The following is a 72,089-nucleotide window of genomic DNA, read 5'->3' on the forward strand; positions in this document are numbered from 1 at the left end:
GAGACAAATTTACAAATTTCGATTATTTTAACTGTAACAGAATAACATACACAGAGAGACAGAAACAGAGACAGAGATAGAGAGAAAGAAAGAAAGAAAGAAAAGAGAGAGAGAGAGAGAGAGAGAGAGAGAAATTTACAAATTTCAATTATTTTAACTCTAACAGAATAACGGAGCTGAAAGAGACCTTGAAGTTCTTCTAGACCAACCCCTGCTCAGGTGGAAACCCTATACCACTTCAGACAAATGGTTGTCCAGTCTCTTCTTAAAAACTTCAAGTGTTGGAGATTTACAACATCTGGAGGGAATCCATTCCACTGATTAATTGCTCTCAATGTCAGGAAATTGATCCTTAGTTCCAGGTTGCTTCTATCCTAAATTAGTTTCCATCCATTGCTTCTTCTCCTGCCCTTCAGGTACTTTGGAGAATAGCTTGACCTCCTCGTCTTCTATGTGGCAGCCCTTCAAATATTGGAACCCTGCTACCATATCAGCCTTCTTTTCATTAAACTAGAATTACCTAAATTCCAGCAACCATTCTTCATATGTTTTATCCTCCAGCCTTCTAATAATCTTAATTACCCTTTATATCCTTTCCAGAGTCTCAGTGTCTTTTTATATTGTGGTGACTAGAACTGGATGCAATATTCCAAGTGTGATCTTATTATAAAGTGGTATTAACTCCTCACGTGATTTGCTTCCTAGCTGCTCAGAAAATGGTTCTTTTCACCCTCAGACAACAATTGATACAGCGACTTCATTAATATTTCCAAAAGAGTAGTTAAAGATCTATTTTAACAGCAGTTTGATCAAGGCAGAATAAATAAGATGCTTGCCTCCAGAAGAAAGCCTTTGGCCTTGTAGATAAACCCTTCTTGATCTCAGTATTTGATATATGCAAGCCTCTTTCCATACTCCATATGAGGTAGTGGTGGGATTCAACTGGTCTCATGCCTCTGTTGGAATCTGATTCAGAGGGGGAGGCTGAGCAGCTGACAGGGAATGGGAGTATGGCTCCGGTGGCTGTGGAGGAAACTGGGGAAGGGCAAAGTCCAGCTGGGCAGAGCAGGGAAGAGGTAGAACAAGGGAGAGGGAATTCAGAGGAAGACCCAGGCCCACCCACCCCTTCATCCTAGAGCACACAGGGAGGAACGGAGAAGAGAGCAACATGAGTTGCATGGCTTATGGGGGAGGAAAGGGCCCTGATTCCCTTCATTAGCTGCAGCTGGGAAAAAAGGGTTTAAAAAGGGAAGCTGAGCGCAGCAAGATGTTGGAAGCAAATCGTGAATTTATCTGGTATCATTGTGGCTTATCTGTGTTCCTGGCATCTTCCCAACTGTGTAAGTTTTGCCATGCTTTCAAGTCTGAAATTCTTGCTCCTCCCCTGCCAAACTAATTACTTCAGTTTGGCTTGTTTGAACTTTAAGTTATAGTTTGTGTTACTCATGTTTCGGACTTAATTTTCTGCAGTCAAAGGCTGTTTCGGGGGGAGTTTTTCTCCAACCAGAAGCAACCTGGACAAAGGAGCAAAGTTGGAGATAATAAAGGGATTCTTATTGCTTATCCGACTGTGTTGCCTTTGTGCCATGCCCAGGGTAATCACAACCAGTGTTACAACTGGTTCGGCCAAACTGGTCCATACCGTCTGAATCCCACCCCTGAGAAGACTGTAATTGAAATGTGCACAATCCATATCCTGTCTTATTGCAAACTTTAGAGAAATTTGGCAGCTGGCAGGACATCTAGCTCAGTTAATTCTCCAACGGACAAGACATTGTCATTTTTAACAATGCCTAAAGACCTTGGGAAGAAGAAGAGGGGATTCATTAGTGAGAACTTAATTCAATTTCAAGCATCCTACCCCCCTCCTGGAGTGATAAACTCTTGAAGACCCTCCTAAATCCAGATTATAAACCCAGCACTAGAGAGACAAGAGAAATTTTTTCCTTCCCACATGTGAGATCTTACCAACTTCAAAGGAATCATCCAATCCCACTGAAGCAACTGTGACATGACTCTCCAATCACACCAGCTCTCATCCATTTCATGGAACACAGTGGGGTGTTTTCCTGCTTTTAGAAGTCATCTGATTTTTAATTATCCATTAAGAATTATCTTTTCCTGCAAGAAACTTGGGTAATAATATCTAACTTAGAATCCGATGGTGATTCCATCAACCAGCGTTAGACATTTCAGAGCAAAGCACATTTAGCAGTGAATTAACAGCTTTAATTAACACAGCTAGAAGCAAATTGCATATTTGTTAGTAACCTCCTTTCTATACTTCAAAGAGATGAACATGATTCTTTTCTGGAAGGGGACAATTATATAACTATAAAGCCTATCCAGTGGCCTCAATTCTGCTGGAAGAGGAATCCACCATTTTAAAAAAAAGCCTTAAAGTCTTCTCTAGAGAGTCAAATCTTTGCATAATTGTGTCCAAAGTAGGATAATCTGAATTATGGTGGGATTAAACCGGTGTGACAACTGGTTCGGTGAGAGCGCGCTTCACAACATTTGAAAACCGTCCATTTTCAGCTCTAAAACTTACCTTCTGCTGCAGCCCTGGTGAAAAAAAAAACGCTGAGATGCGGCCCCCGCTGTGTTGCTTAAATCAGCGGTGCTACAAAACATGGAACTAAGGACAGACTAGGGCAGGTGGCTGAGTGGGTGGGGCCACCTAATCGCCGGAATTACCAGTTCAGCTGAACCGGTCTGAACTGGCTGAATCCCACCCCTGAATCTGAACCAGGTTTTGTTTGTGCCTCTACAGAGAATCATGGGTCGATTTGTTTTAGGATCCATCTACTCTGGGGTGAGGGGAGGAGGTTCGTCCTCCAAGTTTGTGGGTTGATTTCTGAACATTTCGTTATCAGGCTAGGTAACATCTTTGATGGAACTTAGGGAAGGTCAGTCTTGGTGTCCTTCTGTGGATAAGGGCTTTGTGTGATCAGTGTGATGGGGAGGTCAGGTCAAGTGAGGTTCTTGGGATGGGTCAGGTGTGGGTCATTTCAGGTGAGGGTCTTGTGATGGGTTTTGTGAAGGGTCAGGTATGGGTCACATTGAACGGTTACTGGAATTGGGTATATCTAGTTTAATGAAAAGAAGGGCTCAGAGTGACATGATAGGGTTGCTACAAAGAAGAGGGAGCCGAGCTGTTCTCAGAGGTGGTATTCAGCAGGTTCTGACCAGTTCTGGAGAACCAGAAGCGGAAGTTTTGAGTAGTTCAGAGAACCAGCCAATCCCACCTCTGACTGGCCCCGCCTCCCCCATCTCTTCTCTGCCTCCCATTGAGTCCCAGCTGATTGGCTGGGTCTTCTTTGGTTGCCCTGCACAGAAGAACAAAGCTGGAAAGCAGGTTAGTGGGGTGTGGAGGCAATGGGATTTTGCAGTATCCTTCCCCTGCCATCCACCAAGCCATGCCCACCAAGCGATGCCACGCCCACAGAACCAGTAGTAAAAAATGTTCAATCCCACCACTGGCTATTCTCCAAAGCACCTGAAGTCAGGACAGGAAGCAACGGATGGAAACTAATCAAGGAGAGAAGCAACTTAGAGATAAGGAGGAATTTCCTGACAGGTAGAACAATTAATCAGTGGAAGAGCTTGCCTCTAGAAGTTGTGAATACCCCAACACTGGAAGTTTTTAAGAAGAGATTGGATAACCATTTATCTGAACTGGTATAGGGTTACCTGCTTAAGCAGGGGGTTGGACTAGAAGACCTCCAAGGTCCCTTCCAACTCTGTTATTCTATTCTACAGCAGGTCAGGGTCTTGTGAGGGGTCAGGTATGGGTCACATCAGGTGAGGGGCTTGTGATGGATCCTGTGATGCGGAGGTCACATCAGGTGAGGGTCATTGGAAGATGAAGTGCTGGTTGGGAGGTTGTGTAGATTGGTCCAAGATTGGAGAAGTCTTCACCTACAAGTTCAAAAGCATCAATGTTCTTCTTAGGATATGAAAATTGAAAGAGCTCTAATTGCACAGTTATAGCACCCACCTTAGGTGGGTCTCTGCCTCCTGCAAACACCCCTTCCTTAACATATTTATGCACAAGATTTTTCCTCTTTTCCTCTCTTAAACCTTTGAACATTCTTTCAGACAAACACAAACTTTAGCCAGTTTCTTTAGGCTCTTGAAAAGAGAAGTTTTCCCCCCTTTTCATACAGGTGGGGGGTGGGGGGAAACTATGCAGGTATAAAAACAGTTGTGTTGTCTCCAAGTAACTTGGATCTTGTGTTGCACACACTTGGTATAGAAAAAAGGCAAGCTGTTTGTTGTGCTATTCTCGTTGCCATGTCTGTGCAGAGAACTGGAGTAAGTACAACTGCCTTTTCCCATTGTCTCAAATCTGTTAGAAAAAAACTTTTTTCCAGGAGTAACTGAGTCAAGTATCCTGCTAAAAGTTAGATCTATATGATCAGAAAACATGTTCCTTTTGGTAACGAAGAATCTTGGTTGTAAGCTTAATCTCTAGAAACAGAATCCAGGACATAGAATGTCTTCAGAGTTGGAAGGGACCTTGGAGGTCTTCTAGTCTAACCCTCTGCTCAGGCAGAAACCCTATACCATTCCAGACAAATGGTTGTTCAATCTCTTCTTAAAAACTTCCAGTGTTGGAGCATTCACAACTTCTGGTGGCAAGTAAATTGTTAATGGTTAATTGGTCAATTGTTCTCACTGTTAGGAAATTTTCTCCTTAGTTCTAGGTTGCTTCTCTCCTTGATGAGTTTCCACCCTTGCTTCTTGTCCTGCCATTTAGGTGCTTTGGAAAATAGCTTGATCCCCTCTTCTTTGGGGCAGCCCTTCAAATATTGGAAAACTGCTATCCTGTCACCCCTAATCCTTCTTTTCGTTAGACTAGACATACCCAATTTTAGCAATCTTTCTTTGTATGTTTAGCTGGGAGGGAGGGAGGAAGGAAGGAAGGCCCCAAGAAATAGCTTAGTAAGCATGTGTTAATTGACCAAATCCTGGTGACATTAAAATTCATTGGAGATGATTTGAAATTGCATAGTGATGTGGCTGATTTTATTTACTGTGCCTACTTCCTTACAGTATACATTGTTTGTGACTTATATATTAAGGGCCTGGAGACTAAAACATAAGAAGAATGATTGCAGGAATTGGGTATGGCTCGGCTAGAGAAAAGAAGGGACAAGGGGTGACAGGATAGCAGTGTTCCAATATTTGAGGGGCTGCCACAAAGAAGAGCAGGGGGGTGGGGTCAGCTTCTTTTCCAAAGCATCAAAGGGCAGGGCAGGAAGCAACAGATGGAAACCAACCAAGGAGAGAAGCAACCTGGAATTAAGGAAAAGCTTTCTAACCGTGAGGTCAGAAGTTGTGGGAGCTTCCTCACTGGAGGATTTTAAGAAGAGACTGGACAGCCACCTGTCTGAAAGAGTATAGGATTTTATTTTATTTTATTTATTTTGATTTGTCAATCGCTTACAAGATAATAGGTATAAGTATATACATAGTTATGAATACATGAAATGGGTACATATAAGAAAAATAAAAGAAACAATAGGACAGGGACGTTTGAACAGAAGGTTGGACTAGAAAACCTCCTCCAGTTCAATTGTAATTGATTGATTGATTGATTGATTCCTATTTTAGCTTCCTCAAAGGCCCTATTTACTAGGATTTTTAAATTTCCCCTTGCAGGATGACTTTTCCTAACTAATTGCGTCTTCCTTTTAATTAAAACCAGACTTTGGCTGTTGATCAGTTTTACAGTCCACTATCTCTTGAACCATCCAAAACTTTTGAATTAAACACACTTTAAGTACACTGCGATAGAAAGACTTAATACCCAAATTTTGGTTGTCTTAGTATTCACCTTGAGCTTAATATTCTTAATGGCTTAATTAAAAATGGATATCCAGAGGCAATTAATTTCCAATGAATTATTTTTAAATTAAGATCCAAAGGATGGTATTAACGTGATGAAAAAAAGCACAGGAATAACCTCCGTGATTTTTGTTTTAATCAACATTGTGTTTTTATCCCATTGTGTAGTTTTAATTGATGCAGAAAGAGATCTTTGTTGTTGTTTTTTGAGAGAAGAAACATTACAAACATAATTAGTCTAATACAATATGGATATATATCCTGGACTTGCATGGTTACTGTCTAACATTTTGAAGTGTATGAACTTTATAAAAGTTCTGAATATTTCTCGTTGGGAGAGGGAGCTGATGAAGAAATTACACCTGCTAGGTTTTACGGGGATGCCCTGGGAGATTATGGCCTTAAGGATGCCCAATTTAGGGTAGTCCAACAGCTTGTGGACATTGACTTGCAATATCTACGACCCAGAGCAAACAAAACTTGCTCCCCTCTGATCTTCAGCCAATTTAATAATTACGGACTGAGGATGGCTTCCTATTTTTACACTCTAACCATTTCCAAGTATAGAAGATCTTTCTCCCTAGCTCGCTTTAATGTTCTGCCCTCAGCACTACTGGATGGGCGATTTAAGAGGCTCCCGATTAATGAGCGGCTATGCCCCTGTGACAGAGCTGAGGTTGAAACTGTGGAGCATGTCCTTTTATATTGCCCTGTGTATAATGCAGGCAGATCTAAGTTATTGTCTCTCCTTGAAACAGACCCTTCTAGACCCAATGTTAGTAATTTGTCTAGAGGATGGCTCCTCATATATCACTTCTTTGGTCCAATTTTTTTTAAAGAGCTGTAACCATCAGAGGAGAACGCTGTAATACCCCTTAGTTAAGTTTTTGGTGACCAATTGTTCATGATTAATTTTCCCATGTTCTTCTTTTGTTGTACTTGTGTTTTGGTCTGTGACCACAAATAAAGTATTGTTATAAAGTTCTGAATAGTTTGCATTTGATAGTGTAGAAAGTCCCAGTAGAAGATAATGTGTCATCAATATGAGAGAGAGTGAAGCTTACTAGTTGTTTATATTTAGTAGTTCTTGAATGGTGTGTAAATGTGGTTTATCTCTATGTGTATGTTGATGTCTGTGATCCTCAAAGAAGATAGCAAAAAAAAAAAGACTAGAGACTTAGCAAAAGACTAGAACGCATCCTCTCCAGCAACCAACACTCAGATAAGCAGGGATTAACACCAGACAAACAATTAAGCAGAGAATAATAGTCCTATCAAGGTCTATGGAGTTTCTCAATCATCCAGGTCATGGTTGTCCCAAAGCTGCTTCTTCAAGAGGCAAATGGACTTTCTGTTTTTTCTTTGAAAATGTTTTGCTTCTTCTCCAAAAAGCTTCTTCAGCTCTGACCAGATGGTGAGGAATGGAAGAATCGATATGCCTTGAGACAGCTGGTTATTTGCATCCTTTTAGAGAGTTGTTGAGGCCACTTGAAAATTTGTCTGTGTCCGCAGGGTCACCTGAGTGGTGAAAATGGGCATGGAGCCTTCTTGGAACTGCTGAAAGGACTGTGTCATGCCCCTGTCGGAGTCTGAATCCGAGGAGGAAGATGAACAGCTGATGGGGAATGTGAATGTGGCTCTGTTGGCTGTGTAGGAAACTGGGGAAGGACAAAGTCCAGCTGGGCAAAGTAGGGAAGAGGTAGAATAAGGGAGAGGGAGTTCAGAGGATGACTCAGGCTCACCCCCTCTTCATCCTAGGGCATGCAGGGAGAAACGGAGAAGGGAGCAATGTGGGTTGCATGGCTTACGGGGGAGGAAAGGGCCCTGATTCCCTTCATTAGCCACACCTGGGAATGAAAGTTTAAAAGAGATGCAAGCTGAGTGCAGCAGCTGCTGGGAGCAAATGTGAGTTTATCTTGTGTTGACTTTGCTTATCTGTGTTCCTGGCATCTTCCCAACCATGTTGAATTACTACCATATATCCAAAGATATAAGAGACTAGCTTCTTTGGAAAGGAAAAAAAAAACACTATCTTGAGCACTCAGACATTTTGAGCAAGGATTCATACAAATACCTCCAAAATTCTGCATCCATTAACAACAAGCATGTTGAAGTTTCGGGGGGTGTGGAGTGGAAATTTTGTTTTATGGGATTTCTATCCTAGTTTTCCCATTTCAAAACTAAGGAACATGATCTGACTTTTAATGAAGTAATTTCATTTCGTTCTGAATACTGTGTGCATCAGAAAATATAGCTATGGATGCACAGGATGAATGGATGGATGGATGGATGGACCGACAGACAGACAGAAGGAGGTGATATGATATCATATGATATGATAGTGGGAGAGAGAAATAGATAGATACAGATACCGTAGATGATAGACAAATAGATAGATGGATAAATAGACAGACAGACAAGATTAGACAGAGAGATGATAAAGAGAGAGAGAAATAGATAGAGATGGAGAGACAGAGAGATAGATATAGATGATAGAGAGAGAGATGATAGAGAGAGAGAAATAGAGATGATAGATAGATAATGATAGAGAGATAAATAGATATAGATAGATAAATAGAGATAGATAGATAGATAGATAGATAGACAGACAGACAGACAGACAGACAGACAGACAAGATTAGAGAGAGGGAGATGATAGAGAGAGAAACAATATATATATATATATATATATATATATATATATATATATATATATATATATATATATATATATATATATATGATGAGAGAGAGAGAAGATAGAAATACAGAGAGAGATGATAGATGGATGGATGGATGGATGGATGGACGGAGAGAGGAGGTATATGTATATCTATGAGTATATATATTTTAATACTGATTATGTTTTATATACATACAACTCAAAATGCACACATAGTAATAAGGTGTGTTCTATAATTTCCCATAACGTGTATTCCTACGTCCTTTCTCTTTCCATAGCTTATAAAAGATCATTTTACTATTCATTTTCTTTTACAATGCTGTTGTAATAAAATCTTGATTTCATTTCTCCCTCCTTTAAAAGACTATTTAAAAAGGGGGGTTAATGATTTGGGAGAACATCATGAGCCAAGCTCCTGTAGTAAAATATTGAAATTTATTAGTTAAGCCAGAAGCTAGCTTTTAATAGAAAAGAGTTAAAACAGGGAGATTTGCATAATAAAACCAATGCAGCAAACTAGTATATAACTCGTTTCAAAATTTGCATCGTGCCATATGCTTACTATCAAGTTTGTTTGAGAGTATGGCTGTATTGTACTTAAATTCAGCCACATTTTTTTAAAAAAAATCTCTTTTCTCCAAAGGAAAAAAAATTGGAACACCCAAAGGATTTCTCCTGTATTGCTTTCTGATTTGGTTCAGATTTCAGATTCCTTTCCTGGTGTTCTGACCCAAGCTTTGTTCAAATCAAACAAAATATAAAAACAAACCTTTTTAATGTGGCGCTGTGAATTCTGTGCATTCACAGCCAAGAGTCATTCAAAACAAATTGTCCCAGATAAGAGTCAGCCCTTTCAAGGTTGCAAAAGGCTGCCAAGAACAGAAGACTAATTGCAGATAAATATCCCAAGCCAGAAGTTTCCAAAAACAAACTGGGGTAAGCAGGGTTTCAACGAGGGCTCTGAGTAGAAAGAACTTCTTTGCTTCCTGCAAAGAAGCCAACCCCAAAGGCTGGCTTTTATCCCTTATGGAAGGGCCCATCACCCTCCAGCCTTACCTCCGAGTCACCTGCACTGCTTCAGCTTCTCTTTCCTTCGAACAGCCCTGTGCACATGCGCACTGGGCACAGGCTCCCCGAGGTACTCTGCGTCTGAAGGCAACCTCTGAAGGCAACACTCCACTCTTCGATAGTCCTGGCCCCATCCCTGCATCACACGCAGGCCCCTCATTTGAGTCCTCGCTGTCATAGACTTCAGCCATATGCATCTGCTGCCAGTGAACCACAACACCTGGGCAGGATACTTCAATATGAAAATAGCAATGATTTTTTCCCCTGTTTCTAAGAGTTTAAATACATTCATGTTTCATTCATCACCAGTCTGTCAACTCATCAAACATTCCTAGGCCTGTTTTAGTAGTTGCCATAAAAGGAGGTGGGAAGGAAGGAAATCTGGAAGAGCGGGACAGCAGTCTGAAATCGAAAGTACATTCCAATTCTTATCTTTAAAAGATTGTAAGTAAAATACCAGTTTTTGCCTGTGAATATATTTAACTGGAGAATGTGATTGATGACACCCAGCCCTTGAACGTTCTCAGTTGGAGAATCTGATTTATGACATACCCAGGAGGGAAGGGGGAAACGGGGACACAGGGGACTGTAAATTATGTATGCCAGAGTCAGCTTCATACAGGGCAGCACCAGCATGTCACCTCTAATAAATCCTTTGAAGTTTCTTTGCAGTTTGGCTCAAGGATCATGATTTAATTACGGTGATTGCTGTTATCCTGACACAGTCATTCTTCCACCCTTGTGAATATTATTTCATTTCTCCACACAGCTAATCACCAAAGGAAGGAATAGCCAGGCCATTGAAAAACTCCAGACGGAACACACCCACAGCCAGCAACAGATCAGGGACCTGGAGACAAAGTTGGAAGTAAGTATTTGTCTGTGACCGGAACTGACTGCCCAAGTTGTGTGAAATGGGAAATTGGAAGATGCAGGTAGACTTTTTCATTTAGTTCCTGTGTTAGATTAAATTCTCCATTTCCTAAAGAGAGCCTGGACTATCCTTTACGATGCCCAAATCCTTCCCAAATGTGCTTTTTTTCAGGAGGCAACTGGACTTTTCTTGTCTTTTGCATACTTTTTAGAGGGTTGTTGTGGCCACTTGGGGGTTTATCTGTGTCCTCAAGGTCACCTGTATGGTGCAAAGAAGGCTCCACAGCCATTCGCACCACTCAGGGGACCCTGATAAAACAGATAAACTTCCAAGTGGCTTCAATGACTCTCTAAAAGGATGCAAACAACCAGCTGCCTGCAAGGAATATAAATCCTTCCATTCCCCATCATCCTGTTAGAGTTGAAGAAGCTTCTTGGATGAGAAGTGAAATGTCTTTTTTAAAAAATCCAGAAAATCCAGTTGCCTCAGTTTGGACATTTGTTCAATTTGAATATAGATGGCCTCTTTGACCCCTCTTTCAAACCAGCTATTCTTTCTGTCCAGAATGTGGTACAGATACACCTGCAAGTGGCCTCAACTTCTCTCAGAAAGATTAACAGATTAACAGTTAATCAGAATTGGAAGGGACCTTGTAGGTTATCTAGTCCAACCCCCTGCCCAAGCAGACCCTACACCATTTCTGACAAATGGCAGTCCAATCTCTTCTTGAAAGTCTCAAGTGATGGCGCTCCCACCAACAACAACCAGATGACTGCCAGGAATATAAATCCTTTCCTCCTCCACCAGTCAGTCAGAATTGAAGAAGCTTCTTGGATGAGAAGCAAAACATCTTCAAAAGAAAAAACCAGACAGTCCAGTTGCCTCCTGAAAAAAGCAGCTTTAGGACAACCAGGACTTGGAGGACAGAGAAATCTCTACAGGCCCAAATCCTTCATTTCTCTTCATGATTATAGGGGTGGTGATGTTTCGTACAGTTTCTATGTGGCAGTAAAAAAAATGAAGTAAATATTCTTCTAGCAGATCAGAATTGATAAACTAAAGAAATCCCAACGTAGCTTTTATTTATAGCTGAGTAAGGATGCTTTACTTGGTAACGTTTCATGACATAAATCAAAAACTGATCATCGTTTCCAAAGCTGAGGTAAGAGGAAAGTGATTGCTCTTCCCAGGAAACCATAATTGCTATAAATGGAGATCAACTGAGGTTTGCGCCTCATTTATTAGCGGGTTGCTGTATTTTTAATCCTATTTTTCACGGAGCCCTTCAGATCTGATTTAAAAAAAAGCAGAAAACCAAACTCTGCTTTAAATGCAGGGCCTCAGCCAAAAGGGAGTAAAGAGAAAAGGGGATACTAACACTGAAGATATTTATGTTCTGAGGGCAACTCACTGCAAGAAATAAAACAATAAAAATAGAAATGCAGGATTGCAAATATAGGAAGAACAGAGAGAGCAAAAATAGCTTAAAACTTGAAATTATGACAAGGGAAAGTTTTAAAATTATCAGGTGGATCTCTCAGAGGAAAGGGGTTCAAATTATTCCTTGGTTGTCCTTCTGGGCATCACTTGCTTTGATTCCCCATGTGGACTTCTTAGGACAGGTTGGCTGGTGAATGTGACATCACATAGGTTGTCAGACTCATTACACAAATGACCACAACTATATTCCTCTCCACATTCCGTTTACAAGGTCTGTTTGCTAATTGGAATACGATTTAAATCCAATCTCTGTCTAATACATTGGCTGCAAAACTCCACACAACCACTAGGTGGGAGCAAACAGTATCTCTTTGGTATGTTTTGTTGCCACCTAGTGGTCATTTGGATTATTGCACCCCAGTAGACCTGAAGCTATGGTACTTGAAGTTGAATAAGTACCCGCCTGGATGAACACAAAAATGCAGTAAAAAAAGCTGGAACATACTTCCTCACTAGTCCAACACATGAAAGCCACAGGTCAGAGCATCAACTTCAATGGCACCAAAATCCTAGCCACTATAGAAAACCCCAGCCACAGAATTATCAGAAAAGCCATAGAGATTGCAAAAAGACCTGAAAGCATGAATAGAAGAGATGATTCCACCAGACTGTCAATTATTTGGAAGCCTGCACTCACAAACAAAAAAATCTCCACACCACAAGCCAGGCAAACATCTGGGCACAAACAGATCCCCCCTGATACCTCCAGCTCAAACACACCCCAACCAGGCACTCTCTCTCTCTCTCTCTCCCTCCCTCCCTCCCTCCCTCCCTCCCTCTCTCCCTCTCTCTCTCAGCAGAACCTGGCTGCATTTCATTTGGCCTAATTGCCAGCGTTGGCGTTTTCACCAGTTTTCCCAAAATTTCAATGCATTATGATGGCCAACTCTGGCTGTGCCATTTTTAAGCCTCTCTTATAGAGAGGCTGAAAAGGAAGGGTTGACAAGAATAAATGGTAAGGCTTATTCAAAGCAAAATGTTATTGTTCAAAAAGTGGGACTGAGCAATTTAGGATATTCTGATAAACAGGTTTAATGAAAGCAAGGAAGGCAAATGTAGTCATTAGCAGGAAACAGTCAAATCTTGCTCTGTTGGAGGCCATGTTCTGATATATTTGAATGGCTACCTTTTCTTCCCCCTATGTAAGAAATGTAATTATGGGTGCAAACATTTCACATGGACACTTAATTATATTGACTGGTGAATTCCATCAGTCAGGGGAATTATGCAGATCTGATGGAAATGTGACTGGGTCTCCTTGGTAGCTTGAAGCTGGTGGGAGGTGACTCTGAATATAAATCGAATGGTCACTATGGAGGAACTCCAAGCATGGAAACAATCTAGGTCAAAGGATGTCTTGGCCAACTGAAGAACTTGGTTCTGCGATGAAACATTCATCATTCAGAATATTCGTGAAGGGAATGTAGACGTCCTTGCTTCCATGTCGGGTATCATAGAACATAGAATAATAGAGTTGGAAAGGATCTCAGAGGTCTTCCTCTGCTTGAGCAGAAACTGAATACAATTTCAGATAATGGTTGTTCATGCTCTTTTTGAAAGCGTCCAGTGATGGAGCACCCACTACTTCTGAAGGCAAGTTGTTCCATTGGTTGCTTGTTCTCACCATTACAAAATTTCTCCTTAATTCCAGGTTGCTTCTCTCCTTGGTGAGTTTCTATCCATTGTTTCTCGTCTTGCCTTTTGGTGCTTTGAAAAATAGTTTGACCTCCTCGTCCTTGTAGGAGCCCTTCAAATATTAGAAGACTGTTACCATGTCACCCCTAGTCCTTCTTTTCATTAGATGTACCCAATTCTTGCACCCATTCTTCATATGTTGTATCCTCCAGCCCCTTAATCATTCTTGTTGCTCTTCTCTGCACTCTTTCCAAAGACTGAACATCTATTATATATTATGGTGACCATAACTGCATGCAGTATTCCAAGCGTGTTCTTACTAAGGCTTTGTAAATTGGTACTAGAACTTCATGGGATCTTCATTCTATCCCTCTATTAATACAACCTAGAATAATATAATAAATATATTACTATATTTCATATCTGTAGGGTATGATTGAAAAGAATCAAGATGGTGACCACAGACTATGGTTGAAACTGCATATTTTTCGGTGCATTGTGCGGGGAACGTGCCATACATAAAAAGTGAGCTGAACATAGATTGCACCATTGCAGCTGCCAGCTTGATTCTTCCAACTGTAGTCACCTCTGGTGTTTTCTCTCACCCTTTCTTCCAAATCCATTCTTACCATTCTACCCCCTCCATGTGGGATGGACAACTGTTTTTCCCCCCATTGTGCATTCCTTCATTCTTCATCGATGGACACATTAATTGGGTAGAGAAAATAAGATCTCTAACCATTTAGGTTGTCCTGAAATTGTTGCCATCCTGTACGTGGAGCAAATCAGAATGTTGTGTACCCCAAAACATGATGCATGTTGCAAAGGCACGTTATGTAAATACATTCTATATGTGAGTTGGAATTGGATTTTTTGCTTTATTTTTAGATCAGCCTGTTGGTTGGTGCTGATTATTGGCCTCTTTGCAAAGAGATATTGATAGAAGTAAGCAAATAATTACAATGAGTGACATTGATTATATGAGGCAATCCTCTTCAGGTTCATAAAGAGTTCATTTATACATAGATTATAAAGTGAGGAAATGAAATTAAGTGGTGGAAAGTATTTGTAGCTTGGGTGGTTGATGTTGGCGGTGGGTTTGTTCTCCAAGCTTGTTGTTTAGCCTCTGAATGTTTCATCACCAGGCTAGGTAACATCACCAGAAGAACTTCAGTTGAAACATCTTAGTCCAGTTCTCTTCTGCTTTTATAGGTCTTAGGAGGTCAGTAGCTCAAATGACCAGCTGGTCATGCCATGTGAGGGCCATCCAATGGTGATGTCACCCTGGTTGGTCATGTGATGGACTGGTCACACCACGTGAGAGTCATCTGGTGATGAGGTCACCCTGTTTGGAGGTCATGTGAGTCAACTGGTGGTCGACACTGTCATTGGTTGGATATTCGATTGATCCAACTTCTTACAAACTTGTAGCTGGTTGCAGATTGATATGCTTGTTAATTGACCCATTTGTTGAATGCCAGATTTTGATAAAACTAAGTCTTCATGCCTAAATTAAATATGTGTTATGGGATCTGGCTGGGTTTTCTAGAGCAGGGAGAAGTCAAAATGGCAGCTGGGATCTTGTGATCACAAACTATTCCTTTTTTATGTGCATTAAATGTGTCACACACATTGAAAGAGACCAAAACTTTAATCATGGAATTGTGGGTGCTGTTGTGATATTTTCATGTCCTCTAACACTCCAGGCTATTGCTCCATTTCCTCCATTTTATTTATTTATTTATTTATTTATTTATTTATTTATTTATTTATTTGTCAAGCAATTATAAGATAACAGGTATAAGTATAAACATAGTTATGAATACATGAAATGAATACATATAAGAAAAAAACAGTAGGACAGGGACAGTAGGCATGTTGGTGCGCTTATGCGCGCCCCCTACAGGCGTCTTAGGAAAGGGGTGAAGTCAATAGTAGACAGTCTAAGGTTAAAGTTTTGGGGGTTTGGGGAAGAAACCACAGTCAGGTAGAGTATTCCAGACATTGACCACTCTGTTGCTGAAGTCGTATTTCCTACAATCAAGTTTGGTGCGGTTTATCTTGAGTTTGTATCTATTATGTGTTCTTGTATTGTTATGCTTGAAGCTGAAGTATTCATTGACAGGTAGGACATTGCAATATATAATTTTATGTATTTTGCTCCGTATTGCTCCATTTCCTGATATTTGTTCTGCCGAGCTGCAAAAAAGAACTTGGAAAATATTTGGAAATGCATGATGGTTATCCTCTTGCAAATCTACCATCTTCTTGAAACATTGCTCATTTAACCGCTCAGTTTAAAAATAATAATAATGAGGAAAACAATTGGCAATCAGGGGCTGAGAGAGAGTTTACTGAGGCAAGGTTTTTTATACATCCTCATTTTCTGTTTGAATGCTTGGATAATGGAATCTAATAAAGTATCGGACTATCTTTGAGCTGCAACACAAAAGCTCCAAACTAACATTCTGAGATATCATATGGGACATTTCTTTTTTGCATTCGTTTCTTTTCTCTGCATCCGGCATCCAGAGGTTATAGAGAGTCACTCGGTTAATTTCATCTCTGAGAGACCTTCAAACTTGAAAGAAGATGTTGCAGCCATTAAAAGACATTGGAAATTGGATATCTACAGTGGTGGTATTCTACCGGTTCAGCCTGGTTTGAGCGAACCGGTAGTAAAAGAATGTTACCATTCAGTGGAACCAGTAGGAAAAAAAAACAGCAACCGGTTCGTCTGAACCGGTATTTCTTTTTTTCCTCCCAACGATAAGCTGTTCCATCAATCAGCTGTGCCAAGATTCCCCTCGCTGACTTACTGCTTTGTCCAGGAGGCTTCCCTGAGGCCCAGGAAGCGAAAAAATAGACCGCCGGGGAGGGGGGGGTGCTGCAAAAAAAAAAAAAAAGAAGCCATATCCACCCAGTCACATGGCCACACCCACCCAGCCATGCCCACTTAGCCCCGCCCACAGAACCAGTATAAAAATGTTTGCATCTCACCCCTGGATATTTACTATCTGTATACAGATAGTCCTAGACATTAGGTTGTTAAATGAGACAGTTGTTAACTGAGTTTTGCCCCAAGTTGTAAAATCAGGCAAACCTCACTTAACAAATGCTTCATAAATTTTGGGCTCGATTGTGACCATAAGTGAAGGATTTCCTGTGTTCAAAAGAGGCAGCAATATTTGTTACCACGGCAAAAATTCTGTTACGTTGCAAAAACATTTTCTGTGGTTCTTGTTACAATAGTGAATTCATCGGGAAACTGGTAACTGTTGATAAGTATAACTTATAGGGTTTTTTCCTGTTTTTTCCCCCTTTTCAGATGCCCTTTTATTTTATTTTTATTTTTTTAGTAGCACAGTGGCCTAAAGGTGGAGGTGTTTCCTCACAATCAGGAAGCTGTGAGTTCAATCCAAGGTGGAGGCAGATTTCTCTCTCTGGGCACACTGAGAATATATCTGCAAACAAAACTCCGCATTGGTGACAGGAAGGGCATCCAGCCAGTAAACCCTCAGCTCCAGTCAGTTGCCCAAGACTCCACCCTGCAAGGCATTACGGGGTCATTAAAAGAGGATGATTAAAAGATAATGATGCCCTTTTATTTTATTCTTTTAAATTATCTTCAAGATTAATGATTGTTTTGTTAAAAAGTAATAAAGATTATATTGATGAGGAAATAAAACAAACAAAAGGAGAACCAGGAGCAGATTTAAATAACTTATTGATTTGAAATAACCAGCCAGAATTTTGATTCTTGGCTCCTGAATGATATATTATTTTTAAGGTGATATCATGAGGTTGAGGGATGTCTTTGTAACGATCAATAAAGCAAGTCAAGTCATCCAAATGGAAACAGGCATTAGAATGAGGAAAGAATGAGATAGAAACAGCTAGGAAAAAACTGCCAGATTCAATGGTTGTGTCACCTTTTCCTCTCAACCGGTTCTTAATGGGAATTTAAATCCATATGGACTTCATAATTTGATTTATTTTATGAATGAGTGATTGAGTGACAACAGTAGTCCACTCCGCCCTGGTTTCTGTCCAACATTCTCAATGACAAATCAGGTGCTGAAAAGATAAAAATTCTAAATTCCATCAGGAACGATGTTTCTATATCTATACTTACTGTTCTTTTTTAAAAAAAAAACATATTCCCATCCAATCTTTATCCTGGATTGACAGTTGGTTATGGGTCCTCTTCTGCTAGAATAGAATAGAATAGAATAGAATAGAATAGAATAGAATAGAATAGAATAGAATAGAATAGGACAAAGAATAGAATAGAATAGAATAGAATAGAATAGAATAGAATAGAATAGAATAGAATAGAATAGAAACATAACAGAATAGAGAACAGAACAGAACAGAATAGAATAATGGAATGGAATAAAATTGAAAATAGGAATAGAATAGAATAGAATAGAATAGAATAGAATAGAATAGAATAGAATAGAATAGAATAGAACAAAAAGTGGAATGGAATGGAATATAGAATGGAACAGAATAGAATTCAGAATAGAATTCAGAACAGAACAGAACAGAATAGCCAGATTCACTGAACAATCGGCTTCCTAACTTAACAGCTGCAGTGATCCACTTAATAATTGTGGCAAGGAAGGCCCTAAAATCGGATGAAACCTACCAATTGTCTTGCTTAGCAAACAAACTTTTGGCCTCCATTTTGCTCATTAAGTCGAGGACTACATATAATGGGAAAATCTCTGTTTGGAGACCTCCACTGAAAAAGTGTTCCTTAGATATGATATCAAACTGCTTGTTTATTTAAACCCCTGATCAAAGCCAAGAAGGAAAAGATTAAAGTACAGGCTTCCCTATAAAGAGGCAATTATAATGCTTCAGCCTGACATGAGATACTGCTAAACTTTGATTTTTTTATTTCTTCCTATCTGTCATAGGCCTCTTTCCATCTAATCTTTGACAGCTAAATAGAAGTTGTATCTCTTTCTGATGGTTAGAAGATTTTCTTAATTCTTAAAGCAGGGTCGTCTAAGGGAGGGCTCCTGAAAGCAGGCTGGCAGCTGTAGCTGGGTCAGGGAAAGCTTCCCGCCGACGGAAGAGAACAGTTGTAGGTCGGGGTTGAATCTCGGAGTCCTTGGTGCTCTCTGAGCTTGGTGGTTTTCTGGCAGATGTTTCATGAGCTGATTAGGTAACATCTTCAGTAGTAGAAGAGAATGAGGTTTCTGGAGAGGAGGAGGAGGAGGAGGAGGAGGAGGAGGAGGAGGAGGAGGAGGAGGAGGAGGAGGAGGAGGAGAAGAGAAGGAAGATAAGGATGAGGAAGAGGAGGAAGAAGAAGAGGAGGAGGAAGAAGAAGAGGAGGAGGAGGAAGAAGAGGTGGTGGAGGAGGAGGAGGAAAAACAACTCTGTTATGTACAATGACTTTGCAGTTCCTTGTTCCAGTTGCCATGACATAACTACTAGACACAACTACTAGAGTTAGAAGAACACAAGCATAACTTTAGATATCTTATTTTTTTCCACCTAACTTTCACTTCCCCGTCGGTTCCGCTTCAAAAACCAGGGCAAATCGGATCTCACAGGTGTCCATTTTCTAATTATCCTTTTGCACCGACAAGGGGCATTTTCTATCATTGGACAGAAATACCAATTCTTCGATCTGCTGCCAACCGAGCTGATTACAAACTCTCAGACAAATGTTACTTGCCAACTCCCGAGAAGATCATTGTAAGCTTCTCCGTTCGTTACTCCTACTAGCAAACTCAAACAATGTTTCAGGTGGAAATAAAAATAGAACATTGCTAGAAGACAGAATCCAGCAATCTAGAGAAGTCTGATGTCCAATATCAACCTATGGATTTGAAATTGGAGAGTTGCTCCTATGACAATTTCCAGATTATTGAGCTAATATTGCAAGAAATCATTCGTAAAGAACACATCGTTCTTGTGCTTGTAATAGTAGATTGTCTTCAGATATGGGACCTCTTAAGATTTTTTAAAATTTTACATCAGTTTCCTCCCTCCTGCTGCTGTTCTGCCGTTCCAGATTTTTTTGGCACAATTAGGCATAACAGAAAATTGGCAGCCAACAATATTTCCCTTTGATATTTTGGGTTCAAAGCACAGCTGGATAGTTGTGCCTCAAACCTTTGATGCCATGCACTTCTCTCTGATCATCCAATCAAATAATTATTCTGTTTTCTTCCAGATTTGCCCAGTCAATTCCATTGTAAATAGCAGGGGAGTATCAAAGTTGTGGACTGTTTTGGTTGGAACATTCTGATCATGGAAGCAATTCCAGATGGCTTTGGGAATGTTTCAACCACCCCAACCTGTTTTTTTTTCCCCGTCCAACCACCTGTAGCTAGAGGGTGTGTTTCCTCTATTTATTTATATTTTCTTTGCAGAGTGGAGGCTTAAAAAGGGTTGAGCAATTGGAGGCCTAGCAAGTTTGCCTTTGTGGCTAACATTAACTTCCATTTTAAATGCAGAGGTTGTGTGTTCAGGATGCTGTCACTTTTATTGCTTCGCAACTTGCCAACAGATGGGGAGGGGGAGAAGGAAGGGAGAGATTGGAATATGCATTCCAGATGATAACAGGAAACTGTACCCTGGGAACCAAGGACACTTCAGCAGGCATCTGCCAGAGTCATGGATATTTTCCCATAACAACAATTGGACAATGTGACCCACACTAATGGGAGGAGGGAGGATTTTATACCTTAATTATATTGAATTGCCCAGGAATTAGCCAGAGGTAGTTTTGCTTTCGTTCTGTGCTGAAATGATATACTCAATCAAGTTTTGCATCAAGAGATTGGATCATCTCAACAGACTTTGCTTGCTTGGGTTTATCAGTCAGAACCTTGACATTGTCCTTGACTTATGACAGTTCATTTAGAGACTGTCTGAAGTTACAACAGCACTGAAAAAATGTGATTTAGGATTCACACTTGTGACCATCGCAACATCCCCGTAGTCACGTGATCAAAATTCAGCCGCTTGGCAACTGTCTCACATTCATGACCATTGCAGTGTCCCGTCCTGGGGTCACATGATCCACTTTTGTGACCTTTTGATGAGAAAAGTCAACCAGGAGGCCAGATTTACTTAACAACCGGGTTACTAACTACACAATTGCAGAGATTCACTGAACAACTGGGGTAAGAAAGGTCCTAACATGGGGCTTAAACTCATTTAACAAATGTCTCGCTTAGCATCAGAAATTTGGGGCTCAATTGTGGTCATAAATCGAAGTGTACTTCACATCAGGTAAGAGCCTTGTGATGGGTCTTGTGATGGGTCAGGAGTGGGTCATGTCAGATATGTCAGGGTTCCAGTGATTGCCCTAATTAAATTATGAGCCTCAAGCCAAGTTTCAAAAGAATCCAAAAGATTTATTGGGAGCAACATACTGGCATTAACCCATAAGAAGCCAACTCTGAGACATGTAATTTACTATCACCTATGATCCTGTTTTCCCCAACCCCCACTGGGTGTGTCATAAATCAGATTCTCCAATGTGTCATCAATCACGCTCTCCAATGAAGGATTTTCACAGGCAGAAGATCCAGTAGCCTAAGCTGCAATCTCTACAAGATAAGCATGGAATGTGCTTCTGGCTTTCATCTACCACACTGCTCCCTCAGGCCTTTCCCAACCCTCCTTCCTAGGAATGATTTACGAGTTGACATGGTAAAGGTATTGTGATGGGTCTTGTGATATGACCTCCCCATCACAAGACCCATCACACTTGATGTGACCCACACCTGACCCATCCCAAGACCCACTGACCACAAGCCCTTATAAACAGAAGAACATGATCTCCCCTAAACTCGGGCCAAGATGTTACCGAGCCTGGTAACGAAATGTTCATAAACCAACCCACAAGCTCAGAGAATGAACTTCCACTCTCATGTTCTGACCCAGCTCCCCAAACACGGCAAACCCTCTGAAGTTAAATCAATGATTCCTGTATTAGGAACGCTGTCAGCCCCAGCAAAATGTTTATCTCTCACTGCAGGGTAACAAGTCTGTCTGGTAGAGAGATGAATAGTTGTCTGCCACACCTATTCATCTCCACCCCCTGCCTTTTATCCCCAGAGCAGGGGTGGGATTCTACCAGTTCGCACCTATTCACTAGAACCGGTTGTTAACATTCTAAGCTGGGAGAACCGGTTGTTAGAAGAAATTACTGGCCTAATCCTGTAAAGAAGGCAGGAAGGAAACATTCTGGTGTTGCTTACAGAAACTGCCTCTCCGTTAACCCTTATTACATTCTTGGCAGGACTAGACTTCCTGTCTCAGGAACGTCTCTGGAGGTTTTTTCCCCTCCTTTTCTAGTACTTTGCTTGTGTGGAGGGACCATCCAAAGTTACAATGTCACTGAAAAAAAGTGACTTATGACCATTTTTCACACTTACGACTTTTGCAGCATCCCCACAGTCATGAGAGGCCAGGCAAGGAGATGCATGCCTCAATGTGAGTGATATTGAGTTGGCAACGCCCAGCCAATAACATGACCACCAAGCCACACCCACCAACCAAGCCACGCCCACAGAACTGGTTGTTAAAAAATTTGAATCCCACCCCTGCCCCACAGCTAGGGTGGGGCTTCGCTAGCAGCGGTGGCTCTTCTGTCCCGAGGACCGGCCCATAGATTTCCACTGCTCTCCTCTCCTCTGCCTTCTGCACATCCACACATCAGACACTGGACTCAGCTGTTCCTCCTCTTCCTCATCAGCCACCACCAGATTTGGGGGCTGTTGACTCTCCCTCTGAGGGCTGATGGATGGCACAGGCTCTGCCTCTCTCTCTCTTTCTATTTCTGCCAGCTCCATTCCCTCTCCATCCCTCGGAGCTCTCAGGTTGCCTTGATGCTGGCCCTCACTCCCACGCTGCCTCCTCCGCCACTGATTTGGCTGGTGGAGGGGCCAGTGGCCAACAGGCCACAACATCTCAGTTCTTCTGTGCTTTCACTGGAGCTATTTCCTGAGGATTGAATTTGATGAGTGCGAGGGTGTTAAGTGTCCTCTTTTGTTCACTAAAAGCAGCAGGTATATAAATCACAGAAACAGGGGGGTGGAAAATCCAACCAGGGACTTGCATTTAGCTAATGGGCTGTGAAAGCTTTGCAGGGCTCAAGAAATCCTTCTCTTTCCATTTTCATTCACTCCAAAAATAAATGTTTGGGGTTGCAGATTAATACAGGTGAGAGCCCCAGTGTTGCTCTTAGCCCTGTTGTTACATGAAGTCTGCAAGCAAAGAAACAATCAGCAAAAAATTGATGAAGGGCAATCAATTCATTAGCTTGCGGGAAGCCAAGGTGAGATCAGAAATGGCGACCGCATAAACCCCAGGTTGCAGCAGCCTTTTTAAACACATAACACAACATTTGAGCCAAGCACTCAAATTTTGATCAGGTATTGCAAAGGAGGCTGTGAGAGCGAATCAGGAAATTATCCATGATTTTGTAACCCTGTGGATTTCATTCAGTTACTCTGAATATTGTTCTGAACAAGGCTTATTAAGACACTAATAAACACATGTTAGTCCCCAAACCCTTTTTTCTTTATTTCAAAGGCTATAAATTGTAGTCATTCATAGCCTGTAATGAGTCTCAAACAGTTTGTAAATAGTCCCATAGAAGTCTGCCAAAGTCCTTCAGGATAAGGCTGATAAGCACACACCTTTATCTTCCTTGAAATGCTGCCAATGACTAAATTTCCAATTAGTTGTAAAGGCCAAACAGAGAACAAATTCAACACGGAGCTTCAGGTTTCAAACTGACCAGTACGAACAAAGTTGCTTCCTGCAAAGGTTCCTGTCCCTTTGCTCCACCTTTATGTCTTATGGGAGGGGCCAATCACCTCCAAGCCTTACTCCTGAGTCCAGGACTGGGCCATGTTCCTCCCCATTGTCCAATTCTACTGCCAGCTCTGCAGGCCACCAGCAGACCACAACGTGTATTTTTCAAATCCCAAACCAATTGTTTCCAAAATGTATGTCACTAAGCGAGACATTTGTGGAATGTCTCGCTTAGTGGAACGACTTGCCTCCAGAAATTGTGGGTGCTCCACCTCTGAAGATTTAGACTTCAGTTTCCTATGTATCTCTACCATGGGCTGTAATTCTACAGAGAATAAAATAGCATTTTCTTTCTCCTTCCCCCATCTTTTCCATTTCTCTGGTCATGAATAAACACAATCCTTTTCCAGGCTTCTTCCTGATATTCAAAGTGCAATGCATTATTTAAATCAAATTAAAACATTGTGGATGGGAGAAATGCTTGGAAATTGTTCATAACGTTAACATCATGTTTAATTTTAATGTGAGGTGGTTGCAGTTAGAAAACCCTTCAAAATGTTAAAAAGCTAATGTCAATAGCAAGTGCGAGGATCCAAGACCAATAATATACTGGTGTCTTTTAGCTACCCAAGTGAAAAGAAAGAAGAAGAAGAAAACTTCAAAAATCTTAATCACATAATGGGCCAAACGCAGCTAAAATTAGCTATGACCTCAGTGAAAGGAAATGAGATTTATAAGTTGGCAATTGTTCCACAACTTACACAGGGACTTTGTGTTGCATTACAGTATGAGTCAGGGGAAAAAACAGATATAACATATCAAAATCATCTGGCCTTATTGGTTTGATTGTGGGGTAACCTGTATAGATTTATCTATTCTTTCTTTTTTTCTTATGTTGCCAGAAATCTTGATACGTTCTATTGTTTCAATACTCATAAAATCAATACCCTGGTTTTACAACATACGATTAAAGGTGATTCATGTACTATCAATTAGATTGCTTAGAGAATTAAGGAGAGACAAAAGGAGGAAAAAAGTATTCTTATCAATATGAACTTCACTTTATAGGATATCCCGACGGCAACCAGAAAATTATTTGGCTTTTTCATCCAAAGTTGAATAAAACACTGAAAAAAGAACCATTAAAACTCATGTTAAAGAATCTGTTCTATATCAGAGGTTTCAATTTTAAGCTGATTTCTTAAGTTTTCATTATATTGTTACTTGCATATGTGTGTGTCTCTCTTTCCCTGTGTGTATTTGCTAATTAATGTTGGGTAGAAGGACCAGCCTAGAGAGCTGTCATTGTCCAGAAATTGACATATGCGTAGCCATTTTATTTAGTCTTATTATATATTCCTTTTCTTTCTTTCTCTTTGCTGGTTATGGGAGGAAGGGTTTCGGGCTTGCCACATTCATAAAATGGGATGAGTGGAGATAGAGAGAGTTGTTTAGGCTAGGTGGTTCTTCTTCCCGTGGGAATGAAAGCTGACCCTACTGAGACCTGGAGGTGGAGATTGATGATACCAGGAAATGTTAGTTTACTTCTGTTGGGGAATGTGACTTTTGGGGGCTGTTTTTAATCTCCAATATTATGTGGTGTAATTCCAGGTTGTGTCAGATCCGAAATTATAACAGACTTTGCCAATTTGATGCTTTCCTAAATAAAATAAATTGTTTTGGAAGGTAGACTTTGCTCATTTCATCACTTGGAAACCTGGTAGCTCTCCTATGTCCCTGGCACATGACCTGTTTTGTGCCAACCACAAAGGAAAACAGGTTGTCCGTGGAGTGTGGACAAGAAAGCATCAAGATGGTGACCACAGTGGAGCAACCAAATCTTTCCTTTTGTGTTTGTGTGCTCAGTATGCATGCACACACACACAACCACATCATGGACAACCAGAGAGGGGAGAAGACAACCCAGCTCCAAAGCACAATTGTGGTCTCTAAATGGAGAGCTTTTGCTTCCTGAAACAACTAGAGATCTTGCATCACTTCTTCCCTCTCTAAGTCCTCTAGACTGGATATCAGAGGAATAATTTGGGGTTCCAACTCAAGCCAGAACAAATCAAAATGAAATCCAGACAGCACCAGAGAGCAGGACAAGAAGCAATAGTTGGAAACTAACCAAGATGAGAAGCAACCTAGAACTAAGGAGAAACTTCCTGACACTAAGGACAATTAACCAGGGGAACTGCTTGCCTCCAGAAGTTGTAGATGCTCCATCACAGGAGGATTTTAAGAAGAGACTGGACATCCACTTGTCTGAAATGCTTGAGCAGGGGGTTGGACTAGAAGACCTCCAAGGTCCCTTCCAGCTCTATTCTAATTCTGATTTCTTAGTGAAGCCAATCTCCATTTTTACCTTTCTGGAATCTGGCCAAACAGAAGTTTGTGCCTTTGTATCTTGCAATCCTAAATTTTACTGTGTAGTATCACCTCCTAAGTCGAAAGGACTTCCATGTGGCCGATTGGCAAAGCTATTTTAAAGAAAATTAACCTTATAAAAAAAATTGTTGTTGCTTTCACACTGATTGTGATCTATATACAGATGGGAGGTTGTACAACTTGCTTCGTGGTATAACTGGAACAATCTGGAACTGAATGCACTCACCGTAAAAATGGTGGTAGACTTTAGGAGAAACCCTCCCATATCACCACCTCTTCTAGACAACACAGTGTCAACAGTAGAGACCTTCAACTTTCTAGACTCTATCATATCACAAAATGGACACCTAACATCAAAAACATCATCAAAAAAGCACAACAAAGAATATTCTTTCTGCACCAACTCAGACAGCTCAAACTGCCCAAGGAGCTGCTGATCCAGTTCTACAGAGGAACTATTGAATCTGTCATCTGCACCTCTATAACTGTCTGGTTTGGTTCTGCAACCCAACAGGACAGACACAGACTTCAGAGAGTAATTAGGACTGCAGAAAAAACCAATTACCACCAACCTCGCTTCAGTCAAGAACCTGTATCCTGCATGAGTCGAAAGAGGGCTGGGAAAATATCTACAGACCCCTCACATCCCGGATATAAACTGTTTCAACTCCTTCCCTCAAAACGACGCTATAGAACCCTGCACACCAGAACAACTAGACACAAGGGGAGTTTTTTCCCCACATGCCATCACGCTGCTAAACAAATAATCCCCTCAACACTGTCCAACTGTTTACTAAGTCTGCACTACTATTACTATTAATCTTCTCATCACCCCCTTATCACCCATCCCCTCCTACTTGTGACTGTATGACTATAACTTTGTCATTTGTATCCTTACGATTTATATTGGCTGTTTCCTAGTATGATTGGATTGCTTATTGTACCCTGTGACTATTAAGTGTTGTATCTGATTATTCTTGACTCTTGATGCAGGTATCTTTTCTTTTATGTACACTGAGAGCATTTGCACCAAGACAAATTCCTGGTGTGTCCAATCACACTTGGCCAAGAAAGAATTCTATTCTATTCTATTCTATTCTATTCTATTCTATTCTATTCTATTCTATTCTATTCTATTCTATCCTATCCTATCCTATCCTATTCTGTATTGCTTGTTTCCTGTGATCCAGAGTGATTCATTTCTCTATAGCTGCAATTGGTTTTTTTTAAAGCTATTTGCATTCTGTGTTTTTATGGTGCTCAGTGCTGTCCTTGTCTTGGTAACCTGCAGAAGATTACTTCCTGACAACAAAACACGCATGAAAAGAGTTACTCTTATTTTCATGCATTTCTCTCCCTTCCATTTGTTTTATGTCTTAAAGAACTGAGTCCCTGAGATGCAGCTTCCCTGAAAGCTATCAAATTCCAGGCAAGAATACCACCCACCAACTTTAGGGAGCAAAAAATAAATAAATTATCAAACAATATGCCAAAAACATTTGACGCACCCTTGAAAGATATTTGCAGCCTCGGTACACGCTCCATTTGGTTGATGGCCAAGGAAAACATTATTTTTTTATCCATTGTTGTAGCTGTTATTTGAATGTTTTCAATTTTCCGTAGTAGAGAGAGCACCACTCCATCCAAAACGAAGAAGCTTCTCAAATTATATGACAATATTTCTTCCATAATCTGGAATTTGAGACAGCTATTCCTGTTTGATTATTCTGTGCATCATCTAAGAATGCAAAAGCTTTCTTATATGGGTTGAGGTGGTTTTGGTCCACACGTTACAAAAAAAGATGTTGAGACTTTGGGAAAAGTGCAGAGAAGAGCAACTGAGATGATTAAAGACCTGGAGACAAAAACATACGAAGGACGGCTGCAGGATTTGAATTTGAATCTTAGAGAAAAGAATGATAACAGTCTTCCAGTATTTGAGGGGCTGCCACAAAGAGGAGCGGGGGGGGGGGGGGCAACTTATTTTCCAAAGTACCAGAGGGCAAAGACCAGAAACAATGGATGGAAACTCATCAAGGAGAGAAGCAACCTGGAACTAAGGAGAAATTTCCTAACAGGGAGGACAATTAACCAGCGGAACTGCTTGCCACCAGAGGTTGTGGCTGCTCCATCACTGGAGGCTTTTAAGAAGAGACTGGACAACCATTTGTCTGAAATGGTCTAGGGTTTCCTGCTTGAGCAGGGGGTGCAGAGAAGAGCAACCAGGATGATTATGGGATGTTTGGAGGATAAAACAAATGAAGAACGGTTACAGGAACCAGGCATGGCTAGTCCGGTGAAAAGAAGGACCAGGGGAGATGTGAAAGAAGTCTTCCAATGTTTGAGGGGCTGTCACAGAGAGGAGGAAGGGGACAAGCTATTTTCCAAAGCACCCAAAGGCCAGATAAGGAATAATGGATGGAAACTGAACAAGGAGAGATTCAACTGGAAATAATGATTATGCTGTTATCATTCCTTCCTTCCTTTCCTTCCTTTCCTTTCTTTCCTTCCTTTCCTTCCTTTCCTTCCTTTCCTTCCTTCCCCTCCTTTCTTCCTTCCTTATCTTCCTTTCCTTCCTTCCTTTCTTCCTTTCTTCCTTCCTTCCTTTCCTTCCTTCCTTCCTTCCTTCCTTCCTTCCTTCCTTCCTTCTTTCCTTCCTTCCTTCCTTTCCTTTCCTTTCCTTTCCTTTCCTTTCCTTTCCTTTCCTTTCCTTTCCTTTCCTTTCCTTTCCTTTCCTTTCCTTTCCTTTCCTTCCTTCCTTCCTTTCCTTTCTTCCTTCCTTCCTTCCTTCCTTCCTTCCTTCCTTCCTTCCTTCCTTCCTTCCTTCCTTCCTTCCTTCCTTCCTTCCTTTTCTTCCTTCCTCCCTTCCTCCCTCCCTTCCTTTCCTTACTTCCTTCCTTCTCCATCACTGGAGTCTTTTAAGAAGAGACTGGACCTGTCTGAAATGGTTTAAGGTCTCCTGCTTGAGAAGGGGGTTGGACTAGAAGACCTCCAAGGTCCCTTTCAACTCTGTTGTTCTATGTTCTATGTCATCGTTCATCATCATGTTATTGGAGAATAAACATCATCATCAGGATTTTGCAAAAGCTGGCCCCATGTGTGCGCGAAAAAAATGGATGTCATGGTACTAGCCTTGGACATACTCTCCTCCTTAGTTAATCATGATGGGTGTTCACGCATACATATTTACCTCTTAACTCATGTTAACACAATGCAATTGCTATGTTAACATCCTCAGCGATGCCCAAACATTTTTTTTAAATAAAACCTGTATTATAACATGATCGTGCAGTTCACATAACATGCCGAAATTATAAACTATCCAAGCCCTTTCAATCTAACCTAGTTGGTTGTGTGAACCCAGAACAAAACAAATGACTTCCTAGTCATTATTACAGAATTGTGCCTCGAAATTAGAGCAGTGTTTCTCGACTTTACAAAGTTTAAGATGCAGAAACTTCAACATCCAGCGTGAGAAGAAATCCATAATCTTAGAAAGTTAGAAGCTGTCCTATACTCTCCTCTGTGCATAGGAATTCACATTCAAGCATCTTAGACAGGTGGTTGTCTGACTTCTGCTTGAATAGACATAGTTTTTGTGAAGCCAGGCACACTGAGAAGATTAATGAGTCCCTCAGAAGCAATTAACCTTTTAAAAAAAAACCTTAAAGCACATGTGTCTTTGCAGCCACACTGCACGGTAAACCCAGCATTGATCACCATGCCAATTGAATGTTGAGTTATTGGTATAAGGTAAATTATTGGTGAAAGAATGGTAGAAGAGTTTTATTTCTCCCAAAAAATGGATACTGTGGTGCATGCATAATAGGGTAGAGCTATACCTATGGTTCAAAGGTGGACTATTATTGCAATTTTTTTCAGATAGGTAGATGATAGATAGATAGATAGATAGATAGATAGATAGATAGATAGATAGATAGATAGACAGACAGATGATTGATAGATAGACAAATGATAGATAGATGATAGCTAGACAGATGATAGATAGATAGATAGATAGATAGACAGATGATTGATAGATAGACAAATGATAGATGATAGATAGATAGATAGATAGATAGATAGATAGATAGATAGATAGATAGATAGATAGATAGATGATGATAGATAGATAGATAGATAGATAGATAGATAGATAGATAGACAGATAGATAGTAGATCATAGATAGATCATAGATGATAGATGATAGATAGATAGATAGATAGATAGATAGATAGATAGATAGATAATAGATAGATGATAGATATGATATACAAATGAAAGATGAGATAGATTATAGATAGATGATAGGGATAGACAGATGGTAGATAGAAAGATGGACAGAGAGACAGACAGATGATACAGATAAAGATGATAGATGATAGATTAGAGAGAGAGAGAGAGAGAGATAGAAATGTAGAAGTTGTTTGACAGAAATTAGAATATTTTTTTAAAATTGCATTTGTCAATCACTTACAAGATAATAGGTATAAGAATAAACATGAGTAAGAATACAGGAAATAGGTTCGAATAAATGGGGATAATAGGACAGGGACAGTAGGCACGATGGTGTACTTACGCACGTCCCTATATATATATATCCAAATATTGGTGGAGAACTGCCACAGAAGAGTGCATTTGTGAAGTTGTTTGTGTCTCACAACTCAGCCAGACATTGCTCTACCATAATAAAAAAGAATCAACAGCACAGCTTGCCCCATGAATTAAACAACCATTCTTGTGCGAAACAAGCATCCTGATCAGGACACATAATATCAGCATGGCAGGGAGTTAGCGCTTTCTGAAATCCTGTTTAAGCCACTCCTGAGCCTGGGAAGCGAGTGAGGAAAAAGGTCTGTGACCCCCATTCACAGGTTATAACTTATTGGAAATGTAATGCGTGGTTTCTTGTAGACAATAGCTGGGCAGTTTGACAGTAGTTGAGAAGAAATAGGAGTTCTCCCAGTTGTGTGAACAGCGCAGCCTTCCTGCCATCTGAACCACTGAAGAAAAGTTTTCCCCAAGGGGGTGCCCGTGGGGAGAGAGATGAAGAAAGTCAAGATGGCAGCTGAAATGATCACGTGATCGAAACTTGGGGCTCCTTGGCGATGTTGCAAGAATAATATTTAGAGAATATGTGCAGCTCTAGGCTCCTTAGTGCTCTCTGAGCTTGGGGGGAGGGGTTGTGTTTGAAGACATTTCATGACCCAGCTTAGTAACATTATCAGCGCTAGAAGAGAGTGGGGTTTGTGAGGAGGAGGAGGAGGAGGAGCAGGAGGAAGAACAGGGGCAGGAGGAAGAGGAAGAGGAGGAGGAGGAAGAGGAGGAGGAGGAGGAGGAGAAGAAGAAGAAGAAGAAGAAGAAGAAGAAGAAGAAGAAGAAGAAGAAGAAGAAGTAGTAGTAGTAGTGGTGGTGGAGGAGGAGGAGAAGGAGGAAGGGGAAAGGGAAGGGGAGGATTGTGGGGCCCTTAGTACTCTCTGAGGTTGGTGGGTTTTCTCACAGACATTTCATGACCCTACTAAGTAACATCATCAGCATTAGAAGAGATTGGGGTTTGTGGGGAGGAGGAGGAGGGATTGTGGGGCTCTTAGTGCTCTCTGAGCTTGGTGGATTTTCTCTGCCCTTTTTCATTTTATTTTTTAAGGAAATACAAGACCATGTTCTGTCCAAGTTAAAAGCTGTGGAAGCTATTCAGGAAAAGAATACTTCTCTGCAAGAGGAAATCACTTCTCTGAGAAATACACTTGGATATATGAAAGGGTAGGTTATTCATTTCACTTGAAACTCTCCACTTACTTGCTACGTTAGGTAACCTTGGTTTCCCTGCGTAACAATAGCATAGCATCTGTAGACATAAGCAGCAAGTACGATGGATTAGGCAAAAAAACACTGAGTTATTTTCCACGTTCCATAATTGGAAAATTAACAGCTGCTAAGTAGAGCAGGGTAAAGCTTTTAGACTCCTTGGGATCCTCAGATAGTCCTCAACTTACAACAGTTCATTTAGTGACCATTTGAAGTTACAATAGCCCTGAAAAAAGAGCCTTATGACTATTTTTCCACACACAATAGGTCATTCTAGCAGTTTCATAGAGCTGTGAGAGTTGGACCATCAGAAAGGCTGAACACTCCCTGCTCTTCTCCTTCTTTCTCCCCTCTCCTCCTCCTCCTCTTCTTCTTCTTCCTCTTCTTCTTCTTCCTCCTCCTCCTCCTCTCCTGCCCATTTCTCCTGCTGCTGTTCTTCTTCCTCCCCCCCTCCTCCTCTCTTCTTCTTCTTCTTCCTCCTCCTCCTCCTCCTCCTTCCACTCTTCCTCCTCCCTCTTCCTCCTCCTCTCCTGCCCATTTCTCCTGCTGCTGCTCTTCTTCTTCCTCCCCCCTCCTCCTCTTCTTCTTCTTCTTCTTCTTCCTCCTCCTCCTCCCACTTCCTCCTCCTCTCCTGCCCCTATTCCCCCTCCTGCTCGTCTTCTTCTTCCTCCTCCTCCTCCTCCTCCTCCAACTCTTCCTCCTCCCTCTTCTTCCCTCCTCTCCTGCCCATTTCTCCTGCTGCTGTTCTTCTTCCTCCTCTTCCTCTTCTTCTTCCTCCTTCTCTCTTCCTCCTCCTCCTCCTCCTCCCACTTCCTCCTCCTCTCCTGCCCCTATTCCCCTCCTGCTCATCTTCTTCTTCCTCCTCCTCCTCCTCCTCCTCCTCCTCCTCCTCCTCCTCCCTCTTCTTCCTCTTCTTCCTCTTCCTCACCATTCTTCCTCCTCCTCCTCCTCCTCCTCCCCCTCCTCCTCTTTTTCACCTTCAGCTTCTTCTGCTGTTCTGCTTCTTCCTCCTCCTCTTCTCTTTCTCCTCCTTCTCCTTCCCCTTCCCTTCCTCCTTCTCCTTCTCCTGCTCTTCCTCTTCCTCTTTTATCCCTTGTCAAGGGATCTATATATGTCGATGCTTACATAACATGTTTAAAAATGCTAAACATCTCCCAAGGAAAAAGTGACTTCAAATGCACATGGATGACATCTCTGTCAGCCTCGGCAGGATGGAGACCGACAAAAGCCATTCACACATGAACATAAATGTGCAATTTTCTCTCCCACCTGTATAATCATTTCAATTCCTTTCAGGTCTCTGTTAAATAAAATGTTTTCCTCCCAGCCTAGCTTATTGCTTGCTGATGATATGTTTATGTATAAATATAAGCAAAATAGAGCATCTATAAATCTATGCAAACAGCTCACCCATTTGGTTTGTTGCTAACAGCCTCAAGCAAGCCAGGATGAAAAGTGAATGATAGTCGTGCACATCAGAAGGGAAATTTTTTTTTTAAAAAAATATCCACGCAACAACAAAGTACTTTGTCTCTATTTAGTTTAGTTTAGTTTACTTTATTGTCATTGCACCTCCTACCGCGAAATGAAATGCCACCTTCAAGGTTGAAGCATTCTTAGCATGGTTCCAGCTACAAAAGATGAATGTCAGGGTAGTTATCCCCATTTAAATCATGAGTGTCTAGCTTGATTTTCAGAGCTTAAAGAAGATTTAGTAGGAGAAGACATGCCGGTGCTGCCTGCGTGTAGCCGATTCATTGTCACCCTTGACCCTGGTTTTCCCCTCACCCCCTGGGTGTATCATAATTCATATTCTCCAATGGGACACATCCATAGCCCAGAGTCACCAATCATGTTTTCCAGTTAGATCTCTGCATGGCAGAAACTTCAGTCACCTAGTTACTATCTTTGAAAACATTAATGGAATGCATTTTCAGTTTTGCAAGCTGCCACACTGCTGCCCCCCCCCCCCTTTCTGTTGGCAACTCTAAAAAGACCATAAAATATTTTATTTTATGAGTTGACAATGAGAACTTGGCAATGATAAATCAGAACAGGTAGTCCTCGACTTACAACAGTTCACTTAGTGACCGTGTGATGACCCGGAGTGTAACACAAATGTAACAAAATCCCAAATGTAAATAAATGTTCTTTAATGCCTCCAACTTGGCCCCACTGTTCAATAATTCTCAGTTGGAGATAAAACTTATTCAAAAATAGTCTTCAAAAGAAAGCGATGCAGTCCGAACTTAATGAGCAGATAGAGGTGAAATAAAAAAACTAAAACAAACTACAATGAAGGAATTTCCACAACAGACCAGGATAAGTAATTACCAACTTCAAGGAGATAACAAGGCACAGTCTGTTGGAAGAATGCCAACCAAGATAACTTCAGCCCAAAATAACACATGCTTTGCTTCTGACAATGCTGTGTTGTAACCGTCTCTCTTATATACTATTCCCCCCCCAGCTGCAGCCAATGAAAGGGATCAGGGCCCTTTTCTCTCCCATTAGCCATGTTGTTCCCTTCTCCATTCCTTCCTGCGTGTCCTAGGCCTGGTTCTTCCTCTGACTGCTCAGCCGGCCTGTGCCCTTCCCCAGCCTCCTCCACAACCTCTGGAGCCACACTTCCACTCCCTTAGGACCATTTGGACTTAGGACCATTTTTCACACTTACTACCTTTGCCACCTCCCTATGGTCATGTGATCAAAATTCAGACCCTTGGCAACTGATTCATATTTATGATGGTTGCAGTGTCCCCCGGGGTTAACATCATCCCCTTTTGTGACCTTCGGTGGGGGAGCCAGATTCATTTAACAACTGCATCACTAACTTAACAACTTCAGTGATTCCCTGAACAAACTTGGCCAGAAAAACCATAGAACAGAGCGAAATTCACTGAAACAAATTGCTCACTGAAGAACATAAATGTTGGACTCCATTGCGGTTGTAAGTACAGGTAGTCAAGTCACTGGGATACAGACAGTCCCCAACTTGTGACCGTTTTCTTAGTGACGGTTTGACATTACTATGGACCTTCCCAAAGTGACTTTGTTACTTTCCAGAGTGATGCGGGCACAAGAGAGTAAAGTTTGACTTCCTCTTGAGTGTCATTGAACCTTGTTTTACTCTTGTGCATACCCTCAGCCTGGGAAGATTCCTGTATTATGGGCTTAAGCAAAAAAAGTAGCTAATTGAACTCTTGGTGTACGGATCTGATTTACTCATGTGTGAAGGGTTGGTTTTCAATCCCCATTACAGAACCGAGTCGGGGCTCTATCAGACTGCTGCTCCAGTCCATTTCCAGCATATTTCAGAGTCTGAAACCAGCATCACAACCAAGCCTTCCGAGAAAGTCGTATTTTCCCGATTCACAGAGTCCAGGTCGACAGTCACTCTTCTTCATGGGAGAACTTCATCTAGGATGGTCCGATTCCCTATATCTTCTCTCATGACGGTGGACAAATCTTTAGGTAAGTCCACATTTGGAACCAGGGAGTCAACAGTGGATCCTACCTGTTCCACTACTGGTTCGATGATTGAGCTTCCCAACACCAGCTGAGGCCTGCAACACCAATCAACTGAGAGGATAAAGAAGAGAAAAACACAGGGATGGGTAGGAGGGCCAATCCTGTGCTTTTCTCTTCTTTCTCCTCTTTTTTTTCCTCCTCTCAGCTGATCATCTGAGCCTTTTTTTTACTACAACTTCGGCCGAATTGGTAGCAATTTTTGCTACCGGTTCGGATGAACTGTGCCAAACGGGTAGCATACCACCACTGCAGGGAGTATATTTTAAAAAATGAATTTGGTGTTTTTTTTTAGGCCAGTTGTATTTCAGGTTTTGCCCAGCTGTGTTCCTGGTCAATTCTCATGAACATGAGCTAAAACAATCCAGGCAAACTTGAGGAATTGGACTAAAGAATTAAGGGAAATGTTTTTTAAAAATATTCAGGGGATTAAATACAGATGGAGAGAGTCAGTTTGGTGGCTTGGTTAAGGCATCGAGCTAGAACTTCTTCAAAGACTCCCAACTGCAGAAAAAGGAGTTACTACCAACCTGCCTTCAATTGAGGACTTGCATACTGCACAAGTCAAAAAGAGGGCTGTGACAATATCTACAGACCCCTCACATCTCAGACATAAACTGTTTAAACTCCAAAACGACACTATAGAGCACACCAGAACTACTAGACACAGGGACAGTTTTTTCCCAAACACCATCACTCTGTTAAACAAATAATCCCCTCAACACTGTCAAACTACTTAGTAAGACTGTATTATTATTATTCTCATCCTTCCTATTACCTATCTCTTCCCACTTATGACTATAACTGTGTTGCTTGTATCTTTATGATTTATATTGTTTTCTTTGTTTCTTAGTATGATTTTATTTGTTTCTTAGTATGATTTGATTGCTTATTAGTAACCTAGGACTATCCCTAAGTATTGTATCTTATGATTCTTGATGAATGTATTTTTTTCTTAAGAAAACTGAGAGCTTATGCACCAAAGACAAATTCCTTGTGTGTTCAATCACGCATGGCCAATAGAGAATTCTATTCTATTCTATTCTCTCTCCTCTCTTCTCATTCGCTATTCTATTCTATTCTATTCTCTCTCCTCTCTTCTCATTCACTATTCTATTCTATTCTATTCTATTCTATTCTATTCTATTCTATTCTATTCTACTCTACTCTACTCTACTCTATATTCTACCATCTAGAACATATGTGGAGGTTTTTTTTTAAATTTTTATTTTATTTTGCCTTCAAGTCAGTGTTTAGTCCTGCTGGCCACCAGGACTAATGCAATTCTCTTGGGAAGATTTAGAGAAGTGGTTTCCATTGCCTCCTTCCGAGGGCTGAGAGAGAGCGACTGGCCCAAGGTCACCCAGGTTGGCTTTGTGCTTAAGACAAGACTAGAACTTACTGTCTCCTGGATTTTAGTGTGCTGCATTCACCACTACACCAAACTGGCTCTCTTTTGGGTGTCCTGAAGGTGCTTCCCCCCCGCCCCCCTTTTTTTTCCTTTAAGATGTTTCTCTTCTCCTTCAAGAAGCTTCTTCAGTTCTGCAGAACTGAAGAAGCTTCTTGGAAGAGAAGTGAAACTTCTTCAAGGAAAAAAAAAACAAAGACAGTCCAGTTGCCTTTTGAAAAAGCACCTTTGGGAAAGAGGTGGTATTCATCAGGTTCTGACCAGTTCTAGAGAACTGGTAGCAGAAATTTTGAATAGTTCAGAGAACTGGCCAATCCCACCTCTGACTGGGCCCGCCAACCCCATCTATTCCCTGCCACCCATTGAATCCCAGCTGATTGGCTGGGCCTTCTTTGGTTGCCCTGCACAGGAGAACGCAGCTGGAAAGCAGGTTAGTGGGACGGGGGGGAGTGGGATTTTGCAGTAAACTTCCCCTGCCATGCCCACCAAGCCACACCACACCCACCAAGCCATGCCAACAGAACCAGTAGGGGAAAAAATGTGAATCCCGCCATGGGGACAACCATGACCTGAATGACTGAGTATCTCCATGGACATGTCTCTTCTGGGTGTTGCTTTCTACAAAAATACTTCAACCAATTGTTCTTTGGACAGATCTCCTAATCAATACCCAGACAGATGCAGCCCCCACCCGATTGTTAGTAAAGTATGAATGATGGGAGGGAAAATTAGGACTTCTCTCAGGATATACAGTCATAGGGCCTCCTGTAGGTGGGAAAAGTTTGGGAAAGTCTTTAATGGCTCCTGGTTGAAAATCCATTATCCAGACGTTCAGGGGAACAGCTATTTCCCTATTACCCACTGAAGGTAATGAATCAGAAGGTCACTAGGAAAACATTCGCTTTACTAGCTGTGCCTCTGTTTCATGGCCATAACTTTTAAAAGATGCTCAGAAAATGCATTGCAAGTTGGCAGCAAAGGGAAGAGAAGATTGAGCCATTTCCCCTCACCCCTGTAATTATTTCAAAAAAGTTACTTTCCCTTTTATTTTATTTTTAAATAGTTGTTTTAACCCCTGAGCCTTCATTCATTCACTCACTCAATTCATTTACTAATTCATTCATTCATTCACTCACTCATTCATTCATTCACATTCATTCACTCATTCATTCATTCACTCACTCACTCACTCACTCATTCATTCACTCATTCATTCACTCATCCATTCACTCACTCACTCATTCATTCACATTCATTCACTCACTCATTCATTTATTCATTCATTCATTCATTCACTCACTCATTCACTCACTCATTCATTCACTCACATTCACTCACTCACTCATTCATTCATTCACATTCATTCACTCATTCATTCACTCACTCACTCACTCACTCATTCACTCATCCATTCACTCACTCACTCACTCATTCACTCATTCATTCACACTCATTCACTCAATCATTCATTCATTCATTCATTCACATTCATTCACTCATTCACTCACTCACTCACTCATTCACTCATTCATTCACTCACTCACTCACTCATTCACTCACTCATTCACTCATTCATTCACCCACTCATTCACTCATTCATTCACTCACTCATTCATTCATTCACATTCATTCACTCATTCATTCACTCATTCATTCATTCACACGTTCATTCATTCATTCACTCATCCATTCACTCACTCACTCACTCACTCACTCACTCACTCACTCACTCATTCATTCACATTCATTCACTCATTCACTCATTCATTCAGAATAACAGAGTTGGAAGGGACCTTGGAGGTCTTCTAGTCAAGCCCCCTGCTCAAGCAGGAGACCCTATAGCATTCCAGACAAATGGCTGTCCAACCTCTTCTTAAAACCTTCCAGTGATGAAGCAGCCACAACTTCTGGTGGCAAGCAATTCCTCTGATTAATTGTTCTCACTGCTAGGAAGTTTCTCCTTAGTTCTAGGTTGGATCTCTCCTTGATGAGTTTCCATTCATTTCTTCATTCATTCACTTTGATTTAGCTGCTCCCAGCACCAACAGCTCTCTACCACAAAAACAGTACCTTTCTTGCTCTGACACCTTTGATAAAGAAGAACTCGGAAAAGGTCAGGACTATATGAGAACATTGTTTGGTGACACTAAGAAGATCAGTAATGAACTGAAGGAGAAAGCAGGACGGTCCCGAATTCCAGCTGAGTACTACAGTTCGTCATCATCCAGGTAGTTGTGGAATACCGTTCTTGTTTCAAAAAAAACAACAACCCTAAGTAAAACCATTTAGATTTGGTGGTTGAGTGGATTTTGCTTTTCTATAGTTATATAGATAATCTCAGTGAGATTAGGATTAGGGTTAGGGTCACCTCACAATCAGGAGGCTGTGAGTTTGATCCTAGGTAACAGCAGGTATATTCTATAAGAATTCTACAATAAAGAATTCTATCTATATTTCTCTCTTTGGGCGCAATGAGTAATTGTCTGCTGTGAACACTGCATTGGTGTCAGGAAGGGTATCCATCCAGTAAACACTCAACTCCATTCAGTCATCCCAACTCCATCACAGTGCAAGGGATTAACAGGGTCATTAAAGAAAGAAAGATGGATGGATGGATGGATGGATAGATAGATAGATAGATAGATAGATAGATAGATAGATAGATAGAGAAAGAAAGAAAGAAAGAAAGAAAGAAAGAAAGAAAGAAAGAAAGAAAGAAAGAAGGAAGGAAGGAAGGAAGGAAGGAAAGAAAGAAAGAAAGAAAGAAAGAAAGAAAGAAAGAAAGAAAGAAAGAAAGAAAGAAAGAAAGAAAGATGACAGACAGATTTAGAAAGAAAGAAAGAAAGAAAGAAGATGATAGATAGATAGATAGATAGATAGATAGATAGATAGATAGATAGATAGAGATAGATAATATTATCAGAGATGATAGAAAAATGACAGAAAGAGAGAGGTATATGGAGACAGACAGACAAGAGAGAGAAAGAGAGAGAGAATCCCCAATATGGCTGGGTTGTCTAACCAAGTTTTGTTCCTTTTTTAAAAATAGTGTTGGGAATCTTAAAATTACTGACGTTCATTTTAGTGGCCATTATGTGAAAATAATCAATAATTCCTCTGATAAAGAAGAAAGCATTGGAGATTATACGCTTCAGCAGAATATGAATGGCCACCCAACAGCCATTTTTAGATTCCCCCCCAACATCCGAATGAAGCCAAACTCCTGTGTGACGGTGAGTGAAATATGAAAACAAAGGGTTCATTATACAGTACTACCGGAATGCAAACTTGTCTGCTCAGTAGAATGGAATATTAAGTATGTTGTCAAGTTGTGGCAGCATCCATGTTTTTCTTCCTTCCCGTCTTCCTTCAGGGAGTCCAAAAAATTAAGGCAGTGGCCACAACTGCACAATCCCACTCTCTAGTGTGATCATCAATCTCCTTCCTTCCCTCACACCATGCTCATAAAAACGGGTGCACTGTTTAGAAAGTGCTCAGAATGAAGCATTATAGCTATTTCGATGAAGTTTCTCAATCAGCCAAGAAGGATCTGGAAGGATCTGGAAGTTGAGTCAATTCAACTGGACTTATTTTCTTGTTGTTGCCTGTTATTGGGTCATTAACACACAACAATAATATTAAGAGTTGGCACATTCCAACAACTCTCTACCTACTCATCCATCTGGTTCAGTTCCAAGCTGTCATGCCCTTGTTGGAGTCTGAATCTGAGGAGGAAGATGAACAGCTGATAGGGATCGGGAGTGTGGCTCTGTTGGCTGTGGAGGAAACTGGGGAAGGGCAAAGTCCAGCTGGGCAGAGCAGGGGAGAGGTAGAACAAGGGAGAGGTAGAACAAGGGAGAGGGAGTTTAGAGGAAGACCCAGGCCCACCTCCTCTTCATCCTAGGCCATGCAGGGAGGAACGGAGAAGGGAGCAATGTGGGTTGTGTGGCTTACGGGGGAGGAAAGGGCCCTGTGTCCCTTCATTAGCCACAGCTGGGAATGAAAGTTTAAAAAAGATGCAAGCTGAGTGCAGGAGCTGCTGGGAGCAAATGTGACTTTATCCTGTGTTCTCATGGCTCATCTGTGCTCCTGGTGTCTTCCCAACCGTGTGAGTTTTCCCATGCCTTCAAGCCTGAGATTCTTGCTTTTGCCCTGCCAAACTAATTAAGTAACAGTTTGTGTTGCTCATGTTTTGGACTTAATTTTCTGCAGTCAAAGGCTCTTCCTGGGAGAATTTTTCTCCAGCCAGAAGGTAACCAGGACATTGGGGGCAAAGTTGGAGCTAATAAAGGGACTCTTATTGCTTATCTGACTGTGTTGTCTTTGTGCCATGCCCCTTTGGGTCATTACACAAGCTGGGCAAAAGGAAATGGTGACAAAATGGAGGCTGGGGGCTGATTGGAAAGAAGGTCCATTTATTGATGGACAGGACCACATGTTTGTGGTTCTGGTGCAGCTGACCCCATGGAGTTGAGTGTGGGAGTTTTTTATACCTTCTCTTGGACTTTGCACTTGAGCTTCCTGTTCCTGTGCAAGAGCATGTATTCTATTGGCTGTTGTAGAGGTTATGTAGGGGTCATAGCTGGCTTTATAGATTGGCTGAGCTCCCAGGTTTGGTTGAAGTTCGGACTTCTGAGATGACGCAGTGAAGGGGCTTGTGTTCTGAAAGGGTGTTGGGCAATTCCTATGATGGCTTAATCATGACTTTGTGCTGGTTTGGCTCTGGAGTGAGGGCTAATCCTATCAGCTCTGCCTTTGTTCAAACTTCGCTGCAGGGAATTTCAAAACATCCTGCCTTGAATGGATTTCTGCCTGCAGTGTTTGCTTTGCCTATGCATAGAGCTATCTATCTCTTAAGTGCTGACATCTGCTGAGGGCTATTAGGGAAGATGGGGGCTGCTTTCTCCCTGTAAAAAAAAAAAACTTCTTATCCAGGGAAATATAATATTCTGCCTTTTTAATATTCCTCAACATATTTCATTCCTCTAGGAGAGGGCCAGGTGCTAACTTTCTACACTCCCCTAACCAACTTGTTTGGACAGAAAAAGCTACTTGGATAAGCAGCAAAACTTCAAATCGGCAAGAAAATTAGTCAGTTGCCTGGCTCAACTTCCAGAGATTATAGCTCTGCTTTTTACATTTATGATCTAACCATCTGGCCTCATCATTAAGGCTAGTCATTAGGACCAATTATAGAGCTCCCCACACAAACACAAAAAAACAACAACCCCTAATTGCTTTAAGCAAATCCGGTGCTTTCTGTTGTTGACACCAAATATTGCTCTAGAAATATTTCGGATCTGCGACCAAGTTGCGAAGGCTTGCAACACTTGGACATCTGCAAGGAATTGCTAAGAGCCTGGAGCAGAATCTTCTCATGGGGTGAGGTGTTTTAGAGCAGGGATGCGCAACTGTTTGCACAACTCCTGGGGAGTCCCACTGATCAGGGTTGCTGAAAGGGACGTCCTGGTTTTCCGGCGTGGTGTGTAAGATTTAAAATACAGAGAAAATCCCCACACAGTGCCAGGAAAGAAAAAGGAGAGGGAGAGGAGAGAGAATGGAAGGGTAGGGGAGGAAAAGAGATGGGAGGAGAGGAGAGGAGAGAGAAGGGGAGAGAAAGAGAGGAGAGAGGAGAGGAGAGAGAATGGAAGGGTAGGGGAGGAAAAGAGATAGGAGGAGAGAGAATGGAAGGGGAGGGGAGGAAAGAGATGGGAGGGGAGGAGAGGAGAGAGGAGAGGGGAGAGGAGAGAGAAGGGGAGGGGAGAGGGAGGAAAAGAGAGGGGAGGGGAGGTAGAAGAGAGGAGAGCAGTGAGAAGGAGAAGGAGAAGGAGAAGGAGAGGGAGAGGAAAAGAGATGGGAGGGGAGAAGAGAGGAGAGGAAAGAGAAAGAGGAAGAAAGAGAGAGAGAGAAAGAAATTGAAGGAAGGAAGGAAGGAAGGAAGGAAGGAAGGAAGGAAGAAAGAAAGAAAGAAAGAAAGAAAGAAAGAAAGAAAGAAAGAAAGAAAGAAAGAAAGAAAGAAAGAAAGAAAGAAAGAAAGAAAGATCAGAAAGGAAACTTGGCTATTTTTTAGACTATGTTTCCTCTTACTATGGAAAAATTCAGGAAGGGCATTTATGTGATGCTTAATTGTTCCCGGTTGCACTGTGTTGCAGGTCTGGTCCATGGATTCTCAAAGGCATCATCAACCTCCCTCAGATTATCTCTGGAAGGAGCTGGACAGCTTTCAATCAGGCTCTGAATGCACCACCATCCTTTGCAATCCTTCTGGGCAGGTGACTCTTTCGGGTTTCCTCCTCTGTTGTTGGTTGGTTGGTTGGTTGGTTGGTTTTTATATATATATGATGGCAGATGAGATTCTGCTGAAACGTCGCTACAACTTTAAAAGCACAACTACTATGACGTGGGAAAATACCCAAACAAAACCGAATGCCATATATATATATATATATGTGTGTGTGTGTGTGTGTGTGTGTGTGTGTGTGTGTATATATATATATATATATCTATCTATATATATATATATATATATATATATATATATATATATATATATATATATATATATATATATGGCTATTTTTAGACTATGTTTCCTCTTACTATGGAAAAATTCAGGAATATATAGGAACGCAATGGAAATTTGGGGCTCAGTTCTAGATGTAAATCGAGGACTATCTGTCCAGAACTGAGCCCAAATATCCGTGGCTAAGCAGGACCATTGTTAAATGAGGTTCATCCTGGTTTATGACCTTGCTTGCCACCATTGTTAAGTGAATCATTGCAGTTGTTATGTTAGGAACACTTTGCTCATCAGAAGATCACCAAAGTGTATCCCATGACCCCAGATACTGCAAACGGTCATAAATATGAGTTATTTGCCAAGAGTCTGAATTTTGATCATTTTGGGGATGCTGCCATGGTTGTAAGTGTGAAAAACATTCACAAGTCCCTTTTTTCAGTACCTACAAATGGTAATTAAACAGAAGGTTGTAAGGCAAGGAGAATCTGCAGTTCAAATCAGGCAAGCCAAGATTAGGGTCAAGTAGGAAAAGGGTCACCAAATATTTTTCTTTTTTCCCCTTTGTCTTAGAAATAAAATTACAGGCTTGTCTTCCAGGTAGCAGCTGGGCCTTCCCAAATAAATCGAGGTCCTTGTTGTGGCTTGTCAGGCGCCGGCCCCTCCAGCCGCCAAATCAGAGGAGAGAGGAGGAGGTGGCGTGGGAATCAGGGCCAGCATCAGGGCAACCTGGGAATTCCAAGGGGGAATGGAGCGGTCAGAGAGAGAGAGACAGAGGCAGAGCCTGGGCCGCCCTCTGATGGAGAGTCAACAGCCCCCAGGTCCGGAGGTGGCTGGTGAGGAAGAGGAGGAACAGCTGGGCCCAGTGCCTGACACGTGGATGCGCAGAAGGCAGAGGAGAGGAGAGCAGTGGAAATCTATGGGCTGGTCCTTGGGACGGAAGAGCCACCGCTGCTAGCGAAGCCCCACCCTAGCTCTGGGGATAAAAGTCAGGGGGCGGAGATGAATGGATGTGGCAGACAACTATTCATCTCCCTGCCAAATGGACTTCTTAGCCTGGGAGAGAGGCTGCCGGTGCTCCTAATAAAGGAATCTTTTGAGTTCAAGGTTTGTTGCAGTGGTGGTATTCAGCAGGTTCTGACCAGTTCTGGAGAACCAGTAGCGGAAATTTTGAGTAGTTCGGAGAACCAGCCAATCCCACCTCTGACTGGCCCCGCCAACCCCATCTCTTCTCTGCCTCCCATCGAGTCCCAGCTGATCGTCTGGGTCTCCTTTGGTTGCCCTGCACAGGAGAACGGAGCTGGAAAGCAGGTTAGGGGGGTGGGGAGGGAAGGGAGATTTTACAGTATCTCCTTGCCCTGCCATGCCCACCAAGCCACACCCACCAAGCGACACCATGCCATGGCCACCAAGCCACACCATGCCATGGCCACCAAACCACGCCCACAGAACCAGTAATTAAAAATGTGAATCCCACCACTGCTTTGTTGGGTTTGGGGAGCTGGGTCAGAACACTCCTTCTGCCTCTTTTCTAGGCCGTGGCTTGGTACACGCCCATCAACTGGAAGAGGAAGTCATCGAAGGTGATGCAATTGGATGGGAGACCCAGCCGGAAATCCATGCAGGCAATTAGAAGAGCCCAGGCCCAATCAAAAGGGGACCAGTGGGAAGAGAGAGTGTTTGATATATGGCAAGGCATGCCCAATCAAAGCCATCTGACGGAACTCGAACCAGATTACATCCTAAGGTGCGGTGCAGGGGGGAAGCGCTCCATTGCTTCTATTCGACCGAACCTTCTGCTCTGTAGGGTTTAGATAGGAGCCATGGCAGCGCAGTGGTTAGAATGCGGTGTTGTTGCAGGTTGACTCTGCCCACTGCCAGGAGTTCAATCCTGACTGGCTGATCCTCAAATAAGGACCAGATTGTTGGGGGGCAGCAGGCTGACTCTGTAAACCGCCTAGAGAGGGCTGTAAAGCATTGCGAAGTGATATAAGTCCAAGTGTTCTTGCTATGGCTATTATATGAAGGCCATCTCTTGGAAAGCTGTAAGACGAAAACTTTGAAGTTTATGGACAATGCCTTGTGTGTCTAATCGCCCCTGGTCAATAAAAAATTCCGTTCCATTCCATTCCATTCCCTTTTCTGTTCTATTCTATTCTATTCTATTCTGTTCTGTTCTGTTCTGTTCTGTTCTGTTCTATTCTATTCTATTAATTCTCTTATTCTATTCTATATTCTATTCTATTCTTTCCTTATTCTATTCTTTTCTTATTCTATTCTATTTGATTAATTCTACTCTCTTATTCTATTCTATATTCTATTGTATTTGATTAACTGTCTTCTCTTATTCTATTCCATATTCTATTCTTCTTCTTCTTTTTCTTCAGCGTTTGTCTCGCGCTCGGGCGAGGTCCGCTAATGTCCTTAAGTACTGCTTCCACACCTCTCTGTCTACCACGTATGTCGGGTCTGCCTTCGCGATCTCTAGATCGGCCTTGATCGTGTCCATCCAGCGTTGCTTAGGTCTACCATGCGGTCTCGCTCCTCCGACAGTCACCTTCATTGCAGATTTGATGATAGATTCTTCCTTGGCGCGGCTCACGTGGCCGAACCATCGTAGCCGGGACTGCCTCATGACCGTGGGGATGGGCACGACGTTGAACCGTCTACGCACTTCTTCATTCCTGACGCGATCGAGTAGGGTGAGGCCTACCGATCATCGGAGCATTCGCATCTCCATTATCTGGAGTCTGCTTTCGACTTCTTTGGTCGCCGGCCAGCACTCTGCGCCGTATATGGCCACGGGGCGCACCACAGAGTTATAGATTTTCGCCTTCAGGCGCATCGGCATCTTCTTGTCACAGAGGACGCCCGTGACGGACTTCCATTTGCCCCACGCTGCGTTGATCCTGGCTGCCACCTCAGTTTGTAGTAGGCCTTCTTCCCCAAGAATAGTTCCCAGGTACTTGAAGGTGGAGGCGCACGGTAGCTCCTGCCCGTTCACGTGGATGGAGCCTATCATTTCATTGTCAGTGGTCAGGTATTCGGACTTCTTTAGGTTCAGCCGGAGCCCGAACTGCTCGAGGCGGTCGTGCCACTGTTGGACTAGGTGCTCGAGTTCAGCCTTGCACAGGTTAGCCAGGAACACATCATCGGCGTAGAGCAGTGTCCATGGGGCGGGCATGTACAGGTCGTGTGTAATTGTGTCCATCACCAGAATGAACAGCAGTGGTGAGAGAGCGGAGCCCTGGTGTACGCCGACGGTGATATTAAACTCCTCTGATATCCCAGCTGCCGCTTTTACATGGCTTTTGTGACATCTGTATAGGAGTTGGACCCATTGTACGAGCAGCTCAGGCACGCCGTGATCTCGCAGTGCGTACCAGATGAGATCGTGCGGGACTCGGTCGAAGGCCTTTTCCAAGTCCAGGAAGGCTGTGTGGAGCGGGATTTTCTTCTCTCTGTGAGCCTCCATCAGCATCCGCACACCGAAGATGGCGTCGGTGGTGCCGCAGTTCTTGATAAATCCGGCCTGGTTGACGCTGATGTCGACGATGTCCCGAATGCGCTTATCAAGGACACGTTCGAAGATCTTCATAGTGTGTGACAGTAACCTGACCGGTCTGTAGTTGGAGCAGTCCGCTGGGCTGCTATTCTATATTCTATTCTATTAATTGGTATTCTACTCTATTATATATTCTATTCTATTCTTTCCTTATTTTATTCTTTCCTTATTCTGTTCTTTCCTTATTCTGTTCTTTCCTTATTCTATTCTATTCTATTCTATTCTATTCTATTCTATTCTATATTCTATATTCTATTCTATTAATTCTCTTCTCTTATTCTCTTCCATTCCATTCCATTCCATTCCATGAATTGCTTTGAGGTAATGGTTTTGTGGTGAGAAAATTCGTAAGATGGAGCAAAACTCACTTAACCACTGAGAAATGGATATTTGGGGCTCAATTCATGCCATAAGTCAAGGATTCCCTATAGAGCAGCACGATTGAAACCCCACTGTCTTCTCCAGGCATGTAAGAAAATTTTAGTCCTGCTGATGCCTTGTTAAGTTCTCTCTGCGAACTATGCTCCAAAGGCCTTTTCAAAAATCAAATGCCCAGCATTGCCCATTTCAGGTTTTTTTAAAAAGGGAAGCATTTAAAGGGTAGCGGAGGAGACCGATAAAATACACAGGAAAGAGGGGAAAAAATAGATTTATATAAAAGATTTATAACTACAGCAGCCCATGGATATTAATTCCAGGAGGAGGAGGAGGAGAGAAAAAAAAAGGACATTATTTAAATGAAAAAAATTAAGTTGTGGAATCACTTATGTTTAATAGTAAGTGCTCGAGGTAGCGTTAAAGGTAGATTAATCAGATGGAGGTTGAATATATCTCTCAGCTATAATAACTCAATCTCGTGTTCTTATATTCAGAGTATCAGTTGCTAGGAAACCAACTACGGGAGAAGATAGTCACATTTTCGGCCTACTTGCGACTTTCATAAATCTTGTTCAACACATCTGGAAAATGTGACCATTTATAGTTTACTGTACATAAATCCTTTTCTTTCATTTCCCTTCTTTTTTCCCCTGACCTCCACAGGGACAAAGAAAAGTAAGTGTGTGTGTGTGTGTGTGTGTGTGTGTGTGTGTGTGTAATTTTAGATTTCTCTATTGTGATATCACAATTCTCCTCACTTGACCTGTTTCCAAAGTGGCAGAACCAAATGCACTGAAATTATATACATATACATACATACATACATACATACATATATACATATATATCTATATATATAATTATATAAAATCCCAAGACATTTGTAAATAGGATTTATAAAACATTGCTTTTCTCTCTGGTTTTTTTTTCTCCCGCACGCTGCAAATACCTGCAATAAGCATAGTGGTAACATAGAAAAAGACATAAAGTGAGGTGAATGCTGATGTTATTTCACACTAAGTGGTGTTTGGATTACCCATAACAGGGTGTTGTAGAGCGGTGGAGATACGAGACTGACTCAGGGCGAACAGTTAGAAAGCTTTATTCAAGGAATAAAGGGTTGCCGCGGCTGCCGAGGCTAACAGGCAGATCAGCTGGCGGCAACAGCTGATGCCGTTAGACAGCTCCTTTTATAACCGGCTGTCAAACGGCATCAGCCAATGGGAGCAATCAGCGCTCCCACCAGAACGGTGGACCTGAGTGGGGACTGCCGTCAGTTCTGTGAATACCACACAGGGAGTGAAAGGAAAACATGTTCTCACTTCGTGTACACAGCAAACATGAAGGAACACAATAGTTGAGTTAGAAATGAATCGCATGAACAAAACACACAAAGAGAAACCGTCTTGAACTGGGGAAAGAGGACATCAAACATGGGTAGATTCTGCAAAGTCCTTCCAAAAATTGTATAATTTTTGAGCTGAATTTCTGGGCATGAACAATGTGTGGTCTCAAAAAACTTGTGTCCTTTTACCTGGTGTGCATGCCCAACGAACCATCCCAGATAAGTGTAAACTAGATTTTTTTTTTTATTTCCAAACAAAAGTGCTTGTTCTGACCTAGACCCCTATCCTCCTACTCCTCTTCCTTTTCCTCCATCTCTCCTCCTCCTCCTCCTCCCTCCTCCTCCTCCTCCTCCTCCTCCTCCTCCTCCTCCTCCTCCTCCTCCTCCTCCTCCTCCTCCTCCTCCTCCTCCTCCTCCTCCTCCTCTCCTCTTCTTCTTCTTCTTCTTCTTCTTCTTCTTCTTCTTCTTCTTCTTCTTCTTCTTCTTCTTCTTCTTCTTCTTCTTCTTCTTCTTCCTCCTCCTCTCTTCTTCCTCCTCCTCCTCCTCTTCCTCCTCCTCTTCTTCCCTTCTATCACTGGTGATGTTACCTAGTTTGGATCATGAAAAGTCTGTGAGAAAACCGCCGAGCTCAGAGAGTACCAAGGACCCCCTATGTCAACCCCAAGCTACCAATATTCTCCTTTATTGGCTTTGGTTTTTCTTTTTATAGGGAAAAAAGGATGCCCCCCATCCGGCGCCCTGTCCAGAATTCATGGTGCCAAAGTCCGAGCTCTCCCACGCACCCCCATTATACTCTGGGGAGGACCCTCCCACCAGGCAGCAAGGAGATCCACATGTTGAGCCAAACCAGGACGCAGGCGGTGAAATCTTTCCTTGATCTTGGTGAGTTTAAGATCACTCATAGAGGGATGGACTTGCTATAATTTACATTTTTCGGTGCCATTGTAACTTTGAATGGTCACTAAAGGAACTGTTGTAACTCAAGGTCTCCTTGTATGTACCAGGAGTAGGAGGGGGAGGAAGAAGAAGAAGAGGAGGAGGAAGAGGAGGAGGAGAAGGAAGGGGAAGGGGAAAGGGAAGGGGAGGATTGTGGGGCCCTTAGTACTCTCTGAGCCTGGTGGGTTTTCTCGCAGACGTTTCATGACCCAACTAAGTAACATCATCAGCATTAGAAGAGATTGGGGTTTGTGGGGGGAGGAGGAGGAGGAGGAAGTAGAAGAGAAGGAGGAGGAGGAGAGGGAAAGGGAGAAGGGGAAAAGGAGTCAGAGGAAGAGGAGAAGGAGAAGGAGAGGAAGAGAAGGAGGAAAGACTCAACGCTTCTATGTGCAATGACTTTGCAGTTCCTTAAAAGTGATTTGTAATGGTTTGTCATGTATTGTTAACAGGGAGTACCTTGCCCTGAAATTCTCCCAAAGGTTTGCAAAATAAGCTAAATGTCCTATGAAAAGAAGACCAAGCCTCCACCCCCCCACCCCCCCCACACTTTCTGTTTCTCCCTAACTTCATACCTGCTGCACATGCACCCATGATCCACGTCTAAGAACAGTGGCTCTCTTGCCCACGAATCCCAGCGTTGTCTGAATGATGGAAATGCAGAATAAATTTAAAATTTAAATTGCTGTTGTTTTAGGTTCCTTTAGGAAACACACACACACACACAGGCGCCCACACCCTGGTCCCTTCCTGTGCACCTTTTCAAGAAGGCAGATTGAAAAACAGCAATTGTGTGATTCTCACAAGTGCATAAATCCTTAAGCGTCCTTTGAAATACAGTCTCCACGGAGAGGGGGACCTGCCATTTCTGCCCACAAATCACTTCTCTGGTGGCCTCCAGTCACGGGGAGATGATGTAAAAAACAGGTTTTCATCCCTGTAAATCAATTTCCACTGGTAGGAAATATGAAGAGTCTGCGCTGGGAATAGATGCAGAGCAGAGGAGGAGTTACACTCCAAGAAGGAAGAATAAGATAATCGAAGTGGAACAGAAAGGGGATATCGAGAGGGCAGGACCCTCAGGAGAATGGGTTGGGTGTGTGTGTGCTGCACAGATGGAACAGCCATGCCAAAATTGAGGCTGTTTTAGTGGTATTTAAATTACAGTATCAGAATATTAAAACTGAGCGCAAGAAGGAGATTCTATCTCATCTGGATTCACAAGGCAAATGTTGATCTCTAATGTTGAGAGAAGAGAGAGAGAGATATTAGACAAATAGATGATAAATACATGGTAGGTAGGTAGATGATAGATAGATAGATAGATAGATAGATAGATAGATAGATAGATAGATAGATAGATAGATAGATAGATGATAGAGGAGGAAGAGTTGGAGGAGGAGGAGGAGGAGGAGGAGGAGGAGGAGGAGGAGGAGGAGGAGGAAGAAGAAGAAGAAGAAGAAGAAGAAGAAGAAGAAGAAGAAGAAGAAGAAGAAGAAGAAGAAGAAGAAGAAGAAGAAGAAGAAGAAGAAGAAGAAAAAAAAAAGATTATATGAAATATTGCGAGTGCTATTTTTTATTTTAAAAAATACCCTTCCTTCCCAGGGATTGGAATCACACATTTGGACGCCAAAACTTACAGGGTTCTCATTCTATTCTGCCTGTCACAGAGCAACGATTACAGAGCTCCTACGCCTTCTTCTCTTTCTTGGAAATAATAAGAGCCTTGAGTTGCGTCGATTTCCTAATGAATTTACATCGAAGCCCGTATTAAGATTTATTTTTCCTATGGGGTGTTTTTATTTTTCATCCTCCCCAGGAATCAATAGACCGATAGCACCTTCATTCCCTTTTATTACAGAAGGAATGCATCTTTGCCTGAAATGTATTATCCCCACTAAGGTCACCCCGGGAAGTGAGAGAAAGAGAGGTGGCAGAAAATGTGGCTGCTAAAACCTTTTTTATTTTCTATGCATAACTAATCAAGTAGGTTTATAGCTCCACTATGGAACTGGGGTCTCCGGGGAAAAAATTTATATATCTCATTGGGTGGGGGGAATGACACTGTTTAGGCCACTTTTAAATCTTTGGAAGGATGCCTTGGGGAAGCGGAAGAAAAAAAGAGGTCTCTTGGGTGATGTTCACAACCAATATTATGGTCCTTTATTTATCCTGATAGCCCAGAGCAGAAATGATGGATGGATTTTGGAGTAAATGCTCATGCATATCTCTAAAGGGAGGGAGGGGAAAACCACTTATAGCATTATTTAAGTACAGCATTTGTCAGAGGATTAGATTATATCTCTAGCTGTCTGTGATAACCTGGAGTGTGGTACAAAGGCAACACAGATAACAGATAATCAGAGTTGGAAGGGACCTTGTAGGTCATCTAGTCCAACCCTCCCCCCTCCCCCAAGCTAATCCCAAGCTAATTAGAAGGAGTTCCTTTCTTAATGTTACCCCCAATGCCCTGGTTACCTTCTGGGCTGGAGAAAAACTCTCCCAGGAGCAGCCTTTGACTGCAGAGATTCAAGTCCAAAACGTGGTCAACAAAAACTGTAACTATAAGTCCAATCAAGGGAAAATGAGGCCATTAGTTTGGCAGGGCAGGAGCAAGAACTCCAGACATGAAGGCATGACAGTTGGGAAGAAGCCAGGAATGCAGATAACCAAAGTCAACACAAGATAAACTCACATTTGTTCCCAGCAGCTGCTGCACTCAGCATGCATCTCTTTTAAACTCTCATTCCCAGGTGTGGCTAATGAAGGGAATCAGGGCCCTTTCCTCCCCCATAAGCCACGCAACTCACGTTGCTCCCTTCTCCATTCCTCCCTGAGTGCCCTAGGACAAAGAGCAGGTGGGCCTGGGTCTTCCTCGGAACTCCCTCTCCCTTGTTCTACCTCTCCCCTGCTCTACCCAGTCAAACTTTGCCCTTCCCCCATTTTCTCTACAGCCAATGGAGCCACACTCCCACCCCCTGTCAGCTGTTCATCTTCCTCCTTGGATTCAGACTCCAATGGAGGCATGACACCATCTGCTCTACTTCATGTAAAGACACTCCTAAAATAGACTTATTTGAATTTTTTTCCCTTCACAGAGGTGAATTAGTTTACTATCAATGTGACCAAGCCAGGGCCTAAGCTTAAAAAAACCACGTAATTTCGATAAACAGTGGGTTGATTTTTAATAGATATAAATGCAACCTTTTTCATTCCTTCTTGTGCCTGGTTTAATGAAAAGAAGGACTGGGGATAGCAGGGACCCAATACTTGAAGGGCTGCCACCCATGGTGTGGTTGGAATAATTTAACAACCGTTCTCTGGCTGGGTAGGTGTGGCTGGTTGGTCATGTGACAGGATGGGTGATGTCATCCATCACACCCAGCCCCGCCTCCCAGCCACTTGCCTCAAAGGCAGAGGGAAGAGTCAGCCGGTTGGGGAGAATCCCACCACAGGCTGGCCCTGCCCCCCACCCATTTTTTGGCCTGTTTTGGGGGCATTTTCAGGCTGTTCTTTTTTATTGTTTTCTGGTTTGGGCCCCAAAAAAACAGCCCAAAACAGCCCAAAAAACTGGAAAACAGACCAAAAAAATGAACCAGGCGAGGCTAACCAGTGATGGGATTTGCCGGTTCACCGAACTGCGCAGAATCTTAATTACCAATTTGCGTAAACCAGTGCGAACCGCAGCAGCCCATCTCTGGCTACCACAAAGAAGTGGGCTCAACCTATTCTCCAAAGCCCCTGAAGGCAGGACAAGGAGCAATGGATGGGAAGTCATCAAAGAGAGAAGCGACCTGGAATTAAGGAGAAATTTCTTGATTGTGAATGGATTGCCTCCAGAAGTTGTAGATGCTCCAGCACTGGAGGTTTCCAAAAAGAGACTGGATGACCACTTGTCTGGAATGGTATAAGGTCTTTTGCTTGAGCAAGGGGTTGGAATAGAAGACCTCCAAGGTCCCTTCCAACTCTGTTATTCTGTTATGAGAAGAGGCCAAAAAATAGGCATTCATATTCTATATCCATATATGTCTGCCTATCTATCTATCTATCTATCTATCTATCTATCTATCTATCTATCTATCTATCTATCTGCCTCTCGCTGTCTATCTGCCTATCTGCCTCTCTCTCTATCTGCTATCTATCTGCCTATCTGCCTATCTATCTATCTATCTGCCTCTTTCTATCTGCCTATCTATCTTCCTATCTATCATCTATCTGCCTCTCTCTCTATCTGCTATCTATCTGCCTATCTATCTATCTATCTATCTATCTATCTATCTAATCATCCCAATAAGTCAAAATCCTTGTAACCTTGTAACCCAAAGGAAAATATATATATAACAGCCTTTAATTAAAAAAGAGAGAGAGGGGGGTATTTTGAAAGCTTTAAAACCACAATGTCCATGTTAGCCTAAGCATTTGGAGTTTGCAAAATACTTTCAATTTTAACCTCTTCTATTACATTAATTTAAAAAGAAACTGTTATAGATCGAGAAGAAGGGGAGGCCACACCAGAGCATATCAATAACACGCTTTATTCAGGGAATAAAGGGGGCTGTCGCGTCTGCATGCTAACAAGCGGACCTTCCAGCGAACAGCGGCTGGCTCGACCTAGCAGCCGGCTTTTATAGCTGGCTGTCGAAGGGAGCCAGCCAATGGGGGTTGCAAACGCCCCTGCAGGATGAACGGACCTGATAGGGAACTTGTGTTAGTCCCGAGGACATAACACCCCTTCCCCCTAGATACGAACACGAATAGTCCTTTAAGTAAGCGGGTGGTTTGTGTGAGCGCCCCGACCGGCGCAATTCTGGCGATGCACAAAGTGGCATAGAGTTCTGGGAGTCAGGAACTGGCCTTGCCGGACAACAGGGTCGATCTGGTGTCCGGTCTGGAGTCTGGGAGTGGTCACAGTCCTCGGGTTGGATTGTTAAATTGTCATTGTCACGCAACCCGGTGGTATCGTCAGGTGGTACGGCTGATGACGCTGTAGGACGGTCCCGGTCTACCGTCCGTTCCCTCGACTCGGCTGGTGGAGATTGGTCACTCTGGAGGTCCCAGCTAGGATTCGGGTGCGGCGATTGGAGAGTCACTGGAGTCCCTGGGTCAGCGTTGGCATGTTCGCCCTGGCGACTTCTTATCTGGTCCAGATGCCTCTGCCAGATACGCCCGTCCCCCAACTGGATGCGGTATGACCTTGGACCGGTGATGGCCACGATCTTCCCAGGTACCCACAGGGGATCGCCTGCGTAGTTCCTGACAAAAACTTGATCCTGTAATACAAAACTCCTGACCCTAGTGTTAGAACCAATTGGTGTGTCTGGGCAATAGTGGGGATGCAGTCTATCTAGCACTGTCCTTAGACGTCTGCCCATCAGTAATTCGGCTGGGGACTTGTTTGTGACAGTACATGGGGTCGAGTGTTGGCTTAAAAGAAAGCGAGAGAGTCTGGAGTGCCAGTCGTCTTGAGTGAATCTTGCCAACGCCTCTTTTGCTGACCTAACGGCTCTCTCCGCCAACCCATTGCTAGCAGGATGAAAAGGGGCCGTTAGGATATGCCGGATGCCCAGGTTGGTGGCATACCGGCTGAATTCTGTGGACGTAAATTGGGGGCCATTGTCTGAGACTATGGTGTCAGGCAGACTGTGTGTAACAAATAAGCGGGTCAGAGCCTGGGCAATTGCTCGGGTGGTGGTTGTGGGTAGGAGAGCCACATCGATCCATTTGGAGAACGAATCCACGACCACCAGGAAGGTCTTGCCGTGGAAGGGCCCGGCCAAGTCAATGTGCAACCGTGACCACGGTGCGTTGGCACTTTCCCATTTGGTTGGGGTGGTGATCGGTGGTGCTGGCCTGGATTCTTGACAGGGGCGGCAGGAGCTTACCCATTTCGTGATCTCGTCGTCCATGCCCGGCCACCAGACGTAACTCTGAGCCAACGCTTTCATCTGGACGATGCCAGGGTGCCCCTCATGTAACGCCTTCAGGACGGGTGTGCGCAGTGGTTTTGGAATGACAACTCTGGTCCCCCATAACAGGCAGCCCTGTAAACTGGAAAGTTCTTGCTGGCGGGTTTTAAACGGTGAGAATTCAGTTGAGAGATTACCGCCCGGCCACCCCCTCCGTACCCAGTCCAGAACCTGGGCGATAAGTTTATCTTTTTGGAGTGGAGGGCGATGTCGCCAGCGGTGACTGGGATGTCGAACTCACTGGCATCGAAAAATGGCATGGACCGGGCCGGGTCCTCCACGGGTGCTGGCAACGGGCAGCGGCTGAGGGCGTCGGCGTGGCTGAGGTTTTTTCCTGGGCGGTGAACCAGTTTGTACGAATAAGCCGCCAGGAATAGGGTCCACCTAGTCATCCTGGGGGACAAGACTTGCGGTGTTTGTTTTTCTCCTGAGAGGAGCCCCAACAGTGGTTTGTGATCTGTGACAAGTTCAAGTTGTGACCAAAAAGAAATTCATGGAATTTTTGACCGCAGCAACGGCGGCTAGGGCCTCTTTGTCAATTTGGCTATAATTACGCTCGGTTGTTGACAAGGTTCTAGAAAAGAATGCGATTGGCGCTTCGGAGCCGTTGGGAAGTCTGTGGCTTAAGACAGCCCCAATCCCGAAAGGTGAGGCATCTGCAGCTAAGACTAGAGGAAGGTGCTGGTCAAATTGTATTAGGACAGCGTCCGAAGTGAGTAGCGATTTGACTGCCTTAAAGGCGTATTCCTCTTTGGGTCCCCAATGCCATGGAGTGTTTTTGTCTAGAAGTCTATGCAACGGTTCAGCTACTGACGCTTTGTGGGGTAGGAACGACGCATAGAAGTTTAGCAAACCCAGGAAAGCTTGTAATTCTGACTTGGAAGATGGAGTGGGTGCCTCGTGAATGGCTTTGACTTTAGACTCCACTGGGTGGATGCCAGAGGCGTCTATTTTATACCCAAGAAAGTCCACCTGCCTAGTGGCGATGGCACACTTCTCCCTTTTTAGTTTGAGGCCATGCTGCCTGAACCTATCCAATACCGCTCTGACTCTGAGAAAAAGTTGGGGCCTGTCCCTGGCTGAAATCAAAATGTCATCAAAGCACGGAACTATGCCAGGGAGGCCTTGCAGTATCCGCTCCATTAATGACTGGAAGATTCCTGGGGCGACGCTAACGCCAAATTGGAGGCGCTTGCATCGAAATGCCCCTCGGTGGGTGACAATAGTTTGTAATTCGGCCGTTTGGTTATCCACAGGAAATTGCTGATAAGCCTGTGACATATCCAATTTGGCGAATATGGTTCCCGGCTCAAATGTGTGTAGTAAGTGTTGGATTACTGGGACTGGGTATGCGCTAGTCTGTAGATAGCGGTTAATTGTGGTCTTATAGTCGGAACACATTCTTATACTACCATCTTTTTTAAGGGGTGTGACAATTGGAGTCTCCCATTTAGCAAAATCCGTGGGCTCGATCACCCCTTGTTTGAGCAATTTGTCCAGTTCTGCATCCAGCTTAGCGCGCAGAGCAAATGGTACTCTGCGCGGTTTTAAACGGACGGGAACTGCTTGGGGGTCCACCGAAAAGGAAATGGGCGCATCGTTATAACAACCCAATTCATTGCTGAACACATCAGCATAGTCTGAAAATAGTGAGTCGATATCGGAAGGTGAGACAGCATGTACTCCCGTTAAGCTAAGGCCGAGATAGGGGAACCAATCCAACCCCAAAAGGCTAGGGAGGGCACCATCTACCACCACTAAAGGCAGATGGCCTTTAAAGGATTTGAATCTAACGAGGAACTTGCCTGTTCCGAGTACTGGAATATTCTTCCCTTGATAATCCCTCAAGGTGAGACGACTCTTCTGGAGTTGCTTCCTGGACAGGCTGGGTCGTATTTTCTTAAGTGTGCTCCATGAGATGATCGAGAGCGCTGACCCGGCATCGACTTCCATAAGACAGGGTTTACCTTCTAAATGAATAGAGAGGGTAATTTTATTAGGTGTCAAAAAGTGTGGTTAGCTTGGTAGCACGTATAACAATTTTCTACTTGCCTGGGTGGCCCCGGAGGGGAGTAAGGGGACGATGACTTTTGTGGAGCCGCGTGCGTTGCCTGGCAGGCCCTGGCGATGTGGCCTTTCTTGTCGCAATTGTTGCAGGTGGCGTTCCTGAACCTGCAAGTCGTTCTGACATGGGACCCCCGCAGGAGAGGCACAACAGGATGTGTTTAGGCACGTTGCCATTTTTAGGCCTAGCTCCTACCTGTGGCTGCTTGAAGGGTTTGAGGCGATGCACTTCTAAGTGTTCGGTGGGGTCTTCTTCACTCACTGCTTCCTCGGAATGAACAGTGACCGGACTGGGTTTGGCTGCGCTTCCTTGTATTTCAGCGGCCGACTGGGTCGCTAGTTCTGCGGCCAAGGCTTCCTCGATCGCCTGGGTGAGGTTGAGATCTTTTCTGGCCAGCAACCGCCTCTGTAACCTTACATCTCTGACTCCACAGACGAGTTGATCCAGGAGCATGTCGTCTAGGTAATTTTTAAATTTGCAGTGGAGAGCTGCGGTTCTCAGGGTGGCCATATACTGATTGATAGATTCCCCATCTGTTTGTTTCCTCATACGAAAGGCAAAACGTCTCGCTATCTGCGATGGCTTTGGGGAATAATGGTTGGAGAGTGTCTCCAACAGCTCGGACCAAGGGACGTTCTTTAATTCTCTTGGGGCGACTAGCGCTGTGGCGGTATCGAATACTGTGGCCCCGCAGTAACTCAGGAAGTACGATTTCTTCCTGTTCTCTGTAGCGTCGGCCAGACCGATGGCATCAAGGTAGTGATTGAAGCGGTTTCTGTAAGAGTCCCACTTGTCTTCATCTGGCTTAAATGGTGGGAACGCCGGATTTGAATTCATATTGGGTGTTCAGCCTGTTGGTAGACTGACCAATCTCACTGGGAATACAAGGCCCTGATAAGTGTGGCAACTGCAGCTCGCAGTGCTGCTTCAGCTCTTAGAGGATCTCTCTGGGTTACACGCTCTATGTGGCTATGGCTGTAGCGCCGTAACTGACTTCAGTTTGAATTTCGCGCCCTTACAAGGGCGTAGGCGGCTATAGCTGTAGCGTCATGATGACAGCTATTCAAATTGCACGCCTAATGTGTTCTGGCGGCTGTGAGCGCAGCGCCGAAGTTTCGCTAACAACAGAATCCGAACAGCAGTGGTTGAATTCTGTGCTCTAATGCTGGGCGGCTGAGGTTCTCAGTGCCCTACTTCTCACGTAGCTTTTTTAACTGAGCGGCTACATGCTCCACTTTCACTTCCGCAATTACGACTGACCGAGCTCTCAACGGCGCGGCTACGGTTCAGCGTTTCCGTGTGTGTTTTCAGCTCTTTTGATGTTTGCTGCTGGTTGGCCAGATCCCACCTTCGTCGCCAATGTTATAGATCGAGAAGAAGGGGAGGCCACACCAGAGCATATCAATAACACGCTTTATTCAGGGAATAAAGGGGGCTGTCGCGTCTGCATGCTAATAAGCGGACCTTCCAGCGAACAGCGGCTGGCTCGACCTAGCAGCCGGCTTTTATAGCCGGCTGTCGAAGGGAGCCAGCCAATGGGGGTTGCAAACACCCCCGCAGGATGAACGGACCTGATAGGGAACTTGTGTTAGTCCCGAGGACATAACAGAAACAGGGGGAGGAAATGATTCTCACCTGCCATGCCGAAGTTTACTTCATTTAAAGATTTCATTTTTTCTTCTACAGATAGTTCCTACTTAGGAGAAGGTTATAAGATAAAGCTAGCCACTGCACACAGGAACAAGAAAAACCGAATAAAGCCACCACGATCAGCTGGGGTAAGTAGGGAAAAAATGTGAATTTGATTTCCATTGAAATCCCGCCTTGATACGTGATACTTTATATAGAATAGAATAGAATAGAATAGAATAGAATAGAATAGAATAGAATAGAATAGAATAGAATTCTTTATTGGCCAAGTGTGGTTGGACACCCAAGGAATTTGTCTTGGTGCAAATGCTCTCAGTGTGGATAAAAGAAAAGATACATTTGTCAAGAGTCAAGAATCATCAGGTGCAATACTTAATAATAGTCATAAGGTACAATAAGCAATCAAATCATACTAAGAAACAGTCCATATAAATCGTAAGGATACAAGCGACAAAGTTACAGTCATACAGTCACAAGTGAGAGGGGGTGGGTGATAAACAGTGATGAGAAGATTAATAGTGGTAGTAATGCAGACTTTGTAAATAGTTGGACAGTGTTGAGGGAATTATTTGTTTAGCAGAGTGATGACATTGGGGAAAAAACTGTCCTTGTGTCTAGTTGTTCTGGTGTGCAGGGCTCTATAGCATCATTTTGAGGGAAGGAGTAGAAATAGTTTCGGTTTGGGATGTGAGGGATCTGTAGATACTTTCCCTCTTTACAGAGGAAAATTAAGAAAGCCATTTTCCCCCCAAGAAGCTTACAATCAGGAAGTAGGCAGACCGGAAGACTTCAAGGATCCCTTCTAGTTCTGTCATTCTATGATTCTTTGATTAGATGCCCTCAGTTGGGTGTAGACTCTTAGTCACCTAATAGATGGACTTCCTCTGGGGTGATTTGACCCCAATCTGGCTCCTGAGACCTTCCAAAATTGCACCCATCACCATTGTAACCAAGATGGCTCCTGTAGCTTGACCAAAAGGGTCCTTTTAGACCAGAGGTCTCCAAACTTGGCAACTTTAAGACTTGTGGTCTTCAACTCCCAGAATCCCTCATCCAGCCTAGCTTACTCTCTTGTAATCCCTTCCTCTGCAATCTGTCTCCACTTTAGGAGATTAAGAGAAAAGAAAAAGCAGGCATGGCTGACTGGGGAATTCTGGGAATTGAAGTCCACAAGTCTTAAAGTTGCCAAGTTTGGGGACCCCTGTTTTAGATCTTCAAGAAGACCATCTCAGCTGTCCTCTTGGCTTCTTCTCCACTCCCAAGGTTGTCCTCACATCAATGTAACAGGTGATGGACCAACATGAAAGAAAAGAGAAGGATACAGCCACCATCGGTAGAGAGAATGGGAATGCAAGACAGGAAGAAACGACATTGCGATCGCCAAACACTGGATTGACTTCCTTCCCAACGGAATAATGGCTGGTTGGGGCCCTTTGCATGAATGATCTCATCTTAGCACCTCAGAATGAATAAATGTAAAATATGCACGAGATTCGGGATGCACAGTTTGGGATAAATGATCGTCTGATTTCCAGGCGGCCCAACAGGGATCAAAATACTTCCTTAAAAAGAGTTTACATTTTTGTTTCTATATATAGGAGGAAGATCAGATTTTAAAAATATTAGAAGTTTGAATCTGAATTCCTAAAAATATGGCTGTCAGGATTACAGCAGTTATCCTGATTAAATCATGAGCCTCAAGCCAAGTTTCAAAAACTTCAAAGGATTTATTAGGAGCGAACATGTCGGCATGACCGGTATGAAGCCATTGCTATATAAGCCAATGTCATAGTTTATATAGCAACAGCGATGTCCACCTGTGGAGGTCAAAATAGGTGAGATGGCAGACTGTTCACCACAATGTGCCAATTCGAAAATTGTCCCCTTTTGCACCCTGATGTCAGGATTCCAGCAGTTACCCCCATTTAAATCATGAGTCTCAAGCCAAACTTCCAAAACTTCAAAAGGATTTATTGGGAGTTAACATGTCCAGCACTGCCTGGGTATAGCTGACTCTGAGGCACATCATTCCTTGTCACCCTTGTGCCTGGTTTCCCACCACCCCCTGGGTGCATTGTAATTCATATTCTCCAATGGGACACATCCATAGCCCAGAGTCATCAATCATGCTCTCCGGTTAGAATTTTGTGCGGCAGAAATTTAAGTCATCTAGTTACTATCTCTGAAAACATTTATGGAATGCACTTTCGGTTTGCAAGCTGCCACACTGCTCCCCCTCCCTTTCTGTTGGCAACTCTAAAAAGACAGAGAAATATTTTATGAGTTGAAACCTTAATGTTCTTTCCACAATCTTTGTTTTAATTTTGACCACAACCTATTCTGCCGGAGCCCCGTTCCTTGGCATTATTCAAAGAATATCAAGAAGATGAAGAATGCATGATCAGCTGGGACAAATTTGGGTTTATTTGATCAGGAGCAATTCCCTATCAATTTATTTGAACAAGAAATAAAGGAATACACTTCAATGGGGAAGCCAGGTTCGCTTAACAACCAAGTTACTAACTTACCAACCGCAGTGTCTCATTTAACAACTGTGGCAAGAAAGGTTGTAAAATGAGCCAAAATTCACAGAAGAAATGTCTCACTTAACAACATAAACTGAGGGCTCAATTTTTGGTCGTAAGTCAAAGGCTACCTGTAAAAGCTACTGTGTACTTTCAGCCGAAGTTAAAAATAAATAAATTCCTAGCTTCAGAAAGCATGCCAGTATAGGAAAGAAATGACATGGTCCTAAAGAGAGGAAGCACATTGGTTAAGGTAGAATAGGATAGCATAGGATAAGATAGGACAGAACAGAACAGAACAGAACAATACTTTATTTGGCTAAGTGTGATTAGACACGCAAGGAATTCGTCTCCTATGCAGTACTGGTTTTAGAAATTAAAAAAAAATGATATTCAATTTTGTGGTTAGCTATAGTGGCTATATGGCAATCCCGACATTCATTGTTTTGAGAAAGAGGGGCTGACTTTTAGGAGGACAGGAGGATGGGGATACTCAGCAGATAATCCAAGTGGCCATTTTCTCAAATCAGGCATGATCTTGATCAAGGGAAGGGCCAATGGCCCTCCGCAGATCATCTTAGCTGTACCATTCTTTTTTTCCCCCTAGGCTGCGCTGTATAATTTTAATAGATGGAGATGGTGAGATGTGTCCTTGGGGCACACATTTCTGCCAGTGTTACTTTGTTACTTTATAATTAAGCTAAGTGGCTTAATTTTATACATGCATTTTCTCATTAAGTTATTCAATCAGATACCCATTAGCCTAAGCTTCCAGCTCGAAAGAGCAAAACATATGGCATTCTTTTAAGCAGAGGTGGGATGCAGCCAGTTCCAACCAGTTCTGGAGAACCAGTAGTGGAACTGTTGAGTAGTTTGGAGAACCAGCCAATCCCACCTCTGACTGGCTCCGCCCCCATCTCTTCTCTGCCTCCCATTGAGTCCCAGCTGATTGGCTGGGTCTCCTTTGGTTGCCCTGCACAGGAGAACAGAGCTGGAAAGCAGGTTAAGTTGGGTGGGAAGGGAATGGGGATTGTGCAGGATCCTTCCCCTGCCACGCCCACCAAGCCACACCCACCAAGCCACACCCACCAAGCCACGCCAACAGAACCGGCTATAAAAATTTTGAATCCCACCACTGATCGGAAGCCTTAAATTCAGAGGGTTCAATGTTCTGGGATGAGCACTGATGTTTGGATTGCTCTGTGTGAAACTTACAACACATCTTATGATTTTTTTTCCCCCTTCCTGTGACAGGAGCCACCCTTAATAAAAATTTATATTTTTTACATAAGATATTCTTTGGGGCAGTCGATTGAAATTACTGAGCGAAATTACCAAGCCTTGGCGGCAGAGACTCTGTGTCCCTGCATAGTTTCTTGACGCTCTGATCTGAAACAAATCAACATGAAATACCCGTTTCCCCGACATCTTTCAGGGCAGGAGGGGACTGTGATTTTGAAAATGCTATTTCCTGCAAAGCTCCAGAGATGTTGGGAAAAAAGACAAACTTCAACTTGTCCGTAGATTCTCTTTTGTCAAACCAAAAAAAAGGAGACCTTATTTCCAAACTCTGAATAATGCATGTTTGATTACCATAGTGTGTTTTCCCCCCCAAAATCTTCCAAAACAGAGAGAACTACAGAAAGATTTTTTTTTTTAATGTCCTCTATGCCTCTAAATTTTGTTAGATGAGCTAAGTTCTCCTCCTAGGGACTATAATACATCAATGTCTTTTGCAGCTAAGAGTGTTGTGCAGGGCTGGGCTGCTACCGGTTCACACGAACCGGCAGGTAATTTTATCATTTTTAATTACCATTTCAGTGAAACGGTAAATCCCACCCCTGGCTGGCCCCGCCCACCATGCCCCACCCCTCCAGGAGTCCCCACACAGCCCGTTTTGGATGCCAGGTAAGTACAGGACTGACACGGAGGTTTGGGAAGGGCGAAAAACAGCTCTACTTTTTTAGTGATCTACAGTCTCACAAATAACCATCCATGAAGGAGTCCTAACAGCACCTCGAATTGGCCTCACCAATCCACTGGCAACTATTGCATCTCATACAGTCGCAGGATTATATGGTTGTATTGAGTTGCCCCCATAAAATGCTTCAGCTGCCACGTTCTAGATCAGCTACTTAGCTACCAATAATATTTAACCCTGTCCTCGCCGATGACATGACCCAGTGGCTTCATAGATGTTACATGGGAGTAGAACTTTTTTTTTTCAGCTATATAAACTGTGTGAAGGTAAGGGTAAAGCTTCCCCTCGCACATGCGTGCTAGTCGTTTCCGGCTCTAGGGGGCGGTGCTCATCTCTGTTACAAAGCCGAAAAGCCAGCGCTGTCTGAAGACGTCTCCATGGTCATGTGGCCAGCAGGACTAAATGCCTTCAAAGGTGCATGGAACTCTGTCCCCTTCCCATGAAAGTGGTCCCTATTTTTCTACTTGCATTTTTTTACCTGCTTTCAAACTGCTAGGGTGGCAGAAGCTGGGACAAGTAACGGGAGCTCACTCCATTACGTGGCACTAGGGATTTGAACCGCTGAACTGCCGACCTTTCTGATTGACAAGCTCAGGGTCTTAGCCACTGAGCTACCTACATATAAACTGTGTGCCAATCGCTAAATGCAGAGCAATGAAATAGCTTTTTTTGGATGATCTGGTCAATATCTTTCTCTTTTGCTGGCTGGTTTTTCTGATGAAGGTTGCACAGAAGCTGTGGAAGAGCCAGAGGGTTTGAAAATACGCTGGCCTCTATTTCTCATTCCTCTCGATTCCCGAGGTCCAAATGAGATTTGAACAATATCAGGCTTCCATCTCCCCTGCTGTGCTTTCTTCTTCTTGTGTAACTTTTCATCCCATGCAACCTTTAAAGCAGGTGTGTGTGTAACACGCTGGAACTCCTGAAGAGAAACAAATTTTGTTCAGCGAAATTCACTTGAAGCAGCTGCTTCCTTGCAACTAACTGAGGGAGCAATTTTACAGATTCAGCCACTTGCCCCCCACAATCTGGGTCCTCATTTTATCGATCTCGGAAGGATGGAAAGCTGAGTCAACCTTGAGCCGGTCAGGATTGAACTGTTGACAGAATTAGGCAGAGTTAGCCTGCAATGCTGCATTCTCACCACTGCGCCACCATGGCCCAAAAGGAGGTTGTAAGAGAGACCTTGGAGGTCATCTAGTCCAGTGGTCGCCAACTAGTGAGCCGGGAACCACTGGTGGTCCATGAGAAAATGTTGGGGCTCTGCAGAGAAATGTCCCCCCCAAAGGAATTAATCCAGGCTGCATGAGAACACAAGGCTGCACCGCCCACATGGCCCATGGGAACACAAAGCTTGGGTCACTTGCGTTGCAAACAACATGAGGTAGTGAGGGGAGGGGGGAAAGGGCAGAGGGGGGAACTTGCCCCACTTGCCCTGTGTCCCTCACCTGGCCACCGGGCTGCTACTTTCCACTTCTTTCTTCTTCTGCTTTTGGCTGCACACAAAGAAACCAGCAAAAGTCTTTCTTTCTCTCCCCCAAACTTCACCAGAAATGAGTCTTTGGGGGCCCTGCAAGGCCTCCTGCTTCAAGAGGCTGCGCCGGCAAAGACTCATTTCTGGCGGAGTTTGGGGGAGAGAAAGAAAGACTTTTGCTGCTCCTGCTGCTTTCCTTGCATGCAGCCAAAAGTCTCTCTCTTTCTCTCTCCCTCCCTCCCTCCCTTCTCCCTCCCCACCCCCTCTTTCCCCCTCCCTCCCTCCCTGAGAATGGAGCTGGAGATGGTATCCTGCAATCCCAAATAAAGAACAATCAATCGGTAGGAAAATGGGGTGGGGGATTTTCCTGCAGAGTTTTTTGGGGATTTTCCCAGAGTCTCTGGCCCACAGGATTTAAAATTATGAGTTTGATAGTCTCTGAGGTCCAAAAGGTTGGAGACCCCTGTTCTAGTCCAACTCCTCTGGTCAAGCAGGAGACACTGTGTCATTCCAAACAAATGGCTGTCCAGTCTCTTCTTAAAAGCCTCCAGTGTTGGAGCACCCACAACTTCTGCAGGCAAACTGTTCTCCTGGTTAATTGTCTCATGGTTAGGCGATATCTCCTTAGTTCCAGGTTGCTTCTTTCCTTGATTGGTTTCCTTCCGTTGCTTCTTGTCCTGCCTTTTGGTGCTTTGGATAATAAGTTGAGGCCTTCCTCTTTGTGGTAGCCCCTCAAATGTTGGAAGACTGCTATCATGTCACCCCTGGTCCTCTTCTTCATTAAACTAGATATACCCAATTCTTGTGAACTTAAATGGACTCCGAGAGATGGTAGAGGACAGGAAGGACTGGAGGAATGTTGTCCATGGGTCGGACACAACTTTGCAACTAACAACAACAATATACCCAATTCCAGCAACTTTTTAAATGTGTTTTGCGACTCCAGTCCCCTAATCCTCTTTGTTCTCTGCACTCTTTCTAGAGTCTCAACATCTTTTTTACATCCTGGTGACCAAAACTGAATGCAGGATTCCAATTTTGTGGGACATACCAAGGTACACTCAATACGTACAGGGAAAACATGGGGATAATTTCACCATTTGCTGTTTTTCAGTTTTTATTATTTTATTATTCCAGACGCTGCTTTAGTTCAGTGGCGGGCCTTGATGATTATTGCACTCTCCTGTTGGTTGGTTGGAGGGAACACTGATTGGCTGAGGGAGTTCCGTTCTAGTTCTTGGCATTGGTAGGTTGGCAGAAGAAAAATTATGGCTAGTTACAAAATGCTTGGGAGAAACTGAAGAGTGAAATAAATTTAATTTCTTTTTCATCCTTGGGTGGTCTGTAGAGTCCCAAAGGTGCTTTTTTTTTCAGGAGGCAAATGGACTTTCTTGATTTTTCTTTGAAGACATTTCGCTTCTCATCCAGAAGCTTCTTCATCTCTGACTGGATGGTGGGGAATGGAAGGATTTATATTCCTTGCAAATAGCTAGTTATTTGCATCCTTTTTAGAGAGTCCTTGAGGCCACTTGGAGGTTTATTTGTGTCCTCAGGGTCACCTGAATAGTCGTAATGGTATGGAGCCTTCCAGGTCCAAGTGGCCTCGACAACCCTCTAAAAGGATGCAAATGACCAGCTGTCTGCAAGGAGTATAAATCCTTCCATTATAAATCCTTCCATTCCCCCACTATCCAGTCAGAACTAAAGAAGCTTCTTGGATAAGAAGCAAAATGTCTTCAAAAGAGAAAAAACAAGGAAGTCCACTTGCCTCCTGAAAACAGTCCCTTTGTTCATTTATTCTTCCTAAAGGCTTATATAATTACTTTCCAAAGGCCATCAGATCTGGTGAGTAGTGTTGGACAAAGGCTGGCTACCCTTCAGTTTATTAAGCTTTCTTTATTATTCTAAGCAGTTTACAGGAATAGGTTGCACTGATTTGTCTATTGGTTTCATTTATTTATTTAAAAATGTCTTTGTACAACATCTGAGCTTGGCATCCATTTTTTTCTCATTTACTCCCAATAAAGCTAACGAAAGATTTGCATGTAGGGAAAGCTGGTTGGTTCTCCTGGCATCCTGATAAAAAATTATCACCCCATAAATGATTTGCAAGCTGTGCTTCTTGGGCCTTTGTCAAAAGAAGAGACGGAAACCAAGATGGAAAGGAAGGGAGGGAGAAAGGGAGATGAGAAAGGAAGGGAGAAAATGAATGAGGGAGGGAGGAAAGAGGAAGGAAAGGAGGAAATGAATGAAGGACAGGAAGGAAGCAAAGAGGAAGGACGGAAATGAACAAGGGAGGATAGGAAGAAAAGAAGAAGCAGAGAGTTATCTAGGGAGGGAAGAATGGTAATGAGAAAGATGGATGGATGGATGGATGAAGAACATGAAGGAGGGAGAAAAGGAAGAAGGAAAGGAAGGAAGGAGAAAGAAAGGACATGAAGGAGGCAAGAAGGAAGGAAGCAAAGAATTGAGGGAGGACAGGGAGGAAGGAAATGAGGGAGAATAGGAAGCAAAGAAGGAAGGAAGGAAAGTAGGGAGAATGGGAAGAGAAGAAGGAAGGAAATGAGGGAGAATAGGAAGTGAAGAAGGAAGGAAGGAAGGAAGGAAGGAAGGAAGGAAGGAAGGAAGGAAGGAAGGAAGGAAGGTAGGAATGGAGGGAGCAGGAAATGAGGGAAGACATGAAGGGAAGGGAAGGATAGGGAAGAAAGGAAAGAAGGAAGGAAATAATTAGAAAATCATTGCTCCTTACCAAATACATAACTATTGCAGGGCTCAGGTGCAGCCTTATTAGATGGAGCCCAGCTGTTTGCAGAAAACTCACATTTTTACGGCACTGCTTGGATGCCTGCTCTCTAATTTTCCTTCAATTATTCAGACCTAATTCAGTGCGGGAGAGCTTGTTAGCATTGTGAGCGTAATCAAATTGTATGTATTATTTCCATACATCAAGCATTTATGAAGCTTCCTGTGAATAATTTCCAGGAGGCCATTCCTTTCGGCTTTGTCGTTGGCCCACAAGTCAAGAGAATGTCAGGCAAAATAAATAAATAAAAAGGAAAATCATTTTTCATCATGGTTTCAAATGATCACGTGACAATGAATGAAATATGAATGAAAATGCCAAATATCCAGGTGGCAGCAAACTCCTGCAAAGCTCTTATTGTCCTTAATGTACTTTGTGGACGTATGTGGGAAGAATTTATAAATTTATATAGTGTAACTGTTAGAAATATTGTTGCGGAGGGAATCATATTTTTTTTAAAAAAATACATTAACAGCCTCTGAAATCCTTTAGGCACTTATCCATTAAACACTTATTTCAAATTGTAAGCATACACAGGCAAACACACAAAACTCAATTAACACAAAGTAAACGTAATTATAAGGCTTGTGGTTCAAGCGAAGACGCTCAATCCACATCACTTGGTTTAATCAACCCAGGGGCCTTTTTTTTCTTTTCTTTCAAGAGGCAACAGGACTTCCTTGTTTTGTTTTGAAGACATTTCGCTTCTCATCCAAGAAGCTTCTTCAGTTCTTAAGCTTCTTCAGCTCAGAGAGGAGGAGGGAGGGAGAGAGGGAAGAGGGGGAGGAAGAGGAGAAAGAGAAGAAGGAGATGATAGAGCAGGAGTCTTCAGACTTGACAACTTTAAGACTTGTGGACTTCAACTTCCAGAATTCCTCCTCCAGTCATGTTAGCTCAGGAATTCTGGGAGTTGAAGTCCACAAGTCTTAAAGTTGCCAAGTTTGAAGACTCTTGTTTTAGAGATAGATAGATAGATTCGATTATCTCTGTCTCTTTGATGGATATATACACATATATGTACATACGTGTACATACATATGTACTAACACACCCACACATGTATGTGTGTGTGTGTGTGTGTGTGTGTGTATATCATGTTTTAAGAGTCGTGGTGACACAGTGGTTAGAGTGCAGTACTGCAAGCTAATTCTGCCAACTGCTGATTGCCTGAAATTTGGCAGTTCAAATCTCACCAGGAAGGAGGAGGAGAAGGAGGAGGAGGAGGAGGAGGAGGAGGAGGAGGAGGAGGAGGAGGAGGAAGAAGAAGAAGAAGAAGAAGAAGAAGAAGAAGAAGAAGAAGAAGAAGAAGAAGAAGAAGAAGAAGAAGAAGAAGAAAGAAAGAAAGAAAGAAAGAAAGAAAGAAAGAAAGAAAGAAAGAAAGAAAGAAAGAAAGAAAGAAAGAAAGAAAGAAAAGAAAAGAAAAGAAGAAATCCAAAAAGTTTCCCCACCTTGCTCAAAAGTCATCTTCAACAGATGTTTGTTCAGTTGTTGAGAAAGGCTGGACATCAACAACCTGAGAATGACTGAGATATTTTTCCTCCAGTGTGATGAATAATAATTCTTCTATTTGTCCCACCTGCCTCCCCTCGAAATTCACAGCCCTTGTTATCTTTGCCCATTCAGAATTCTGGGGACCCAGCCAAGAAGAGCACATGGATCTATAACCATGGTGTATTATTCAGAGTCGTACAGTATTAACTCTCCTGCTGGAGTCAGCACAAAATGTGATGATGCCAACCCAAGTTCTAATCAAACTAATCAAAGACCCATTGCAGCCATTGCATTGCGTTGCTTCCCCTCCCAAACTTCTCCTAAATTGTTTTAAGCAAGGTCTGGATTTTTGCTGACCTTGAAATCCCGAAAACTGCAGAAAAGTCCTTCTCACCAGGAAGGAGAAGGAGAAGGAGAAGGGGAAGGGGAAGGGGAGGGGAAGGGGCAGGAGGGGAGGAGGAGGAGGAGGAGGAGGAGGAGGAGGAGGAGGAGGAGGAGGAGGAGGAGGAGGAGGAGGAGGAGGAGGAGGAGGAAGAGAGGAAGAAGAGGAAGAAGTAGAAGAAGAGGAGGAGGAAAGGAGGAGGAGGAGGAGAGCAGGAGGAAGAAAAGGGGCAGGAGGAAGAGGAAGACAAGGAGGAAGAAGGAGGAGGAGGAGGAGAAGGAGCAGGAGGAGGAGGAGGAGGAAGAGAGGAGGAGGAGGAAGAGAGGAGGAGGAGGAAGTAGTAGAAGAGGAGGAGGAGGAAAGAAGGAGGAGGAGGAGAGCAGGAGGAAGAAAAGGGGCAGGAGGAAGAGGAAGACAAGGAGGAAGAAGGAGGAGGAGGAAATGAGGAGGAGGAGGAAGTAGTAGAAGAGGAGGAGGAGGAAAGAAGGAGGAGGAGGAGAGTGGGAGGAAGAAAAGGGGCAGGAGGAAGAGGAAGACAAGGAGGAAGAAGGAGGAGGAGGAGGAGAAGGAGCAGGAGGAGGAGGAGGAGGAGGAAGAGAGGAGGAGGAGGAAGAGAGGAGGAGGAGGAAGTAGTAGAAGAGGAGGAGGAGGAAAGAAGGAGGAGGAGGAGAGCAGGAGGAAGAAAAGGCAGGAGGAAGAGGAAGACAAGGAGGAAGAAGGAGGAGGAGGAGGAGAAGGAAAGAAGGAGGAGGAGGAGGAAGAGAGGAGGAGGAGGAAGTAGTAGAAGAGGAGGAGGAGGAAAGAAGGAGGAGGAGGAGAGCGGGAGGAACAAAAAGGGCAGGAGGAAGAGGAAGACAAGGAGGAAGAAGAAGGAGGAGGAAGAAGAGGAGGAAGAAGAAGAAGAGAAGGAGGAAAAGGAGGAGGAGGTGGAGGATCGGGGCTTAGGTCAGAACAAGAAGAAGATCGTCATCTCGGCCAATTATCTAGGCAATATAGATGAGGTCCCACCCATAAAAGAAGAGATATTCATAAACTTCACGGTCAACGCCATATCCAGGGCTCTTTTAAAGATTCTGGTTTGGCATGAACTGGACCATTAACCAGGGGAACGACTTGCCTCCAGAAATTGCGGGTGCTCCATCCCTGGAGGTTTTTTAAGATCCTGCCCTGGAATCGTCCAGAGTGGATGATGAAGTTCAGTGGGTTGAGCTCCCAAGTTCAAGGTCTATCTAAGTTGCTGTCCCGGAGAAGAGAGGATTATCCTATTCTCCAAAGCTCTGGAAGGAAGACCAAGAAGCAAATGATGGAAACTAATCAAGGAGAGAAGCAACCTGGAACTAAGGAGAAATTTCCTGACAGTGAGAACAATGAAGCAGTGGGACAACTTGCCTTCAGAAGTGGTGGATGCTCCAACACTGGAAGTTTTTAAGAGGAGACTGGACGTTTGTCTAAAATGGTAAAGAGTTTCTTGCCTGAGCAGGGAGCTGGACTAGAAGACCTCCAAGGACCCTTCCAGGTTCTATTCTATTCTATGTTCTGTTCTATATTCTATACTGCTCTACTTTAGTCTACTCTATTCTAAATAGAAATTCCTCGTGTGTCCAATCACACTTTGCCAATAAATAATTCTATTAATTTATTCTATTAAACTATTAATCTAATTAATCTATTAATCTATTAAATAGTAATAGAAGTAATAAGTCCAGGACTACCTGAATATCGGTTAGAAGTGCCTGTTCCTATTTTCACATACCAAGTAATCTGTGAACTCCTTAAAGCCACTTACACCACGCACATACACACACACACACGGGGGGGGGGGGAGGGAGAGAGGGAGAGGTAGTGATGGGATTCAGCCAGTTCGCACCACTTTGGGAAAACCGGTTGTTAAGTTTCTGAGCAATTTGATAAACTGGTTGTTGGAAGAAATCACTTAGGGCAGAGAACCGGTTGTTAAATTATTTGAATCCTACCACTGATCCCAGGCCTTATTGTTGAATTTTTGCTGAGTGGATCCAAGCTCTCTGGTCTTGCAACCTCCCTCCGTTGTAGGCATTACAAATACCATAGACTATTAATTAGCCCAAAGTAGGGTAAGATGGTTATTTAAGGGATGGCCTTCGGCTAGGAGACAAATATAATCAACATAACATTTTCTCCAAAGGTTTTTCAAAGATGCCCGGCTTTCCAAAGCAGATCAAATTTTACCTCTACGCCAGTGGGTTTCACAGCCACCTCCTGAAAACTGCTGAAGTTTCATCCGTTTATTTTAATTAGAGTTTTTTTTTTATCCAAGTTTCTGGGTGATATTCTTGTATGCAGACATGTTAACGTGGGTTGTTGTTGTGTGGGTTTTTTGGGAACTCGTAGCTGATTCTTCAAGGATTTGTTCCAAGTTTGGTGTCCCTCGGATAAAGCACTCATAAGCGCAAGGCATTAATTAATTGGAGAAATTTGAGAAGTCAGGAAGGGGCAA

General features: G+C 43.1%; 1 protein-coding gene across 1 annotated transcript; it reads left to right on the plus strand.

Annotated features, from left to right (window-relative positions):
* The first annotated feature begins 10,377 nt into the window (after window positions 1-10,377).
* On the plus strand, window positions 10,378-60,445 carry LMNTD1 (lamin tail domain containing 1). The gene is made up of 10 exons (XM_087934399.1): window positions 10,378-10,472; window positions 31,442-31,557; window positions 34,865-35,076; window positions 38,568-38,766; window positions 39,588-39,771; window positions 42,691-42,810; window positions 44,591-44,802; window positions 49,053-49,225; window positions 58,994-59,085; window positions 60,221-60,445. Exons 2-10 carry the CDS (start codon window positions 31,550-31,552, stop codon window positions 60,239-60,241), a joined length of 1,221 nt encoding a protein of 406 aa, XP_087790525.1. The 5' UTR covers window positions 10,378-10,472; window positions 31,442-31,549; the 3' UTR covers window positions 60,242-60,445.
* The last annotated feature ends 11,644 nt before the right edge of the window (window positions 60,446-72,089 follow it).

This window comes from Pseudonaja textilis, chromosome 5 (genome assembly GCF_049901715.1).
Source record: "Pseudonaja textilis isolate UNSWEBS1 chromosome 5, rPseTex1.2, whole genome shotgun sequence".
NCBI lineage: Eukaryota > Metazoa > Chordata > Lepidosauria > Squamata > Elapidae > Pseudonaja > Pseudonaja textilis.

Bases quoted from the DNA above. Each gene is read 5' to 3' on its own strand.
- LMNTD1 (XM_087934399.1), top strand. The intron at 42,811-44,590 runs GTGACTCTTTCG...CCTCTTTTCTAG, and splicing joins TTTGCAATCCTTCTGGGCAG to GCCGTGGCTTGGTACACGCC. The intron at 44,803-49,052 runs GTGCGGTGCAGG...TTCTTTTTATAG, and splicing joins GAACCAGATTACATCCTAAG to GGAAAAAAGGATGCCCCCCA.